The following is a 72,089-nucleotide window of genomic DNA, read 5'->3' on the forward strand; positions in this document are numbered from 1 at the left end:
TGGGTCCATCCTAATGCTTCCCCTGCAAAAATCATTGAGTGGTATCCTAATGCAGTTGCTCAACTTGCACTTAGGGGGATAAAAGCAGCCATTACTTATTTCGGGTAAGAACCTTATATAGTAAGTGTACCTTATACTTCTGCTCAAGTTCAAACCCTGGCAGCAACAACCAACGATTGGGCAGTCTTGGTTGCCTCCTATTCAGGACAAATTGATAACCATTATCCAAAACATACAATTTTACAATTTGCCTTAAGCCAAGCTATAGTGTTTCCAATAATAACAGTCAAACACCCACTTCCGGATGGGGTAGTAGTGTATACAGATGGATCCAAATCTGGTATAGGTGCATATGTAGTAAATGGCCAAGTAACATCTAAACAATATAATGATTCATCACCCCATGTTGTAGAGTGTTTGGTAGTTCTAGAAGTCCTTGAAACTTTCCTGGGACCGCTCAATATTGTATCTGATTCCTTATATGTGTTCAATGCAGTTAATATGCTTGAAGTTGCAGGCTTAATTAAACCAACTAGTAAGCTTGCTCACATTTTTCAAAAGATTCAGTCAGCCTTGTTATACAGAAGACATCTTGTCTATATTACTCATGTTTGAGGTCATTCTGGCCTTCCTGGCCTCATGTCTCATGGAAATGACTTAGCAGACAAAGCCACTAGAATCGTGGCTGCTGCTTTGTCCTCACAGGCAGAGGCTGCAAGAGAATTTCATGAATGCTTTCATGTGACACCTGAGACATTACACCACCGTTTTACTTTAACCAGGAAAGAATCTCGTGACATTGTCACCCAATGTCAAAACTGTTGTCAATTTTTACCTACTCCTCATGTAGGGGTAAATCATCGTGGCGTCAGGACATTACAGGTCTGGCAAATGGATGTCAGTCATATTTCCTCCTTTGGGAGAAATCAATATTTACATGTTTCTATTGACACCTGCTCTGGTGTAATATTTGCCACACCTTTAACAGGTGAAAAAGCCTCTCATGTTATACAGCACTGCCTAGAAGCGTGGAGTGTGTGGGGCAAGCCCACAATTCTAAAAACGGATAATGGGCCAGCATATAATTCTACTTAATTTCAACAATTTTGTCATCAAATGGATGTCACTCATTTGACTGGCCTTCCTTATAATACTCAAGGACAAGGCATTGTGGAATGTGCCCACCGCAAACTCAAATCTTATAAAACAGAAAGGGGGATTTGATGAGACTCTGCCCTCAGTGCCAAGAGTAGCAGTATTTATGGCACTCTTTACACTTAATTTTTTGAATCTCGACGAGCAGGGACACTCTGCAGCTGAGCGACATAACTCAAACCCTGATAGACCAAAAGAAATGGTCAAACGGAAGGATGTTTTAACTAGTCTCTGGAAAGGCCCTGATCCTATCTTAATCAGATCCCGGGGAGCTGTTTGTGTTTTTTCACAGAGTGAAGACAACCCATTTTGGCTGCCGGAATGACTCATCCCCAGGATATTCATCAAGGATGGTGCAGAAGATGCTGACCTCCCGAGGACTGTTCCTGATCCTGACAATGCTGAACTTGTCTCAGGTTCCTAGTATAATGGGCCAGCAGAGATGGGCTATTCTCTCAACTTTCCCTAAACCAATGCCAGTTCGCTATGATGCTATAGTTTTTCCAAAATTCTTTACTACTGATAAAACAGTGGATTTGCCATATTTACCCTATGATCCCAACCTGAGCACCATTAGGAGAAAATCGCACTTTACTAGAACAGGGTTCTTTATGTTTTCGAATTAATGGACCAGGAAATTGTATCAACCTCACAGCCCGAGCTTTGGGGAAGTTTAATGAGCATAGAGGAGGTTGCATGAGCACAACCCAAGATACTTCCAATGTAGAGATAACCTTTACAAATCGGACCTTTTGGCACGAGGTAAATTGGGTTAATGGTACATTTCTACCACCTAACTTTTCAGACAAAAAACGTCCACACCAACCAAAAATAGCCCCTCATTGTAGTTTGGAAGATGAAGGGCTGATCCTGCCTTGGTCTGATTGTCAATCCTCCATCACTCATTGGGCAGATCAGAGTAAAACCTTTTCCTTTTCTCCCAACATGATAGATAACCCAGAGAAGGAATTTGTTATGAAAAAGGGACTTTTCATACAGGACATTAGAATGCATCCCTTTCACAAGTGGGAGCTTTGTGGAGTCAATGGCAGTTGTACAGAACTCAATCCTTTGATCTTTATCCAGGGAGGAGCAGTTGGAAAGGCTTCTTTTACTGGCATCTCAAGATTTGCTCAGTATTGGGGAATACATGATGCCTCCCTGGACTCTTATGGATATAGTAATACCAGTGCAGAGATCACTGGGTTTAATAAAACTTTGGTAAACCAGATTAATTATCCATCTACCACAGTCTGTGTTTACCCCGCTTTCTTGTTTATTCTTTCAAATGATTCATTTGAAATCTGTTCCAATGATAATTGTTGGATTTCTCAATGTTGGGATGTAACAAAGAACACCCGTGCCATGGTGGCACGGATCCCACGTTGGATCCCTGTTCTGGTGGATACACCCTCCATCTTATCTATGTTTTGAAAAAAGAGAGATTTTGGCATTACTGCTGCCGTGATCATAGCAATTTCAGCCAGTGCAGCTGCTGCTACAGCTGCAGGGTATGCTATGGTTAGTGCGGTTCAATCAGCCACAAAATTAAATCAGCTTTCAGCAGATCTGGCTGATGCCATCACTGTCCAAACTTCTGCTAGTACCAAGTTAAAGGGAGGGCTGATGACTTTGAATCAGTACCTTGACCTGGCGGAAGAACAGATAGGTGTTCTATACCAGATGGCCCAGTTGGGTTGTGAAAGAAAACTGGAAGCTCTGTGCATTACCAGTGTCCAATATGAAATTTTACTTATGCAGCTAATTTGTCTAGACAGGTTTCTTTATATCTTGCAGGAAACTGCTCTGAAAGATTCGATGAGACCCTTGAGGTCCTTAGAGCGGCCGTTCTAAAGATCAACTCAACACGAGTGGACCTGTCATTGACAGAGGTCCTCTCCTCCTGGATTTCATCTGCCTTTTCTTATTTTAAGGAATGGGTGGGGGTAGGTTTATTTGGCGTTGCCACCTGCTGTGGACTTGTGGTCATGCTCTGGTTGGTTTGCAAGCTCAGAACCCAACAAACACGTGACAAGGTTTTGATAACCCAAGCACTTGCTGCCATCAAGCAAGGGGCCTTCCCTGGAATCTGGCTATCTATGCTCAAAAATTAATTGACATTGGTGGCTGTCCTCTTTTATAGAGTTCGCCCTAGTTTATTTAGTAGTTAATGTCACATAGCACTGTGGTATCCAGGGACGGGCAACTTTCCTCATGCACAGATCAACCTAAGACACGGGGCCCGGTGGCGATATGGTTACCCTATGACAGGAAAGTCTGTGACATTGAAGGAATGACCTAAGACAGGAGCCACAGTGGATGGGCAAAGTTACACAGGCCTAGACCAGCCTCAAGTTTTAATAAAATAAAAAGGGGAAGATGTGGAGAGCAGGTACGTACTGCGAGCAATCTCGTGCATGCCACCAGTAATCTCTGAGGAGAGCCGTGTGTGCCGCGAGCAATCGCCATTATAAGATGGCGCGGGCCTCCGCTGTGGCTAACCAGTAAAGAAGCCTTGTACGAAGGTGCGAGAGTGAATTCACTCCTAGTCACTCCCATTCTCGGGGTGAAATATTCAGGTGATGGGCAAGCAATGAATCAGGAGCTGTCATGCCATATCAGGTGCTGAAATGTCACGCTGCAGGTTATAAAAGCAGCGCCATTTTCCCGGTTCGGGATCTTCCTGATAAGCAAGCAATAAAGCTCTTGCTGTGGAAGATTCTAGTTTGTTGTATCTTTCTTGCCGGTCGAGCGGGACGCAATAGTGAATAGCTTTTACCTCCCTGCTGTTGCTCTCCTAGTACTGACCAGAAACTGAGGTGCCATTTCCAGCAGACTGTGCTAGGACATAGTCATAGAACACATCTTCCTTCGAAAGCAGCTTCTAGGCTTCATTGGAAAAAACTTAAATCTGTGAATATTGGGAACAGAGTCTGTACATAGCTCAGGTGACAGAGTGACTGCCTAGCATTTAGCATGCCTAGGACTCAGTGATTAGTGCTGTCTTTACTTTATTGCCTTTGGTGGGTCTACTTATTATATTGTGATACACTTGGGATCATCGAAAGGGATATCATGATGACCTAAGACCAAGACTGTCAATGATGTTGGTTAGAGTCTTCTCTTGTATCCTCAGGCTAAAGAGACCTGATACCAGAGTGACTCACATTACTGAGAAACTCAAGTTTCTATTTCATTTCTTTTTAAGGCCTCTTAATTCAAAGAGTCATTGCCATTACAAGGTGTAACCATCACACACTTTATCTCTTTTATCTAGGTGATTTCCCAGTGTTCTTTACTTGGTTCATCAGCTCTAGGATTCAATGCAAAATAGCAACCAATAGTATTAAAATCTTGGATAGAACAGATATATAACAGTAATTACTTTGCCTGAATATATTAGTACAAAATCTGACATAACTGAACAAATGGAAACTAGGCTTGTGTCATGGATTAGAGGGCCTAGATCTTTTTCACAGCAGGTTATGCACCCTTTAGGATCCTCTGTAGAAACAATGAGGTACAATGGTCACTGATCATTCTTAACAGAGAGGCCCTTCTCTACAGGTAACAGATTCCTAGATCCACATTAAGTTGATTCCTGCTAAGACGGTCTATAGTGTATGACCATGTTAAATTCATGCAGGAAGCTACTGAAAAACAAAGCATTGTTCCAATCAGCAACAGACAGGACACAGAGCTCTGAGTATACAGCCAAGGGGAAATTTAAGTCATAGGGGTTAGGCTAATATCCTCTGATCTAAATTGTTCTGATCATGTCTTAATAGCTATGTATCTTAGTACCTGAAAACTATTTCCCTACATTCATTTGCTTATTCATGATTGGAATATATATTGTACGCTTTCTCATTTCGTGGTATGTTAAATTTGGAACTTGGTATAAAACTGTTAATAATCCGAATGTGCAGTATTCAATTGCATTATATATGCATTAAACACCATGAGAAGGAAGGAAATGAATATAATAAATCTTTTTTTTTTTTCCATGTAATACAAACTTATTCAGAAAACCTACTGAAATACCCCCGTGGGGAGTCCCTTCTCGGGCAAGCGCGCACCCAGTAGGACACTGAGACCGAACTCACTGTAATTATACAAGGCTTTAATGGCGTACAAACACACAAACAACAAAGGTTCGCTCAAGCCAGAATGCTGTGGACGAAACTCATGCACCGCGCAGGGGGCAGGGGAGTTCAACCCCAGCCCAAACTTTTTACAGGCTTATAAAGGCAAAAACCACAAACCAAAAACAGGGGAGCCAAAAGAATTTGCGCCATTACACATAATTGGCTTATTTAAATGGCGGCAGGATGATTAAAAATTAGCAGGGTAATATGTACCTGCTAAAATGGAGAAAGACACAAGGGCTTGGGACTTCTCGAGGTCAGCAGGACACCTGGTCAATGTATGATTTATGGGGTCTATAGGGAGGTGCCATCCTGCCAGATGGCCATTTGGTCCGCCCTGATAGCAGTGGCTAGTTCCTGCATTCTCTTTTTAATCTTTTATGGCCGGAAATTCTTAGCTACAGGGTGAGTATGGCTGTGCCTGGACCCGCCTGGGTCTATTCTTCAGCCCTGAATTTCTTGAACTTACATACCACAATGCTATAAGACCCAAAATTATAAGTTTTTGCTGTTCATTTCCCACTTCTTTTAGTGGATAGCTCTAATCTTAGAACGACCTTTCTTCTTGTTGATATTGCTGTCTGAGGACCATGACTTGTATGGTGTTTATTTTATCTTTAACAAAAGCAACCAGCTTATTTAAAATACATGGCCCAAAAGAAAGCAGGAGGAAAAAATAATCAGAGGGCCTGCCAGGGTGGAATCAGTGTCGTAAAACAGGGAGACCTGTTAAACCAATTTTCATACCATCCTTAATACGCTTCTCTTTCTTTGCTTCATTTTTCTAACCTTTTTCTGAGCTTAGCCATGGAGTCCCTTATAAGAACAGAATGGTCTACATAAAAACAACACTCTTCTTTTAGTGCGGCACAGAGTCCACCTTCTTTGAGAAAAAGTAGATCTAGCCCCCTCCTGTTCTGTAGCGAGGTCAAAGATTCTTCAAGTTTGGTGATGGACTGCTCTAGTGCTCCTAGGTCTGCATCCATAGCGGTTGTGCAATTCATGAAAATAGTGGGGGGTCTGTATCAAGGCAGTTGTGCCTTTGCCGACCCCAGCTGCTGTTCCTAGACCCAAAAGCACTGCTAAGGTCATGGTAATGGGTTCCCTTTTATACCGGGTCCAGTGGTTGAATCCATTGACAAAAAACTGTCATCATGATACAGAAGCCTAGGAACACTCTGAACTAAACGACAATAATCTTTAGAAGTATTAAAAACAGATGTAAATACACAGGGAGTGAGTCCAGTGTTGCAAGCCCATACTGTGACTAAGGGAGGGACTAAGTACTGACCTCTATTATTGGAAGACTGGTGATGATGAGTCTGATTACAGAGTTACCGTTTGTCATGTGGGACTTGTTCCAGGCAAAGTCCATTTCCCGAGACAGCTGCTAATGTTAGTTTTCTGTTTTCTCCCCAAGGACACTGAGAATTGTCCTCAGCCTTATTGTTTGTCTTGACTTGAGCAACTCCCTCATAATATGAGGGAATGGAGGCATAACACAGCCAACAAGACTTAGTGATGTTGGGATTGGTACAATTGCGTACCAAAAAGCCCCCTGTACCAGACTAAACAGACGGTTTTCAGTATCTGGGGGAGTAGGGGCAATGTAAGTTTCAGGTCTGAGGAAGGGGTATAGACTTCTGTTGGAATAGCTGGAACAACTAGGGTAGGTCCGGGAAAAGTAGGTCTGGGAAGGGGCATTGGAGGTTTTTTAACAAGAACGGGGGTAGGTCCTACTGCCTGGGTTGGGGGACACTTCATCTTTAGCCGAATCTTAAATGTGAATCCAGGGCCTGTCCCTGTCACATAAAATGTTAGGCCCCACAGTCTTCCCCTTATCCAATCTTTTTTGTCTCTTTTGCTTTTTGAGTAAAAGTGATGTTTAAGGAATCATGGCCCTTATTTCATCTGGATACTATAATAATATCAAGCTAGAGGAAGGGTCCCAATGAGTGGTACCAGTGGTTTCACATCTCCACTGACTACAGAAGATGCCCTCTATTCCCCCACACCAGCGAGCCTCTTTTTTATTTGCCCTATCCCTGGGACAGACATAAAAGGGCTCCTGACAAAGTCTCCTCTGTTGAGACCTGCTACTACAGCCTGGTATATTTGCAATGTACTTTCCTTGGGAACTTAACCCCTGGTGATATGGCTGCTTGTGATAGATTACCTCATCTTGGGGCACCGTTTCATGTGACTCTTCAGGGATATCCCAGGCATCTAATCCATCTATCAGGGCACAGATTTCAGGAAACAGAGGGGGACACCATGTATAAGGGGGGGGGCCTTTGAAGTACTCCATACAGTATCTCCAGCTTGAGAGATGGCCTCCCATGTCAGGGTCATAAGAGTGTGAGGATTATTACCCAAGGTTGGTGTACAGCGAAGGCACAGTTTAAGAGAATTATCAGTAGCGGCCACTGTCCAATTTTCTCTGAGGTCGTCTTCATCCTGGTTGGGTGCCTTTTTTTTATGTGGGATGCGTAGATCCAGGCAGCGATCCTGTCTACCTTTGCGACCTTGGCGCTGGTCAGCAGCACTAGATAAGGTCCCTTCCACCGTGGCTCAAGCATGCCAGCTCGATGTTGTCAGACCAGAACTGAGTCCCCGACCTGGAACCTGTGGGGCACTGCACTGCTCCCTGGTGTGTATGCTTCTTTAATCTGGTCCCAGATCTGTGTTCTGACAACTTCTAAGGCCTTTAAATGGGTAAACAGAGAAGAGGGTGAGGAAGAGTCAGCACTGGAATTCAATATCTCATCAGACTCGGTCAAGGGGGGTGGTCCCCCATGTAGAATTTCATAAGGAGTAATGCCGAAACACCCAGGTGTGTTTCGGGCCCTAAGGAGCACAAAGGGAAGGAGGGTCACCCAGTCTTTACCACTGGTCTCAAAAGCTAATTTAGTTAGGGTTTCTTTTAGAGTCCTGTTCATTCCTTCTACCTCTACTGATCTCTGGGGTTTATAAGCACAATTTAACTTCCAATTGTTCCCCAAATGTGTGGCTAATTCCTGACTTACCTGGGCAACAAATGCAGGCCCATTTTCCAAGCATATTACACTGGGGATCCCAAACCAGGGTAGGATCTCTTCAACGATCTTCTTGGTCACCACCTGAGCAGTTTCAGACTTGGTGGGGAAGGCTTCTACCCATCCTGAGAAAGTGTCTATGAAAACTAGTAACTATTTATTACCATATTTTCCTGGTTTGATCTCAGTGAAGTCTACTTCCCAGTAAACTCCAGGTCTATCCCCCAGTTGTCGTTTTCCTTGTTCATTAAAGGGGCCTGCAGCATTAATTAGGCAACACACTAGCAGGATTTAGTTACTTGTTCGTCTAGTAGCCTGAGCACATAATAGTTTGAGGACTGGATTAAATCACACAATTTCTTTGCTCCCTGATGTGTCAAGGGATGGATGCGTTTTACATATGCCTTTCCTTCTCTATAGGGCAAAATAATTTTTCCTTCTTTTGTTCTTGCTATCCCATGGTAGCTAAATCCTTTGGACTTCCCTTGTTCTTCAAGATCTTCAATCATCTCATAATCTATGGAGGTGTATTCAAAACTGATCTCTGGGGTCCCTTTTGGTTCTTCTATACTCTCTACAGGAAGCGCAGGGATGCCTTGTACCACCTGTTTGGCCACCCAACCTGCCATCTGATTTCCCTGGGCTACAGCACCTTGCTCCTTTTGATGGCCAAGGCAGAGGATGATGGCCAGTTCTTGGGCATGTGTATAGCCTCTAGGAGGGCCAAGATTTCTTCTTTATTTTGATTTCCTTGCCTGCCGAAGTAAGTAGCCCCCTTTGTCTATAGATGGCCCCATGAATGTGAGCTGTGGCAAAAGCATAGTGGCTGTCAGTGTAAATATTGATTGCCTTACCTTCTGCCAGCCGCAGAGCTTTAGTTAGCGTCAGGAGCTCAGCCTTCTGAGCCGAAGTTCCTTCTGGAAGTTAACTTGCCCAAATTACATGTTTTCTGTCAACCACTGCCTCTCCCGCTCTTTATTTTCCCTCCACCACAAAGCTGCTACCATCTGTGTACCTGTCAGGCACACCTGGCCAAGTTTGGTCAGTCAGATCCTTTCTCGATCCAGTTTCTTCATCCAGGATATCAGCACATTGGTGTACCCAGGTAGAGGCATCCGTCTTGGGGAGGAGGGTGGTAGGATTGTGGATGGCAGGTAGGGCAAAAGTCACTCGGTCATTTAGCAACAGGCTCTGGTAGTGGGTCATCCGGGCATTTGTCATCCAATGGTCAGGGGGCTGTCATACAATACTCTTTAACGCATGGGGAGTGATTACACTCACATGCTGACCTAGAGTAAGCTTGCCAGTATCTTTAACAAGTAGGGCTACTGCAGCGATGGCTTTTAGGCAGGAGGGCCATTCACTGGCAACTGGGTCCAATTTTTTAGACAGGTAGGCCACTGGCCTCTTCCACGGCCCCAGAGTCTGAGTCAGGACTCTGCTGGCTACTCCAGCTGGCTCATCAACGTATATGGTGAAAGGCTTAGTCAAATCTGGCAGGGCCAAAGCCTGGGCTGCAAGCAGAGCAGCCTTTATGCTGTTAAAGGCTTTTTGGTGTTCCTCTGTGCAGGTGAACGGGACTTTTTCTTTAGTGAGTGGGTACAGAGATGCCGCCAACATTGTGGACCCTGGTATTCAGAGTCTACAAAAGCCTGCCGTTCCCAGAAACTCACGTGCTTGTCACAGAGTGGTGGGGGTTGGGATCTGCATCACAGTCTTCTTTCGAGCTTCGGTGAACCACTGCTTTCCTTCTCGGAGGGAGTATCCTAGGTAGGTCAAGTCCATATGGCATAGCTGAGCTTTCTTATTGGTACACCAATTCACTTTTTTCATTTAGAAGCTTCTTGATCCTGTCAAGGCACAGTTCCTGGGTTGAAGCTGAAAGGATTAAATCATCTCCATACTATAGGAGAGAAATTTGGAGGTTCTGTTCCCTAAAGGGCATAAGGTTGTGGTGGACCACTTCATCAAAAAAAGTGGGTGAATTTTTGAACCTCTGTGGCAGCCTAGTCAAGATTAGCTGACCCGTATATCCTCCTTCAGGGACTCGCCACTCAAAAGCACACAGAAGTTGACTGCTCAGGTGTAATCTGAGACAGAAAAAGGCATCTTTCAAATCCAGGACAGTGTACCAGGACCGTTCAGGTGGTAAGGAACTCAGCAAGTTGTGAGAGTTGGGCACAGTTGAGTGAATGTCCTGTACCCGCTTATTGACATTTCTTAAGTCCTGGACAGGCAGATAGTCATTTGTCCCATGTTTACACACTGGCAGGAAGGGGGTATTCCAATTGGACTGGCACGGGACCAATATACCCTGTTATAACAGTCTCTGGATATGTGGTCGAATGCTGTTTTTAGCCCCTTGACTCATGGGGTATTGCCTGACTGAAACGGGTTTGGCAGCCATTTTTAGCTCGACTATGTTGGGTGGCACTTGCCTAGCTAATTCCATCCCAGCCTGCTCTGCCCAAACCTCTGGAAAACCTGTCAATCATTCTTTTAAGGGTAAAGTCTCAGATTTCTGTTCATGGAGGTGATATTCTTCTTCTAAATTTAAAACTAAGCATGCCACTGGATTCTTCTTCCATGATACCTCAGGTCCGTCAGAAGTAAACTGGACTTGTGCTTTCAATTTTTTCCAAAGTTCCCAGCCTAGCAGGGGTGCTGGGCACTCAGGTATCACAAGAAAAGAATGTGTCACTTTATTTTTTCCTATGTCTAAAATCCTTTTGGTTGTCCAGGGATAAAGCTTGCTACCAGTGGCTCCCATAACTAAAATCTTCTTTGATCCTAATTGTCCTAAAGGTTCAGTCAAGACTGAATATTCAGCTCCTGTGTCTATTAGAAAATTAACGGGGGTCCCCTCCACAGAGTGAGTTACCCTAGGCTTGGGGAGGGGGACCGAGCCCCGACTTCCCTTGTCTTCTTCAAGGGCAGATACTTTGGGGCCCCTCTGCTTCTTCTTTGGGCAGTCTCTGGCCCAATATTCTTTTTTCTTGCAGTATGTGCATTGGTCTTTCTCAAGTGGAGGTCTCTGTTCTCCTGGGGGTCTTCTTGTCCTGTTGCGCAGGTTCCCTGACTGACCCTTCTCTGAACTTTCTCCACCTACCACTGCGGCCAAAATCTTAGTCAAGTTCCTATCCTGCTGGCGTTCATGCCGGATTTCTCTTTCCTCTACCTCTTTCTCTTCTCTCTTTTGCTTTTCTTCCTCAGTCTCTCTCTTGTGGTATACTTTCTCAGCTTCTTTTACTAAATCTTGCAGAGTATAATCTTGGAGACCCTCTAACCTCTGTAACTTTCTCTTAATATCAGAGGCAGACTGACCAATAAAAGCTATGGCTACAGCTGCCTGCTGTCCCTCCTAAGAGGGATCAAATGGGGCTATCTCCTATAAGACTCCATTAGTCGTGCTAAGAAAACGGAGGGCAGCTCCATTGAACCCTGAAGGACTTCTCTTACCTTGGCCAAATTGGTGGGTAACCCTGCAGCCCGCTCTATCCCTGCCACTAGAGTCCATCAGTAGACTGTGAGACGCTCCCTATCTTTCACAGTATTGAACTCTCAGGCAGAACGGGCCAAGGGGAAAGCTGCATTTATAAGGTTGGGGAGATTAGTGGGGGTCCCATCTGGTCCTGGGACGTTTTTATCTGGCTTCTAGCAGGATCCTCTCTCTCTCTTCAGTTCTAAAGGGGACCTGCAAAACTTGCTGGCAGTCATCCCAAGTGGGCTGGTAGGAGAACATTAGGAACTCAAGGAGTCCTGTTAAGCCTGAGGGATTTTATGAGAAAGAGGAGTGATTAGTTATACATATCTGTTATACATATCTGCCAACATATCTATCAATGAAAATGGCCAGTACTGCAATGGGACTAACTGCCCCGGGGCATGGGAAGGTCCTCCTACATAAGCTCTTAAAGGCAAAGCAACAGTGGATCTGGTTTAGATTCACTTCCCTCTGAACTATGGCCTTTGCAGCTAGGAGTCCCTCCCAACGGTCCTGTCACAGAGGCCACCCTGGGGTCTGCTGGGGTGGGCAGTTGTGAGGGATCAGGATTAGAAGTTCTTTGGGGGTAAGGGGGTGGGAAGGAGTCAATGAAAAAGGCATCATCAATTTCAGGATAGATACTCAGGGGGGCCAATGGAACGTGCTCTGGCAGACCCGCATGCATCATTTTCGGTTTCATGGCTACTGCCACCATCGCTGCCTCTGCTCCGGAAGTCCAGGAACCCAGTCAGGGTGGCAGATTTTGTACCAGATCCTGCCACACAATTATATAAGGTACCGGATCAGGATGCCCTCCTGCAATCTGAAAAATAACTTGACACCTAGAATAACAGGCAAGCTAAAATTTCCCTGCGAAGGCCAGCCCACACCAAAAGCTGGCCATTTAGAGGAGCAAAAAGTTTGCCAAGGTCCCTTCTTGACATCAAAGAAAAGATTGTTGGCCCTAGTCATAACGTCTGTTCAATGGTTCTGAGTAAGTGTTAGTGGGGTCGTCACAGTCTTTCCCATGTTAAGCTCTGTCACACACATGTTAAAAACAATTACAAAGGCTACAAGACTCAAAAGCAAAACCGGTTGCCTACTCTGTGTCAACCAGAGTTCCTGAAAAGAATCAGACGGCCTAGTATCAGGTCTCAGAAACAGATCGTCAAGGAGAAAATTTATCCCTGACTTTTCCCGAGGAGGTTCACTAGGCATCCCTGGCCCTCCCCCTGACTTCCCTGAAAGTCTCCCAGGGCGAACAAATGGTGGACACCTAGACACATCTGTCCTTATCCACTTTGCTCTCCCTTCGAAGCACTGTCTCATAAGAGAGTTTGCAAAACTGAAACTGTGATCTCACAAGATTTTCAGACAGAATATAGAGACAAAACCAAGACAAGATAGAGGGCCTTACCTCCAAGTGGGTCTAGGACCCCTGGGTGGTCACACATCTCCCAGCCGATCCACCACATGAAAGACCCCTTCAGTGAGTCCCTCTTCAGGGAGGTGCGCACCCAGTAGGACACTGAGGCGGAACTCGCTGTAACTATACAAGCTTTAATCTCACACAAACACACAAACAAAAAAGGAGCGCCCAAGCCAGCATGCTGGGGTCGAATCTCATGCACTGCACAGGGGGCAGGGAAGTTCAACCCCGGCCCAAACTTTTTACAGGCATATAAAGGCAAAAACCACAAACCAAAAACAGGGGAGCCAAAAGAATTTGGGCCATTACACATGATAGGCTTATTTAAATGTTGGCGGGATGATTACAAATTAACAGGGTAATATGTGCATGCTAAGGTGTAGGGAGGCACAAGGGCTTGGGACTTCTCGAGGTCAGCAGGACACCTGGTCAATGTATGATTTATGGGGATCTATAGGGAGGTGCCATCCTGCCAGATGGCCATTTGGTCTGCCCTGATAGCAGTGGCTAGTTCCTGCATTCTCTTTTTTATATTTTATGGCTGGACATTCTTAGCTACAGGGTGGGTTTGGCTGTGCCTGGACCCGCCTTGGTCTATTCTTCAGCCCTGTATTTCTTGAACTTACATACCAAAATGCTATAAGACCCAAAATTATAAGTTTTTGCTCTTCACTACAACATCCAAGATTTTACCTCTTAATCAGATCTCTAACTTTTTAGCTCCAAGTTAATTTGGGTTTTGCAATTTTCACAGGGTGTCTGACAATCTCAAACACTACAGCCTGCTGCTGTTCTTCAACAATTTTCTGACTGGCAACCAAGCTCCTGCTGTTTCTATCAAAGAATGTCCCACCCATTCCTCTTGTTCAAAAGTGCGGCTGGACAGGCACTCTCAGGCCAAGGAGACCTCAGTAAACTTTATCTGAACATTCAGGTGCTCTCAGGCACTCCTTTGTTGAGCCATTCCAAGGCTTTAAAAAAAAAACAGCCCAGTGGATAAAAGTCATTTCATTTGTACCTGGCTGTCCACTTTGAACAAATGAGCAATAATTCTGTTTTTGTGAAATATAACAGGTAATGAATATTTTAGTTTCAGTCAGTGGAACTAAAAGGCTGTTCCCATTAACTCTTTCACACCAATTAACATTTTTGCTTCACGGTTCCTTTAACATTTTCGATTTCCACAGTATTCACACCAGGATGAATACTGAGACATTACGACCAGGGACATCATTAGAGCAAAGGTAAACAAATCTCTCTCAACATATGTCCTTTCACAATGGAAACAGACCAGAGACCATGGGGATGCACAACTCTGAATAGTTTATAAAGGGCCCTGTAGATATCTGTTCTTGTATATTGAGGGGTGTGTTTAAGTGGAAAAAACTTACAGCTGTCATTTGAGAATAACACATATAAACCTCAAGTGTTTTTTTTTTTTTTTTAATGAGAAATGTTGACAATTATGGTTCTTATACATAGGGAATATCTGGATTAAGAACTAGTCCTTACCCAGACTTCACACTTCCTCTGACCCTGACTCTGTACCTTCCAGGCTAAGAATAATCTTGATGGCCGGATTTCCCCAGTAACAGGCTATCCAGCAGAAAAGAACAACAAACTTCTCAAGATTCAACCAGTATACTAAGACATGGTTCATGTCTAATTGTTTACACAGACAGGCAGAATAGAGTACCACTACCAAGATTTGGGAATAAGAAGCCAGTGTCTATGAAAATCAAAGAAACCTTCTGCACCATCATGATCAGGAGCAGTGGAAACTGCAAGCTTTGTGGCTGCAGTGGTGAATAATTCTTCACCTGACAGCTCATCCCAGATTTATCATACTAACCTCACAGGCCACTGTGAAGAATACAAACCCTTTGGATGTGGACAGCTTAAGACAGAATGCTACCCAACAGGATGCCTTACATAGGCTCTATATGGTAAGGTTGCTACAGAAAGTTAGAAGTGTCTGAAGGCATTACTTGGGAACTGTGATGAGGACATCTTCTAAAGAAGTATTGTGAGACAGAAAATTAAAAAAAAATGTTGATGTCTGCTTAGAAAGGGGTTTAATCTCAGGATTTGGTGATAAAATCCAGTAGATTTGAATTCAGGACTGAACTGCACAAGAAGGCCCAGAATTGCTAGGACTATACAGAAAAATCCATTTCCAGATAAGTTAAAAAGAAAAAAAGGAGAGGAATGAAATGAAAAAGAAGAATGTCAGTGCCCTGATGTTAAATCCTGTATTTGTGAGCAATAATCAACAAACTTTGAAAGGAATAATGCAACAACGTGAAAAAAAAATGGACACACCATTTAAAATATCTTACATAAACCAGTAAAAAAACATTAAAAATATCTCACTAAAAATGGCAATATTTGCAGGGTGTTGGTGGTGCACAGCTTTAATCCCAGCACGTGGGAGGCAGACGTAGGCAGATTTCTGAGTACAAGGCCAGCATGGTCTACAGAGTGAGTTCCAGGACAGGCAGGGGCATATAGAGAATTCCTGTCTCGAAAAAATCCAAAAATCAGACCATACACACAAATAAGAAAACAAACAAACAAACAAACAAAAACAAAAAACAAAACACACACACAACACACACAAAACAGAAATACAACAACATAAGGCAATATTCCCTTTCCGTTTTGTCTTGTGGTTTTCTTTTTTAAATGTGTTATTGCATCTCAGAGATGCTTCCTCCTTTATAAATACTGACATCACAAACACATCATAGATATGAACTTGCATCATTGCCACAGGTGTTTTACAACTCCTACTTCAGTGACACAAGGGACTCCACACACATACTCCTTCCATAGAGTAAATGTATCCAATATCATACAGATTATTCAAAACAATGGAAATATCTTCAAATTATCTCAACACTTATGCCCAGTGATCGGGTGTCTCAGCTTGAGGCTCCCAATGATCAATTGTTTATAAGTACTAGCTTGTAAAACTGTAAATGAGTTATCTATCTGGAACCCTTTATAAGATCCTGTCCTCAGCAAGGATCCTGTTCAAAGCCATTAGCCACTTTTTTTTTAATGTGCACATTTAATGGGATAAAGTAATGAGACTTTTCCTAATTGTAGAAACGACCTAGTCTCTTTATTTTCCCCCACATTTTTTATTACATATGTTCTTCTTTTACCTTTCAAATTCTATCCCAAAAGTCCCCTATATCTCCTGCCCCCTGCTCACCTACCCACTCACTCCCACTTCTTGGCCTTGGCATTCCCCTGAACTGTGGAATATAAATTTTGCTAGACCAAGGGCCTCTCTTCCCAATGATAGCTGACTAGGTAATCTTCTGCTACATATGCAGCTAGAGGAACAAGTTCTGTGGGTACTGGTTAGTTCATATTGTTGTTCAACCTATAGGGTTGCAGACCCCTTCAGTTTTTGAGTACTTTCTTTAGCTCCTATATTGGGGTCCCTGTATTCCATCCTATAGATGACTGTGAGCACCCACTTCAGTATTTGCAAGGCACACTATTTCATACACTAGCAAGATTTTACTTAAGGGACGCTGATATAGTTGTCTCCTGTGGTGTTTTGCCCTCAGTCACTTCTATGCTTCATAAGAAAGAAAGCTCTAGTTGTGTGCCATGCAGATCGTGTAGAGGGCTGTCAATATCCCCTCTCCTCCAGCAAAGCCTCACAAACAGTCACAACGATTGTCTTCCAGGACAACTTTGAGTGCCTAAGATAAGGATCAAAGCACCTCTGCTTGCTCCAATGTCTAAATGTCACTGTAGATTAAGAAATTCCCTAGCAAGACCCTAAGATTCACAGTCCAGGACCATTTCAGCAACCCATTACTTTTCTAGGGTCCAAACTTGTTGCAATTCTACAGACCTATACATTGTACCCTTAGAGCCCTTCTCAAGAGCAGGCAGCAACTGTTCCAAATGCTTTCTCCAAATGCAGCTAAACAGAAACAACCTGCAGAGAAAGGTGATCTGCTCCTGGTTCGACCAAGGTGACTTTGCCTTTGTGTGGGGTGGTGGTGGGAGTTTACCTGCTGTGAGACCCTTTTCCTGTAGTTGTGCTCATCCACCAAAGCACTTGGAAAGACAAGGAAAGAGTTCCTCATTCAAAATCCCTCCTCCTGCCTGTGGTGTTTGTGTTTCTAAGGAGTGGTAAATTGGATCTATTTGGGGGGTTCTTTGTGTCTTTGTGAGTCCACACACAGTGATTCCTCTCTCCTATACTACCTTTCCCAGAAAAATTAGAATCATAGTCTACACATCATTTCTTTTATTTTATAAACTTTGATGGTGGGTATGGTTGTTTGTGTACATGTCATTTTGCTTGGATACTTCATGTGTAAAATACCTGCAGAGGCAAGAAGACTGCTGCTGGAAATGGAGGAAGTGAGAAAGAGAAAGGAAGAGGGGGACTATTAATACATTTTAAAGCTTTCTAGTTAAATCCGCTCTTCAAGATAAACAATTGAAAGTGTAATTAGTCGCTGGCCTTGTTATATTAATACTGACTATAACAGTAAAGCATTTGAAATGTTTTGTAAACAATTTATTAATTTATCTAATACAGGGTAATGTGGAACTTTAAAAAACTCTTCTTTTTAAAAAAACAAAGGACAAGATAAATTATATCCCCATGCACATTATTTAAATCACACTTTAAGAACTTTGAAATTTGGATGTCAAAGAACTTAAAAATGCCTGATAGTATCTTAAATAGGAGACATAATCATGTCTAGGTCAAATGAAAAAAATCTACTTATTGGTATATGGCTTGATCCTAAGTAGCTACTTTATAGGGAAAGGGACAAGAATAGGTTCTCTTCACAGAATGCTGCATATATATGAAGGCTAATTTTTGTGAAAAACTAACAAGTGTGTTTGCTTAGTGCCCTGACTGTAGTGACAAGAAAGCTGAATTGGGTATATGTTTTTGACCTACCTTTGTTTATCATTTTCCCTGTTTGGACAAGCTAAGATGCTTTACTTCAAGGTTTTTAAGAATTATGGGATATAGAACAGTATAGACTGTGTAATCTGATTTAGAAAGATTAGTCTCAAGATAGAGTTATAGTGATTCATCTTCTAACTTCACTGTGAACAGGTATCCTAATTCAATATTGGACTGGTCTATTAATAATTCCAGTATTAGAAGAATTAGGGAAGATAGCTAAAATCTTAATTAGCTAGCAAATTTAATTTGGAGGACAGCCTCCACTCCCAGAGAGGCTGCAGCCTTTCTGCAATTCTCAAAGCCACCTCCCCACACCAGAATCTCTAAGACTAAGCTTGATCATTGCTAATTTGTAACTGAATGGGGTACCTGGACTTCTCCAAAGAAACTTTCATACTGTTGCTTATCACTGTCCCACCTTTGTTTCTCAAGCAGGTCATCCAAGTCCTTCTGCCTTACTGTAGCAGATGTACAGCCTTGCCTCCAACAGTGAAGGTGGCAGTTATTGATCTTCATTCTAGTACATATTATGACTTTGGTCTGAATTGGGAATAAGGTGTGATAATGAGGGCTGGACATTCAATGACAGACATCCAGATCTCAGAACCATACCAATCTAAGACAGAGTTACATGCCAAAATAAATGACTGTTGATAACACAACACAGAGCCATGTTTTGTGTGATATATAACACAAACTAGTTGCACGTAGCATCCATAATGGAATTTGATGCTTCAGGAAGATCTAAGATTTCCTAAGGGAGGTGTGGCCTCCAGTCACCATAACTCCCAGGCAAGACTATAGAGCATAAATACATTTTATGCCTCAGTTTAGCACTTTTTAAAATATTATTAACGGGGGGGAGTATAACCTCCTCCAACCTATGCAGGTTCAGACCTTATGCCATTGAGGCAGGGCCACCTGCAGTGCAGCTCCTCAGCTAGTTTCCTTTGATGTGAAACTACCTGCCATCTGCCATGAGGCCAAATTGGTTCTCCAAGATTTTCTGTAGTTAACTGCAATCTGTGAATTTGGTGACTTAGTGCTAAAAGGCTGTGCTGACAACTTGGTATCAGGAAAGCAAGAAACTTGGCATGGCAGAGAATGGGTTTCCCCCTTTATAAGTGAAAACTTTTATTAAATATTTGAGCCTAGATCAGAAAATTGTCTTGGCTCCATTTTTCTCTCACCTATATAGTTCCCCTCTCTTTTCAGCCTCTGTTTGCCTCCCAGGTGAAACACAGTTCAAGTTAGGTAAGGCCTGGTTTCCAACAGTTTTGGTCCTGATCTTTATCACATTGAACACAAGACAGAATTTTACACTAACACTAAAGATATCTGCCTGTGCTTAAAATTCTGATTACAAAACACTTCCTTTAGAAGAGTGGAGTGGTTGATGAACACCAGACACTTACTTAGCAATAGTTGGCCTATGAATTTTGAATAAATTTCTTATTATGTGGAAGATTCAAATTGAATTAAATAGTTTTAAACAAGCTAGGAAGGAAGTAGACATGAAGGAAAAAAAATTCTAGAGTAGATCAGTACTAAAACTGAAATAATCTGAGGGTTATCTGTGTGCTAGTGGGGAGGCTAGAGGAGAGGGAGCTGGAGAGGGAGAGGGACAGGGACAGGGACAGGGACAGGGACAGGGAGAGAGACAGGGACAGGGAGAGGGACTAGGACAGGGACAGGGATATGGACAAGGAAAGGGGGAAGAAGGAGGAGGCAGAGGTAGAGCAGAGGCGGAAATGGAGGTGGAGGTGGAGGCAGTGGCAGACTGAGGACCTAGAATTGCAAGCCACAGAAAGGAGTGTAATTGAGGCATTGTCTCCATAACAACTGAAAGCAACATAACCTAAGGGCATCTGTCAATTTCCTGGACAACTATTCACAAAGCTAATCTTTCAAATTCTAACCAAAATTTTCATAGAATGAGAAGATTGGGATTTCGAAATCAGGTGAACATATTTCTTATTATTCATTAGTATTTTTTACTTAAACTAGCAAAATATATGTATTCATTTTTTTTAATTTCTAATGTATTTCATTATTATTATTATTATTATTATTATTATTATTATTATTATCATCATTATTTTTGTTATTTTTATTACTAAAAATCAGTTTTTCAGTACAGTTCTTATTTTCCTCCTGGTTCAATTTGGTTAGAATAGTCTCTAATTTTCTCTCATTAATTAAATATGTTGTAACTTCTTTTGCTTTTATGTTGTGAATATAAGTTATGATTGTTAAAAGCCTGTTAAATATACATGATATTTTCTAAAGCTAAAATTCATATATGTTAAAACTGTATTTAAAATCTATTTGTAATATTAACCATGGTAGAAGCAAAAAAATAATCTCAAACAAAGTCCTGTATGAAAGGAAGAAGTGACCAGTTCCTCATTAGGCAGTGACCATTCCATCTCCACAGGAGAATATGCAGTGTAACTGTGGCTTCATAGAATGAATTGGGTAGTGTTACTTCTGTTTCTAATTTGTGGAACACTTTCATGAGAATTGGTATTAGTTCTTCTTTGATGGTCTGATAGAATTCTGCACAACAGCCATCTAGTCCCAGGGTTGTTTTGGTGGGAGATTATCATGATTGGTTCTATTTCTTAAGGTGTTAAGGTGCTGTTTAGATGGTTTATCTTATGGATTTGGTATATGTCTAGATAATTGCATATTTCACTCATCTTTCGCAGCGATTTTTTTTAATTATTCATTACTTAACTATGAAGTTTATTCATTTCAAGTTTTTTTTTTTCCAGGCTGCATTCCATGGAATATCTTTGGCTGAACTGGAATTTGCTCTATAGACGAGACTGACAAGGAATTTAGAGATTTTCCTGCCTCAGCATAATAAGTCCTGGGATTAAATGTGTGTTTGCCCCCATTCCCTGGCACCTAGGAATTAATTTTGAAGACTACTTACATACCTTCATATAGTTCAAACCTTATAATATTACAAAATGGAAGCCTATCACAGTGATTCCTGCTTTTAACCAGAGGACTATGGGTCTTATGAAATCATATCTCTTTTGACTTCTAAGAAAGCCATACATACATAGCCAATTTGAGGCCAGCCAGTGCTAATCAATACATTTTGGCCAAAATGGAAAGAAAAAAAAAACACAAGTGAAAGTGCCTTTCTTATTTTAAGAATGGGCTACATTATAATAACACACATACTCAATCACATTCAGACTCACAGAAACAGACAGACACACACAGAAACACACACAGACACAATCAGACAGAAACAGAGAGTGAGACAGAGAGAGAGAGAGAGAGAGAGAGAGAGAGAGAGAGAGAGAGAGAGAGAGAGAGAGAGAGAGAGAGAGAGAGAGAGAGAGAGAGAGATCCACAGTGTTGGTGTTGGGAATCATAGCCACCTCCTATTTGGTAGCAGCAACTTTGTGTAACAGATAAGTCATCTTTTTAGATATTGGCTCTAATTTTGAATTGGCCAAGAAAAACCTGATACTATGCAGTCTGGAGCTGACATTTGGATTTCATAGGATCCCTGAAAATGGTTTCTGAGCAAGAGAACATAAAGTTTAATCATTCCTGGTGCATCTCACATATCTTCTGCCCAGTCTCCAATTGAGACACACAGAATTTACTGTTGGGGATTTGATAAAGGGGGTTTATTTTTGACAAGAAGCCCCTGAAGGATTACACAAATACAGTTGAAACAACCTTAGTACATGTCAGAGTGTGGTACCTCCCTTCTTTATGCTTCTCAGTGCAGCTTCATTTAGTGTGTTCATTTAGTCCTGGTCAGAACACACAACAGAGCAGAAACAAACATTCTTTTCAATTTTTACACACCTTCTAATTTTTTCTTGTTTTTGTTTTGTATCTTGACAGACCCTTGCAAGCATTAATTTATTCTTAGATGAATTTGGACATTTTGAGTAATTTTCTCTTCCTACACCTTCCTTCTCTCTCCAGAAATGTGGAGAACTTTACATGACTCAGAGTATAAGATCATTGGCTGCTCTTGCAGAGGGTCTGGGATTCAATTCCCAGTGATCATCCTGTGTGTCACAGCCACATGTAAGTCCTGTTCCAGGGGACCTGATACAAGCTAACTTAGGACCTCCATGTAGTCCAGGAATGTTCACATCCAACAAATACACTCCTTCAGGTAAAAATGTCCATCCAATAGAAATAATGAAAAGTATGCTGTTTACCAATTGTCATGTAGAACTTGATTTCCAAATGAACACAAATATTATCAAGAGCAGACTTTAAAGTATGCATGTAGGTCAACCATTGTGATATGTTTGGTACTTATTTTTTCTTTCTTTTCTGTTTTGCATCCCCTAGGACCTCGCATACCTATGACTTGGAGGAAAGTAATCCAGAGTTCTTCCATAGTCTCTGCTTCAGTTTCTGCCTCTACTTACCACTCTGAATCAAGTTCTGTCCTGACTTTCCTAGGTCATGCAATTTACAAGCTGAGACTTGTAAACAGAAAGAAACCATTACCTCCTTTTGTAGTTTTGGGCCCCGATCTTTATCACATTGAAATCAAGACAGGCTTGCATACTTACACTTATGCTATCTGCCTGTGCTTAAACTACTGGTTACAAACAGTTTGTTCAGAACAGTGGAGTGACTGTTCAATGCCAGACAGTTACCTAGACATTGTTGCCCTATGAATTTGGGTTACATCTCTCATTATACTGAAGATTCAAATTCAATCAAATGGTTTTAGTACAAGGTAGAGAGGCAACTTAATGTTCATACAAAACCAATTCCACAGTAGATCAATTCTAAAACTAAACTAACCTGTATGTTATCTCAGCACTAATAAGTAGCAGTGGGACAATCAAAGGCATAGGAAGGTGCAGAGGCAGAGGTTCAGATACAGGCTGAGGTAGAGAATGTAGAGGCAGAAAAAGAAGGATAGGCAGAGTCACAAGGACAGTCATAGGAAGATTCAGAATCAGAGAATGAGTCAGAATTTGTGGTGTGCATGTACCTGGTGTGTGTCTTTGTAATTCTTGGACATTTTAGGAAGTTACATTAATTCAAGTCCTGAGAGGTGGGGTGATTGGTTACGACAAAGCTATCAGATTGCAACAAGTATACCAAGACATGGTTTCTGTCTAATTGGCCACCCAGACATTTATATACTTATAGGAGTACTTATAAAAGGAGAGATTCCAAGATAATGGCTTTCTTTCTACTGATAAGCCTGCCTCCCCGAGTCTCAGCAAAAAAGTTAATTATGATTCATTAGAAAAGAGCACACACAAGACTGCAGAATCTCAGCCAATACTATTGAGAACACTTTTTTTTTAAATCACAAAGCCCTCACACAACATTTTAAAAATCCTTTACTGGATTCATCTTCTAAGTCTACACTATATGTTATATTTAGTGTATCATAAAATACTAAAGAGGAGTATCTACTTATGCACACTGAAAGTGTACTTCAAACAGAAAGCATTAATACTGTTACTCCATAGATGAAACATGTTTATGAAGTAACACTAAGGGAGATTTACACACAATATTTGCATTTCATATGAGGTCCCCAGATGAAACTTAATTGCATCAAAACACATGGCACAGCATGGAATAGGTATGACTAATATTAAAATAGTGAACAGCTGAATGCAGGAAGTATGGAATACAGAGTTACTAAGTTTGGTGGAATACTATATTTACATACAACATACATTAGTGAAAAACTCCTGCTGCATTAACTTTGCACAAGATTGAGTGTCAAAGCTAGTACAATTTGTCTGGTGTTTGGTGGTTGATTAAGCAAGTTGCTTGTGGTTTTTTCATATCCATAGTTAAAGAAAAAGCACTAGGAAAAAAATTAGATTCAGAGATTTTCTAATTCCTCTCTCTACCTTTATTTCTGTCCTATCTAGTGTTTTGGAGTATAAAAAGAAGAACCTAGAAAATATCAAACACAATCTCTAAAAATGAATCTTCCTTGCCCTCCACCAGAAATCATCAACTGTGAAGAAATACACTTCATCTTCTTTATCATAAATTTTAAAGGACTCTCTTCAATAGCTTCTTGACTGGACTGTTTCTTTTTACTTTTGTGTGTGTGTGTGTGTGTGTGTGTGTGTGTGTGTGTGTGTGTGTGTGTGTGTGTGTGTGTGTGTGTGTGCCTTGCTGTGCATAATTCCTTCCTGTGTTGCTATCCATTCATGTTTGTGGATTTACTCACAACAAAGCAGATACAGTGCATTGGAGTATCTTTTGCTTTTTTTGTTTGTTTGTTTGTTTGTTTTTGTTTTGTTTTGTATTGTTTTGTTTTTTTTAATTTTCTGGTGGTGGGGAGTGCATCTATGCTTTTTGTTGGGAGCTATTACTGCAATGCTATTGTCCTGATCTCTGAATTGGGTCTCTCCACCTCCCCCACCCCCATAAGAAAAGAGGGTCAAAAGCAGGCCACAGACTCACTGCTCTGAGAACAACTACAGATTGTTCCAACCCTAAGTCAGTGCTGGATGTCCTGACCTAAAGATGTACCCTGATAACGCCAAGTTCCTGCTTCCACCAGTAGTCGCCAAAAGAAAAATTTCCGCTGCCCCTTCCTTCCTGCTAAGAAGTACTTCCTCTCCACCCCCCCACCCTGCTGCCCCATCCCTCCTGCTGAGGTGCATTGCTTCTGCCCCATTTCTCCTGCTGAAAGGCACTTCCCCTTTTGCTTGTGCATTTAAACCTTGGTCATGGCTAATACATTGGGGTCCTGATGTAATTCAGAACATTTCCATATCTTTGTTCGCACAATATCCTCATCTCTCTCTACACCCCATTTATTTCTTAGGAGAAAGTCCTCTCGAGACCCTCGAATAACTGGACCTGCTGGACGGGTCAGCTTTTGAAGTTACAAATCAAATACTACCATTGAGTGACAAATCTACCTTAGACAGGGTTTTGAATACTTTAACAGAAAGTGTTTCTCTCTTTATTACTAAGAAATTATAATCTTGTTTTTCTTGTACTCCTGAACTGTTACAGAACTTTTAGGTCCATTTATACCAATTTTATGCAGACACTAAGCAATGTCAACCCATTGCTGACATTTTTTTATTGATAATGCAATTTGATCAATACATGAGTTCTTGTTTCTGCCTTGTGTCTGATTGTGTTTTCTTGAAGACTTGTATCTTATGGGCTATAACAAAAACTTGTAATGCTTGTAATGTACAGTTGAGGAGGGTGGTCTGGAGACTCGGGGGGTATTTCTGTGTATAGAATGAATGCCAAGTGCCTGGTGTTAAATCAGGGAAATGTTGCTCCTTAGGCTACATGCTCACCGTTTTGTGTTCATACATTTGGGGACAATATTTTTCAGTACCACAGAGCAAACGTTACAGGTACTTACTTTTTAAACTGTCAGTAATCACCAAATCTGAAATCTGGGCCTTAGACCACGCTGTTCTCTCAAAGCTAGTCAGAAAATGCTTAGCGATATGAGCCCAATCCTTGCTTTTTATCCTTAGAGTGGAGGAAAACTGGTCTTTCCTGTAAGGGTTTTGCAATTAGAGATTCTGGTGTCAGCAGAGCTTACATGACCCCTATTGAGGTTGATCATTTGTAATAGCAAGGGAAATGTGGGAGGATCATTACCCTGATGGCTCAAAATAAGTCTAGAACACACTGCATTCTTCCCCCTTGTGGGTGCCATCCCTGTCACATTTTGAAGAGAAACAGTGCTCCTCCAGGAAGCTGGAGGAAATTGGCCTGTATTCCTTTGGATGCTGTTAGACCCAGCCTCCAGGTCTGGACTGACTATCATTAAGGCCCCTGTCCCTGCTGTTCTCTCAGTTCTCCACAAAACAAGAGACTCTCTTTAGCTTTTGTGCTGAGTGATGTCAGCCCTGCTTCTCATATACTGATTAACTAGGCTATTTGGGCCTTAGAAGAATGTCTTTTTCTCAACTATCTATTTACCAGGTAAACTGTCAGTGAGAATGGTGAGACATCTATTCTTGGCAAGGTTACCATAATTAAGGGCAGGGAATATGAAGATAATGCAGACTTATTGATATATTCCCAAAGTCTAGATTTAATTGACACTCTAATGACTTGCACAAGAAACATGAGATTGTGGGTTGACTTCAAAGTGTAACATATGAGGTCCATATAGAAAATCAGGAGATGACTGTTGAGAACAGCCCTGGGCTTTAAAGAATTTGTTCTACCATGACTTTCCCAATATTTCACCATCTTAATAAGTATGTTGTGAAGGCAGGAGATGGTGTAAGAGTGTTCTCATCAGCATCTAGGTCCCATGGATGCTTGTACACTCTGTCACTTCAAGATATCTATGGCACAGTGGTACCTGATTAACGAAGAAGCCTTTGTAGTGCCACAGAGCAGCAAATAGTGGCCTAGAAGCAGGAAGTAGGAAGGTTGACCATGGCCCTCCTTTTAGGATTTACACTTTAAAGCTGAGACACACTGTAAAACACACATGTTTCTGACATTTAGCCCATGGAATGTACAGAGAATATCTCGGTCGATTGGTATGATGGTTTTAGACATGACTGAAAATGCGTTTATGTTAATCTGAGTGTGCTAGTAATCTTATGACAACTTGTGAAAATCTAGAGTCACCTACGAAGAGGAAACATCAAATAGGATCTCCCTACATTAGATGGGTCTATAGGCATGCTTTTTGGATTAAAAAAAAGTATATATTAATTTAATTTTTTTCATGTAATATGGGTTGAACAAATTCTTTCCCTACTTTATATCCCTACCATTCAACTCAGAGACACTGTGAAACTTATAGAAGTCATGGACCAAATGGATTTAACAGATACATGTGGAACATCTCTCCCTAAGACAAGAACACACATGGTATGCACTCACTGCTACGTGGATATTAGACAAAGAACACTGAATACCCATGATATTATACAGTAAATATCTGCACCGAAGCTGTACCCATACTGTATTCATATCATCACGAATCAGTATGCACAGTTCTCAGTACTGTGCATCTCCTAAAGGAGTATTGCCAACAGCAGATTTAGCAAGGCCTCAACAAGAATTATACCACTGGTAACATCACAATTTGTGGCTTTTAGGCTATATTAGGAGCTGGAGGTCATCCTCCTCATCTCTGTTATTCCCACAGCCTGAGGAAATTAGGGGAGCTTGCAATAACAGCAAGGATGGAGAACCAGAGACCAGCAAAGGGACTAAGACCATCTATCAGAATAAAAACCAATCTCTTCTAATATTTGAAATATCTGCCTTCCTAGCCCTTCTAATAAACCTATTTTTCAAATCAGACCTAAAGCCAAAATGCATGGTAGAATGTCTTTAGAATGAAAATAGCAGTTGCCACCTTAAGCCTTTGTTTGCAGGGATGCACTCCCCCTGCAGTCTGATTGGAGGATATTGATTGACCTGCTTAAGAAAAAGAGACCCAGACAATGAGAAAGTAGCAATGCAAAGCTTCTTTTGGGGAAGTCCAGATACTTTATTCAGTTGCAAATTGCAAAGCTCTGAGAGTAGCAAGAAAACAGCTTTTCTGGGAGGCTGAGTCCCCAACTAAATTCTATGCAAAAGAGGAATTTTAGTTCTCAGAGTGATACTTATAAGAAGATTCAGGATCTGTGTTCAGCTAACAAATTAATCTCTTGGGCAGCCTCTGTGCTCCATCTTCACATGAAAAAATGCAAACCGAGCTCCTTCCCCAGATTCGAATCGGATCTGGACCCTTACATTCCTTAGTTAGTGTGTCCTTTCATTTTATCAATGCATAAGAATTAGAAGTAACTGGATGCCAGTGGTGATCTGCTGCAGACTGACCTTTAATATCAGTTTGCAAAAAATTTAGATCAAATAAAGTAAAGGCAAGATGCGCCTTTGGTGACCTTGAGGGATATAACTGCCACTGTTTTGTCATAAAAGGCCAATTCTTTAAGGTCTGATGAGCACATTGAACTATTCCGTTTCCATGGGCTTATGAGGAATTCAAGTTTTATGTTTGATTCCAAATTCCTTACAGAATGAAATAAAATTTTTACTAGAATAGGATAGCCCATTTTCTGTTTTGATATGTTTAGGCAATCCTATTGCATTACATGCTTGTGGGCAATGATCAATTACGTTTTTAGAAACCTTTCCTTTATGGAGAGAAGCAGAAAAAAGCAAAAAGAAATCCTGAACAAGTATCGATACAAACATGTTCATATTTTAGTTTTCCAAATTCTGCATAATGGGTTATATCCATTTGCCAAATATGATTAGACATAAGGCCTCTAGAATTGTCTTATAAATGTGGCACTGGAGATAATGAAATACATTTAGGACATTGCTTTACAATCATTTCGCTTGTTCTTTAGTGATCTTATGTCTTGTGTGTGTGTGTGTGTGTGCGTGTGTGTGTGTGTGTGTGTGTGTGTGTGTGTGTTTGTGGGTATGTTATTAAAATAAAAGTTAAAAAAAAGCTTTCAAATTTTGTAAGAAAAAAAGCTGAGAAAACTGTGCTGAGAAAGCAATCCAATAAGCAGCCTTTCTCCATGTACCCTGCCTATACTCCTACATGTGTCCTGTCTTGATTTCACTCAGTGATGGAGTGCAATATAGAAATATAATACAAACTAAGCCTTTTTTCAAAGGGAAGGGAGGAGATGGTGGATGGGTTGGGGATTTGTTGAATGGAAAATGGGAAAGGAGCTATCATTTAAAATGTAAATAAATCCCAAAATTAATGAAAGACAATATGTCCTAGGCAGAAATCCAAAATGACAACATAAAACTGCTCACATACTATCTCCTAAGCTCAAATGTGTAAGGCTTGGACATGCATGACTTCCATCTGTGCCTGCAGGCCACTGAAATCCGCATCAACTATGTGGATATCTACCCTGACTTCCTGGCACAGATGCTCCCCAAAATGAAGTGGGCAGTGATTATGCAGGGAGCAGTCACCTCAATCTTGGCTGAGGTACTTAAAGATCCAACTGAAAGCTATTAACAGGACGACACGTTTTTTAGGAAGATGTACCCACATGTGGCTTGAGATTGATGTATTGGATGGTACCCTGCAGTTCTCAGAATCTGGACATCTTTTCCCTATAAGCTGCAGGATCCCCAATATGGTGTTGAATGATAAGGATACAGAGATATAAACTTGTTAGCCACCACACTGTGAGGTGGGAGAGGGTGCACAGGTGAAGGAACACCCTCATTGAAGCAGGGGGACAGAGGATGTGATAGGGGGTTTCTGGATGAGTGGGAAACTGGGAAAGAATACAACATTTGAAATGTAAGTTAAAATATATGTAATTAAAAAAAAAAGACCAACCAAATAATGCAAAGTGAGGGGCCCATCGCTGCCACCGAATATGTAGCAAATGATGGACTAGATGGACACAGTGAGAGGAGGGGATCCTGGTCCTGAGAGACTCTATACCTCAGTGTAAGGGAATGGCAGGACAGGGAAGCAGGAGTGCTTAGGTTGGTCAGTAGGAGGAGGAGGGACATGTTATTGCGTTTTTAGAGGGGAAAACTTGAAATGGGATAACATTAAAAATGTCAATATAGAAAATATCTAATAAAATAAAATAATAAAATAAACAACATTGGGAACAATAAGTTAATAGCAGAATAAAAAAAATCAAAGAAGCTGGGTGTGGTGTTGTAAGCCTTTATTCCCTGGACTTGGTAGGAAGAGGCAGGCAAATTTATGAGTTCAAGGCCAGCCAGGTTTTCAGAATGAGTTCTACAACAGCCAGGCCTACACAGAGAAAACCTGCCTCAAAAAAAAATAAAATAAAATAAGAAAGAAAGATAGTAAGAAAGAAAGATAGTAAGAAAGAAAGAAAGAAAGAAAGAAAGAAAGAAAGAAAGAAAGAAAGAAAGAAAGAAAGAAAGAAAGAAAGAGCAAAGCACCAAAGCACTCATGTGCATGCACTGGTTCCAAAGACAGCCCTTTCCAAATGATACAACAGCACATGTTTTCACAAAATGGATTCTGAACATGTCCTCAGATTTGTCCTTTGACTATACTGTCTAGGTTATTCCCCTCATGGTGACAAGAAACAAAAGGAAGCAAGATATTAGTCTGAAGCAGATATCAGACTGATGCCAAGACCAGCCTATGACTCCATTATGCTTTCTGTTTTCAAGCATCCAGAGAGTGGTTCTCAACCTTTCTAATGCTACAGTTCCTTCATATATATTCTTCCTCATGCTTGGTGAGCCCTTACATAGAATTATTTTTTTCCTACTTCATAACTGTAATTTCCTACTGTTATAAATCCTAACATAAATACCTGACATAAAGATAGTCCTAGACAACTCCCATGAAAGTGTCACAAGGACTTAGAACTTATAGGTTGCCATTCACAGTGCCAGGAAATACTAGTAAGACTAGCCAGCTCCTTGATTTTTACACTTTCTGCCTTCCAGAACTGTACTAGGATAGATGTGATCTATTTTAGTTGTCTAATCATGTGATCATCTGGAGTTGTCTAAGACTATCTTTATGTCAGGTATGTATGTTAGGATTTATAACAGTAGGAAATTATAGTTATGAAGTAGGAAAAAATAATTTAATGTAGGGGTTCACCAAGCATAAGGAAGAATATATATGAAGGAACTTGGAAACACACATACCCAAGAGGATGATGGAGTCTATTTTTCCTGTCCTGGAATCTTAGCAGGGATGAGTCAGCTCTAATGAAATAGATGAGAAAGGTTACTGGATGAATTCCTACTCAAAGTCATTGGAGACAACAGCAAATCTGTTTTGTCCGAATGGAGAATGGATGAGGATTTGTGCTCCATTAAAAAGGTCAATAAATTGACTAATTTGATTCCTGCCTGTATATTTGTGTGTGCTTTGTACTTTTTTCTGCTTTGTGTTGTGCTCTGTGTTCTTGATTATTAACTCTAGGGTCCTTACCATACTTGCAAAATGAAATATTTCTCAGTTGGAAAAGCTCTCATTTTTTTCCTCTGTATACAATATGATTCTTTAAAAAATAAGTTTTTGATTCCTTTGTACTAATAGTAAGATCAAAATTTCTGGGAAGACATTTTTCATTGAAAATACAGTTTTTCATTCAATAGATTCAGATTACTGTCCCCCCAAATCCTTCTACAACCTCTCCACTTCTCGACCCACCCAAATTCACACTTTTTCTTTCTCCCTTTATTAAAATACAAACAGGCATCTAAATAATAATGATACTATTAATGATACTAATAACAATAATAATGAAGATTAAGATACAAAATAAACAAATGAACCAGAACAGAACAAAGCAAACATAATGAAAAAGAGGCAAAGAAAAAGCACAAGAAATATACATGTAGACACAGAGACATATATGTTCACAAACACTCAGAAATCCCATAAAAACAAAAAAAAACTGCAAACCATAATATATAAACAAAGGACCCTTAAGGTATTCTTTAAAGAACCCTGCCAATACCTTATTATATAAAGGACCTCCAAGATTATTATCCAGTTTGATTTTCATTTGCCAGGCAATGCTGAACTAGAGACTTAGATTTAAGCATGGTTTGCATACCCAGTGATACCCTAGTGGAAATTTGAATGTTTTCCTTTTCAAGCTACAAACTAGAAATAACTTCTGAGATAAAGATAGTGGCATGCACGCCCTTCCCTCTCATTGCTTGGGCTCTTTCTATCTCAGACCTTGCAGGCGCTGTGCATACAGATACTGCTACAGACACTTTTAGTTCAATGCAACTGATAGTAGAAGGCCTTGGGTGAGAGATTTAACCACTTCGACCTATGGGAGTGATAGGATGATAAGAAATATCAATGGCTCATTTATACTTGGTTGCTTCATTTTCTATACTCATGCTGGTTTGCAGCATGACCACCTTCATAGTCTCTGTGGGTTTTGACATGATGAATGAACAGGCAATCTTCAGAGGATGTAAAGAATTAAAGCTCAAGGAATGTATGAGGTGGCCCACTAGCCACTCAAGTAAGGTTACTAGCCACTCAAGACCGCGTACCTGAACTTCATCTCTGAAATAATATACATGGTAGAAGAAGAGGATTGTCTCTTCCACAATGTCCTCCAATCTCTACACATGTGCAGTGGTTTGTGCACAGTTACACACATATGTACTTAATCAAACACATGTACCCATAATGTAAGTACATTAAAATGTATAAAATCATATAAAAACAAATAGACCTTCTACTGTAAGTTTCAGAGAGACTACATTTATAGGATTTGGAGCTTGTTTGTTTCCTACAAACCTCCCATGCAGAAGGGAGGTTTTACATCTACTTTCGCTCGACTAAGACTTCGCTTGAAGCACTTGCCTGGGATTCCTGTAGATTTGGTTTTTCTCGCCACATATGAAGAAATCTCTGTGTATTCTGAGTGCCCTAGATGCTGCTGAACTGAAAAATGCACATGCAACACAGACTTCCCACAATTGCTGAAGGCAGGCCCTCCTTTCTTTCTTTTACTGTAGAAGTAACTTTTCCATTTTCTAAACAACAGACAGTAGTAGTTTCCTTCCTAACACAAATGTCTCTGGTTTAGTTAAATAGATTTATTAGCTTCAAATCAGACAATACCATGCAAGTTCATTTTCAGAAGGGTTAAGTGGAATTGAATTTGTGTTGTGTATTACTAACTGAGAGGCCAATTTATAACCACAGAGCACTTTGAGTTGAGTGGAAATAATATTTTTACAATTATAAAATGCATAAAATTCCGTACCAAATTTTTATCAAACTTGCTTTATATGTAAGATAAATCAAAAATTAACAGACAACTACCAAACAGTTAAAGCATACAACATGGCAATAAATTAAACGAAAATGCTAATTTAGAAGTGGGAGAAGATAAGCTTTTATGGAATCTGTTTAATTGTATAAGAAAGAGAAACATCACTTTTCTTCACATGCTCAGAATTTAAGAGGGGGAAAAGATCCATGTGATAATCCAGTTCTATGTACACAAAATTAAGCAAGATCCTCATAATTAATGTGTGAGTACACAATGCCTGACTCATATTCTATCATAGACGCTCAAGTCCTGTCACTGCAGGCTCATCAGTCTCACTGTATTATTGTTATTATTATTATTATTATTATTATTATTATTATTATTATTATTATTATTATTATTATTATTATTATTATTATTTATTAATTGCTGTTGTTTTTCTTTTTGTTATAATTACATAATTTAAATTTAAAATTTATTAAATTTCAGTAGATGATATTCAAGAAATGTTTAAAACTTTTAATATTGACCAGGGACAAATGACTCTGCACTAAAAAACTAGATCTCATTCCCCATATTATTATCTGTTAACAGTGTGCACAAGAAGACCTAAGACCTAACAAAGTTGTCCTTTAGTTCCTCATTTTGCTCACATCAGCATCTGTAAACTATTGCCAAGTTCAGAGGCTAAGAATCTGCATAGTATCTTTCACAGACCAAGTCCTCATCGATGACAGAAACTGTGGGTATGTACTGTGTTTATACTTTATTCCTCATGATGAAGGAACAGCTGAAAGCAAGAAACTGATGCTCTAAAGGGCTTACCAAGAAACTTCCCTGGACAATATTGGTATGAATTAGTACAATTTGACTAAAAGAGCACTTTGTCCACCAGGCTTGGAAGATGTAGAAAATGTAAAAATATTAAAGAGAAAAATGTAAAGCTGTACTTGTAATATAGTTAAAACATCCATGGAAAAAGTTACAGAGACAAAATTTGGAGCTGTAACGAAAAGATGGAGCATCTCGTGATTGCCATATCCAGGGATACATCCCATAATCAGCTTCCAAACGCTGACACCATTGCATACACTAGCAAGATTTTGCTGAAAGGATCCAGATATAGCTGTCTCTTGTGAGACTATGCTGAGGCCTAGCAAACACAGAAGTGGATGCTCACAGTTACCTATTGGAATGGGTCAAACGGCCCCCAATGCAGGAGCTAGAGAATGTACCCAAGGGGCTAAAGGGAACTGCAACCCTATAGGTGGAACAACAATATGAACTAATCAGTACCCCAGAGCTCTTGTCTCTAGCTGCATATGTATCAAAAGATGGCCTAGTGAGCCATCACAGGAAAGAGAGGCCCTTTGGACTTGCAAACTTTATATGCTCCAGTACAGGGGGACGCCAGGGCCAAAAAGGGGGAGTGGGTGGGTAGGGGAGTGGGGGGATGGGTATGGGCAACTTTTGGGATAGCATTGGAAATGTAAACGAGGAAAATACCTAATTAATTAAAAGAGAAATAAAAAAGAGTTTATGGTTAATGAGGGTAAATTTTTGTTAAGATTTGTTCACATAGCCTGTCTTCCACTTAGCTCTATTTCCATAGCCAATGGAATGAAATTCTGCCAGGCCTTGTCTATCATCAATATGAGTCAATGTGCAACTACAATAGCCAAAACTAGAAGTTATCATGGAAGATCTCTTTTCTGAAGAAAAATTGAGGAAGAGTGGATTGGGGTAGCAGAAGTGGAGGAGAAGTCAGGGAGCAGAGAAGAGAAGGAATACTAGGTTTGGGATGTTGATTGATTAACTAATTTAAAAAAATCATCTCCAGGACAGTTTATTTTATGGTGTTAGAGAAAACTCATCTCAACAATTATTATTAAGGAGAATTTTATTATCTGAGATCCTACAGTGAATTCGTATTGGTGTTTGTGTCTGTGTCTGTGTGTCTTGGTGTGTGAACCTACTATTTTGCTTAAAGTAGCTAGCAAAATATAATTTGTCTTTCATGAACTCACAAGCCAGGATTCACTTCTCTGACTACATGGCCATCTTAAGAAGTATCCTCCTGACCACGCAGTTGTTATTTCTACATAAACCTGGGATTCAATCTACCCTGCTTCTAATTGGGACCAAATGTATAAGCCACATGTGTTTCTCTGCCAGACTACTAGTGGATGAGACCCTCGAGTATCAGATGCATACCATGTTGGAGAGGGTACAGAAGCTCCCATGCACTGACCTTATCAATAAATTAATGCTCAAACTTTTCTATAGAGAAAACTGCTATACTCATTTAAAATTAAGAAATCACAAATTGTACATCCCTTTAGGCACAGGAGTGGTATGCAATCATTTAAAAATTCCAGTGTGTGTAATAAAAGCCAAAATAATCAAAGTCACTTTACTGCTCTCTTTTACTTCCACAGAGATGGATAACTAGTATGGACAGTGAGATCTGTAAGTGGACGTCAAATGCTTACAAGTTTCTTAGGTTTGTGTTGGCTTTCAGGTCTTCTTGTGTTCCCCAAGCTTCCATGAAAATAGACAATGTCAAGGGAGAGACTGAAGTGACAACTACCATGGTAACACTGAAGGAAGACACAGTCTTGTGTTCTTGTTCATAAATTTACCTGAATCTTTGTTTTGGTATTGTATGACAGTCAACATTATAGCCACTGAATCTATGGCATGAATATTAATTCTTTCTGACTTCAAGGGCCCTAATAGCATTTTACATCTCTTCTGAGAAAAGTGAAGAATTAAATCATAGTCCATGGTACCTGAAACCAGAGGATAGTGTCTAAGAAAACATTGCTATGGACACAGATGTCAAACAAAAACATAGGTTGGATACAAATGTCAAACAAATACTCATTTCTTTTATTCCTAATACAAAAAAAATTGTGTGGATAACACAGATAATGAAAGACAGTGGGAAGCAACTTATTATTCTATTTTATCTTTTTTTTTATATGAAACATAACTCTGCCAAATTTTCTAGATTTTAAACATTCTTTACATTCTGTCCCTGCAATATGCTAATTTTCCTTAGCTTGGAAATTCTGTCTGAGTTTTTTGACTAAGTGAGGGTGCATGTGTGTGTGTGTGTGTGTGTGTGTGTGTGTGTGTGTGTGTGTGTGTGTGTGTGTGATATGTATTCAGGGTCCAAAGAGACCAGAAGACCTAGAGATACAAGTAAGTTTTTAATCTTGTTTTCTGACACGTTCTGGTGTCTTAGAAGCCTTGATTGTCTGTTAAACATTTTCTCACACAGGTTACATGTATAGGGATGGTCAGCAATGTGGGTCAGCTGGTGCTTAATGAGGTGACATTTCTGAAGGAATGGCCTCCCACATTCAATACAGTTAAACAGGATTCTCTCCTGTATAAAATCATTGATGTTCAACTAAATTTGTATTATGATTAAAGGTTTCTGGCACCAGGAACACTGATGTAGTTTTATTTCTTAGTGAGTCAGATAATGTATTTTAAAATCTGAACGGTGTTTTTCTGCGTGTGAGGGTGCATGTGTGTGTGTGTGTGTGTGTGTGTGTGTGTGTGTGTGTGTGTGTGTGATATGTATTCAGGGTCTAAAGAGACCGGAAGACCTAGAGATACAAGTAAGTTTTTATTCTTGTTTTTTTTGATCTTTTTTTTTTTTTTTTTTTTTTTCTAGACAAAGTTTGTTTGTTTACCCCTGGCTTTCCCAAAACTCACTCTGTAGATCATGGTGGCCTCAAACTCAGAAATTCGCCTGCCTATGCCCCCAACCCCCAAATGCTGAGATTGAAGACCTGTTCCCTCACTGCCTGGCATTAGACAGTTTTTTTGTTAAACTATATTTGGTGCTATAAACAGAACGGGAAGTTTAACATGTACTGTTCAAGAATTGAGCCATCTCTTTCTTCACAATGCAAAGAATAACAAGAATGAATAAAGTAGAAAAAATATTGTGTAATAGATATGAGGGCTTATCTATAATTGTTTAAGAGTTAAATAATAACAACAAAAAGTCAAACAGCTCAGTCTGGACATATGTATACAAATTGCAAAGTAACTTTCAACAAAATACACAAGCAATTCAATGAAGGAAGGCTATAAATGTCAATAAATTATGGGGAGCCAATTGGACAATGTGATGAGTGTTCTTGGTTTTGAACTTTACTGCATCAAGAATTAATTAAAATCCAACTGACTGAGCAAGACGTTAAAGGATTTTTTTTCTTAATACTTTGAAATGGCAAGCTCCATTTTGAATCTGAATCTTTCAAGTGGGAAAAGTCACCTTAAACCTGGCACACACTTATATAAATGTTCTGCAACCTATATGAAAGACGTGGAAGAAGAAAGTTTGTTTTCTTTGCCTGTTTGCCCTCATTGGGAAGCCCATTCCTTCACTGTCAATACAGGCCATTTTCAGTATTCCATAATACACTGGAGACTACCTGAGACAATCCACCTCATTGACTGAATAACTATTATGTTCTTAGAATATCAGTTGGTAGACAGCTATTGTTGGATCACACCCTGTAATTCACTTTAAAGTCTATTTAAACTACATTTAAAGTATATTATATAACAAAATATTATAAATGATAAAACATATTACATATAAAATAAATTATATATAATATATACACCATAGTTTTATAACATTATGCATATATGTAATTTGTGCTGTATGTTTTGTTTCACCCGAGAGCAGTGACACATAATAGGTAAAAGAGTAAGCCTCACACTCAATCTCAAGTTCATACTGTATGTAAAATAATTCACAAGGGCATGGACTTAATGTAAGAACAAAATAAAAGATTTAGGAAAATTGGAGTATATGTATGATTAATAGAGTTAAGAGTTCTAGATTTCATGGAAGAAATATTCATTCTAAGAGAAATAATTGATCCTCACTAAAATTAAGAACTTTCACACTGAGCTGGATGATGGTGGTGCATGTTTTAAACCCAGAACTTGGGAGACAAAGGCAGGTGAGTTTGTGGTAAACCTGCTGTACAGATTGATCTTGAAGACAGCCAGGGTTATGCAGAGAAATTGTATCTTTAAAAAACAAAGAAAACAAATAACCCAAAAAAAATAACATAGAAATTTTTTTTTTTCTGTAGCAGTTCCTGCTTCAACAGTGAAGAAGCAATCTAAATCAATTATAACCCAAAAGGTAATATCTCCCAGGGTGTATTTTTCACCATTACAGTCCAGGTTACACAATGTATACACAAAGGAAATGAGTTATAGTTAATCAGTTAACCTAGACAGGTGGTTAGCTTGTAGATGACCAGCATTACAACACTGTAGAGTGTCTTCTTCGATGGGTTAGCATAGCCCATTCTTTCTCAGATAAATGCATTTGTATATCGTCAAATATTAACATTCCTGAAGAAGAGAAAGGACTTGAATTTAATACTGAGGCAGAAGCAGTTGTTGTACCTGTCTGTGAATCATGGCAGGCTGCATGCTGAGGAAATTATCAGTAAGGAATTTAGGTAGAGAAACTGAGGTGACCAGCGGTAGGCAAGTGGCCCAGATAATTGGTTGTAAAATATCCAGTTTCCACTCTGACCCTGACAAGTCTAGTCGCCTGGAGATCAGTAAGGTTGAATGTACCAGAGAACACTAGTGGTCTTAGCAGCAGGAAAAATCTAAAATGAGACTGGCTGAATTCAAAAGGGAAATGTTAAAATAAAATAAAACAATAACAAAAAGCAATCTGACTTTCTCCAGCCCCTCTATGGTCCAGTAGCCTCCTTGGCTATTTAACACCAACAAACCACTAGTAAACACTAGTGTTGGACAGATTTGTGTGTTGCTGTAAAGCTGCCTTGATCATTTGCTTTCTTGGGTGTTATCCTTCATGAAGTTATTTCTCTCTTTTCCTTCTCTGTAAAATATATAAGACTAAGCTTAAAAGCATTTTCTGAAGTGATACATGAGTCCCACCCTCTCTATATAAGATCTGGTTACCATGAGTCAGCCAAAATAAACTCTGCCTGACATTCTTAGGTATGATTCTGAAAGAGGTGTTTTCTGTTGTCACTGGGGTGTCACTTAGTTCCCCATTCACTAGCAGCACTTAGAACATGGCACTAGGGTACAAAGGCCAGTGGAAGTCCTCCTCTCTCAACTCATGGATGTATTTTCATAAAAAGATATTAATACCAGCATCTATTCCACCTCTAGAGAACATGAATGCTAGCCTAGGCTCCTATACCTAACAATACTCTCAATCACCATAGACGGAGAAAACAATATATTCCACGACAAAGCCAATTTTACACATAATCTTTCCTTAAATCCACCCCTACAAAGAATAATAGGTGAAAAACAACAACACAAGGAGTGAAACTACACCATAGAAGAAACAAGAAAGTAATCTTACAACAAATCCACAAACACATGCTTCCACCTCTAAGAATAAAACTAATAGAAAGTAACAATCACTTTACCTTAATAAAAAAAAAAAACTAAAACAATAAAGCAAAACCTAAAACCCTAAAAAACCAAAAAATTATTAAACAAACACTAAATGACCCAAAAAGCTATTTTTTTAATTCTTAATAAATATTTTTAAAACCATAAAATTCTATAAATAAGAAAACACAAGAACTCTAAAAAGACCTTAAAAAATTATAAAACTGTTTCTTTCTGCACAAAATCAGGCCATTCTGTGTTCCATCACTGAATGGGGAGGGCTCACTATCCCTCATCACTATCTAATAAGGTATAGACAGTTGATGAGGGATGAACAGTCAGTTTTCATTAAAGGTATTGCCTTTGAAGGTGATAGATTGGCCATGCTCTAGTGGAAGCCAGATGTCCAAGAGTTTATGGGAAACACAAATGATTTTGAATGGGTTGTAACAAAAGAGAGAAGATAAGATATGAAGTTGGCAGGAGGAGTTAGGTGGGAATGGGCCGTATTTTGTTCTGGGAGGAGTTACTAAAAGGATTGGAAAGTAAATTACATCAAAATATTTGTATGCAATTCTCAAGGTATTAAGGAAAGTAGTTCTTAATATACCATGTGTGTACTGAACACATACAGACCACTTATATTGCCATCTTCTAAATAACAACTTCTTATACAGCAGTTTCATTACATTGAGAGCAAAAGTAATCCATAGGTTATTTAAAATAAAGAAGAATCTGGGGAGATGGCCCAGGGTTAAAGCCAAGTGTTTGGTCAAACTTTCACCTGCAACACTGGTGCTTAGGAATGGGAGTGGAAGAGACAGAAGGATGACTGAATGTCAGCCTCACTCCTAGTTCAGCAAGAAACCCTATCACGAGGGGAAAATTAGGGACTGAAGTAACAGAAAACAGTATACCCTTCCCAATCCTCTGCACTTACCTGTATATTTCGGTATGCATACACACATCAATATGATTACTGTATAAAAGAGGTTACTTTGCATAAATATAGGCAAAAGCAATGTTGTTTTAGCCTAGATACTTGAAGACTTTTATATCATTAGGGTCCTAGAGAAACTCTCCAGATATAGAGGATGGGTATATCTTCTTCCTGTGCAAAGGAAACCTCAGTTAAGTGTGTGTGTCAGTGACTCTAAACATCTTTCCTCCTCTAGATTTTTATTTATAACACACAATGGTCTGTAAATAATGAAAATATGAAAATAAGACTTTTGATTTGCATTTCCCTGATGATTAAAGATGTTGAACATTTTTTCAGGTGCTTCTTTGCCATTCGGTATTCCTCGGGGGAGAAATCTTTGTTCAGTTCTGAGGCCTATATTTTAATGGGGTTATTTGATTTTATGGAGTCTACCTTCTTGAGTTCTTTATATATATTGGATATTAGTCCCCTGTCCGATTTGGGATAGGTAAAGATCCTTTCCCAATCTGTTGGTGGTCTTTTTGTCTTATTGACTCAGAGCCACTAGTCAAATAAACTACACCCTATAAAATCAAATTTGCTTGGAAAACAATTTTCCAAGCAAATAGTCTGAAGAAACAAGCTGGAGTAGCCATTCTAATATCAGATAAAATCGACTTCCAACCCAAAGTTATCAAAAAAGACAAAGAGGGAGACTTCATACTCATCAAAGGTAAAAATCCTCCAAGAGGAACTCTCAATTCTGAATATCTACGCTCCAAATTCAAGGGCAGCCACATTCATTAAAGACACTTTAGTAAAGCTCAAAGCACACATTGCACCTCACACAATAATAGTGGGAGACTTCAACACACCACTTTCATCAATGGACAGATCGTGGAAACAGAAACTAAACAGGGACACAGTGAAACTAACAGAAGTTATGGAACAAGTAGACCTGACAGATATCTACAGAACATTTTATCCTAAAACAAAAGGATATACCTTCTTCTCAGCACCTCATGGTATCTTCTCCAAATTTGACCACATAATTAGTCACAAAACAAGCCTCAACACATACAAAAATATTGAAATTGTCCCATGCATCCTATCAGACTAACAAGGACTAAGGCTGATCTTCAATAACAAAATAAATTATAGAAAGCCAACATTCACGTGGAAACTGAACAACATTCTTCTCAATGATATCTTGGTCAAGGAAGGAATAAAGAAAGAAATTAAAGACTTTTTAGAGTTTAATGAAAATGAAGCCACAACGTACCCAAACCTATGGGACAAAATGAAAGCATTTCTAAGAGGGAAACACATAGCTCTGAGTGCCTCCAAGAAGAAACGGGAGAGAGCACATACGAGCAGGTTGACAACACATCTAAAAGCTCTAGAAAAAAAGGAAGCAAATTCACCCAAGAGGAGTAGATGGCAGGAAATAATCAAACTCAGGGGTGAAATCAACCAAGTGTAATCAAGAAGAACTATTCAAAGAATTAACCAAACGAGGAGTTGGTTCTTTGAGAAAATCAACAAGATAGATAAACCTTTTCTAGACTCACTAGAGGGAACAGGAACAAAATCCTAATTAACAAAATCAGAAATGAAAAGGGAGACATAACAACAGATCCTGAAGAAATCGAAAACACCATCAGATCCTTCTACAAAAGGCTATACTCAAAAAAACTGGAAAACCTGGACGAAATGGACAAATTTCTGGTCAGATACCAGGTACCAAAGTTGAATCAGGATCATGTTGACCATCTAAACAGTCCCATATCCCCTAAAGAAATAGAAGCAGTTATTAATAGTCTCCCAGCCAAAAAAAGCCCAGGACCAGATGGGTTTAGTGCAGAGTTCTATCAGACCTTCAAAGAAGATCTAATTCCAGTTCTGCACAAACTATTTCACAAAATAGAAGTAGAAGTTACTCTACCCAACTCATTTTATGAAGCCACTATTACTCTGATACCTAAACCACAGAAAGATCCAACAAAGATAGAGAACTTCAGACCAATTTCTCTTATGAATATCGATGCAAAAATCCTCAATAAAATTCTCGCTAACCGAATCCAAGAACACATTAAAGCAATCATCCATCCTGACCAAGTAGGTTTTATTCCAGGGATGCACGGATGGTTTAATATACGAAAATCCATCAATGTAATCCATTATATAAACAAACTCAAAGACAAAAACCACATGATCATCTCATTAGATGCAGAAAAAGCATTTGGCAATATCCAACACCCATTCATGATAAAAGTCTTGGAAAGATCAGGAATTCAAGGCCCATACCTAAACATGATAAAAGCAATCTACAGCAAACCAGTAGCCAACATCAAAGTAAATGGAGAGAAGCTGGAAGCAATCCCACTAAAATCAGGGACTAGACAAGGCTGCCCACTTTCTCCCTACCTTTTCAACATAGTACTTGAAGTATTAGGCAGAACAATTCGACAACAAAAGGAGATCAAGGGGATACAAATTGGAAAAGAGGAAGTCAAAATATCACTTTTTCCAGATGATATTATAGTATATATAAGTGACACTAAAAATTCCACCAGAGAACACCTAAACCTGATAAACAGCTTCGGTGAAGTAGCTGGATATAAAATTAACTCAATCCAGTCAATGGCCTTTCTCTACACAAAGAATAAATAGGCTGAGAAAGAAGTTAGGGAAACAACACCCTTCTCTATAGTCACAAATAATATAAAATATCTCGGCGTGACTCTAACTAAGAAAGTGAATGATCTGTATGATAAAAACTTCAAGTCTCTGAAGAAAGAAATAAAAGAAGATCTCAGAAGATGGAAAGATCTCCCATGCTCATGGATTGGCAGGATCAACATTGTAAAAATGGCTATCTTGCCAAAAGCAATCTACAGATTCAATGCAATCCCCATCAAAATTCCAACTCAATTCTTCAACGGATTAGAAGGAGAAATTTGCAAATTCATCTGGAATAACAAAAAATCCTAGGATTGTAAAAACTCTTCTCAAGGATAACAGAACATCTGGTGGAATCACCATGCCTAACCTAAGCTTTACTACAGAGCAATTGTGATAAAAACTGCATGGTACTGGTATAGAGACAGACACGTAGACCAATGGAACAGAATTGAAGACCCAGAAATGAACCCACACACCTATGGTCACTTGATATTCGACAAGGGAGCTAAAACCTTGCAGTGGAAGAAAGACAGCATTTTCAACAATTGGTGCTGGCACAACTATTTGTAATCATGTAGAAGAATGCGAATCGATCCATGCTTATCTCCTTGTAATATGGTCAAATCTAAGTGGATCAAGGAACTTCACATAAAACCAGAGGCACTGAAATTTATAGAGGAGAAAGGGGGGAAAAGCCTTGAAGATATGGGCACAGGGGAAAAAATTCCTAAACAGAACAGAAATGGCTTGTGCTGTAAGATCGAGAATTGACAAATGGGACCTAATGAAACTCCAAAGTTTATGCAAGGCAAAAGACACCATCAATAAAACAAAAAGACCACCAACAGATCGGGAAAGGATCTTTACCTATCCTAAATCAGATAGGGTACTAATATGCAACATATATAAAGAACTCAAGGTGAACTTCAGAAAATCAAATAACCCCCATACAAAAATGTGGCTCAGAACTGAACAAAGAATTCTCACCTGAGGAATACCGAATGACAGAGAAGCACCTGAAAAAAAATGTCCAACATCCTTAATCATCAGAGAATTGCAAATCAAAACAACCCTGAGATTCCACCTCACACCAGTCAGAATGGCTAAGATCAAAAATTCAGGTGACAGCAGATGCTGGCGTGGATGTGGAGAAAGAGGAACACTCCTCCATTGTTGGTGGGATGGCAGGCTTATACAACCACTCTGGAAATCAGTCTGGCAGTTCATCAGAAAATTGTACATAGTAATACCGGAGGATCCAGCAATACATCTCCTGGGCATATATCCAGAAGATACCCCAACTGGTAAGAAGGACACATGCTCCACTATGTTCATAGCATCCTTATTTATAATAGCCAGGGCTGGAAAGAACCCAGATGCCCCTCAACAGAGAAATGGATACAGAAAATATGGTACATCTACACAATGGAGTACTACTCAGCTATTAAAAAGAATGAATTTATGAAATTCCTAGCCAAATGGATGGACCTGGAATGCATCATCCTGAGTGAGGTAACACATTCACAAAGTAACTCACACAATATGTACTCACTGATAAGTGGATATTAACCCAAAACCTAGGATACCTAAGATATAAGATACAATTTTCTAAACACATGAAGCTCAAGAAAAATGAGGACTGAAATGTGGACACTATGCCCCTCCTTAGATGTGGGAACAAAACTCCCTTGGAAGGAGTTACAGAAACAAAGTTTAGAGCTGAGATAAAAGGATGGACCATGTAGAGACTGCCATATCCAGGGATCCACCCCATAATCAGCATCCAAACTTTGACACCATTGCGTACACTAGCAAGATTTTATTGAAAGGACCCAGATGTACCTGTGACTTGTGAGACTATGCCGGGGCCTAGCAAACACTGAAGAGGATGCCCACAGTCAGCTAATGGATGGATCACAGGGCTCCCAATGTAGGAGCTAGAGAAAGTACCCAAGGAGCTAAAGGGATCTGCAACCCTATAGGTGGAACAACATTATGAACTCAACAGTTCCCCGGAGCTCTTGACTCTAGCTGCATATGTATCAAAAGATGGCCTAGTCGGCCATCACTGGAAAGAGAGGCTCATTGGACATGCAAACTTTATATGCCCCAGTACAGGGAAACGCCAGGGCCAAAAAGGGGGAGTGGGTGTATAAGGGATTGGGGGTGGGTGGCTATGGGGGACTTTTGGTATAGCATTGGAAATGTAAATGAGCTAAATTTATAATAAAAATGAAAAAGAAAAAAAAAAAAAGAAGAGATGTATATGGCAAACAGTTACCGGGGACAGACTGTCATGATAAGGACAGCATTGGAGGAAACAACAAGTTGATCTGTGGCATTGAGAGCCTGAATGGGCCCTTCTCACATTTGGTTGGATTTAGAAGCCAAGATTTAGTTCAGAACCACCCAGCTCCCTCCATCTTGTCCCAGTGATCTACTTCTGCTAGGGCACAGTCACAAAGATTCCACAACATTTCTAGACAGTTTTCCCAGTTTGAGACAACTGAGAATGTGGGAGATATAACCCCCCCCAATCTTAATTAAACTTAGCCACACAAGAGCAAAATATTTTTGAAAACTATTTAATTGCAATTTTGTAAAGAGAACAGAGAGCTCTACTTGAAATGGACTGAATTAGTCTTTAGGTTCCATTGTGCACCCTAAATAAAATATAGTGTAAAAGAATCCATTTTCTATGTAGCAAGTGAGGGCTGAAAACAACACAGTAATTGAGATAAAATGCAAAAAAAAAAAAAACTGGGATATATAGTAACAATTCAAACTGACTGTGTGAAAAACGATGTATTTATACATGTTAACTGTCCTTTTGACCACAGTGTCATTCATCATTGTGTTAGGGGATCCAATCTAGTGATTAATCATCAGGGTTTGACAGTAAAATCTTTAGGCTCAATACACCAGACATTAGCTGGAAAATGATTTACAAGAATGTAATGCCCTTTGGTGTCTTCTCTGTGAATCTGTTGTATGGATGCCTTGTCATTGGTTGTTTTAGTTGTTGGTGTTGTTTTAAAATAGAAATATTGAATGCAAAAGCAAGTGGCAGGAGCCCAAAAGGTCTTTGCATCCTCTCTTTCTCCTTCCCATAACTTTCTAATTTTCCCAATCCCCACATTCATTCAAAAATTCAAAAGTTCAAAAAATACAGAGACTCATTCATCATCTTTACTTTGTGCTTCCATGCTGGTTGCAATTATCTTGTAAGCATTAAAATTCAGGCTAACATACTGCCCATGTTCAATAGGGTTTCATTGATGTGAAGAGATATCATGACTCAGGAAACTCTTATAGAGTCAGTACATTATTATATTGGTAGGAAGCATGGCAGCATCCAGGTAGAGGAGGTACTGAGGAAGGAACTAATTGGTCTATATCTTAGACTGAAGGCAACCAGGAGGAAGCTTGTGGCCACAGGTAGCAAGGAAGAGGATCGATTTTCGTCACTGGGCAGACATTGTGCACTACATAAAAGCAAGCCTACACAATGATACACTTCCTCAAACAAGCCATCACCTTGCAATAGTGCCACATCCCATGGGCAAAAGATATTCTAATAAACACACTGCATCATAGGAAAATGGCAGAGAGACATAAAGAAAGATACTGCATGATTGCATTCCTCTGGTCACAAGTGCTACATACCTACATGCTTATATGCACACACAAACACACACATACACACACAAACACACACACACATGCCTATCTGATATGCATAATAATAATGTGCAGTCTAGGGTCCTGCGCGATTGGATTGGACCAGGCGCTGTGTTCCACTCACCAGAGGGCTTAGGATCCCATGGAGTATCCTGTATGGGTCCTTGCGGGTGTCCGAAGAATCCCCCGGGCCAGGGACCATGGTGTCCCTTGATCTACTTCTGTTGTCCAATTGCTCTGGCTAGGATTTCAAGTGCTATATTGAATAGATAGGAAGAAAGTGGGCAGCCTTGTCTAGTCCCTGATTTTAGTGGGATTGGTTTTAGTTTCTCTCCATTTAGTTTGATGTTGACTACTGTTTTGCTATATACTGCTTTTATTATGTTTAAGTATGGGCCTTGAATTCCTGGTCTTTCCATGACTTTTATCATGAATGGGTGTTGGATTTCCTTAAATGATTTCTCAGCATCTAAGGAGATGATCATGTGGTTTTTGTTTTTGAGTTTGCTTATATATAGTGGATTATGTTGATGTGTTTCCTTATATTAAAGCATCCCTGCATCCCTGGGATGAAGCCTACTTGATCATTATTGATGATCTTTGTGATATGTTCTTGGATTCAGTTTGCATGGACTTTATTGAATATTTTTTGCATCGGTATTCAGAAGGGAAATTGGTCTGAAGTCCTCTATTTTGTTGGGACTTTATATGGTTTAGTTATCAGAGTAATTGTGGCTTCTATAGAATGAATTGAATAGAGTACGTTCTCTTTCTATTTTGTGAAATAGTCTGAGAACAGTTGGAATTAGTTCTTTTTTGAAGGTCTGATAGAACTCTACACTAAACTCATGTGGGTGTTCCTGGGCATTATTTGGTTGGGAGAGTATTAGTGACTGCTTCTAATTCTTTAGGGGATATGGGGCTGTTTAGATCTTTATTCTGATCTGTATTTAACTTTGGTACTTGATTTCTGTCTAGAAAATTGTCCATTTTGTCCAAGTTTTCCAGTTTTGTTTAGTATAGCCTTTTGTAGTAGGATGTGATGATGCCTAGGATTTCCTCAGGTTCTGGTCTTATGTCTCCCTTTTCATTTATGATTTTGTTAATTAGCATACTATCCCTGTGCACTCCAGTTCATCATTCTAAGGGTTTATCTATCTTGATACTATTTTCAAAGAACAGGCTCCTGGATTGTTTGATACTTTGAACAGTTCTTTTTGTGCCCACTTGTTTGATTCAAGCCCTGAGTTTGATGATTTTCTGCTATCTACTCACCCTTGTAAATTTGCCTCCTTTTGCTCTAGAGCTTTTAGGTGTGCTGTCAAGCTCTTAGTGTGTGCTCTCTCTGGTTTTTTTTTGGTCGCACTCAGAGCTTTTGGTTTTCTTTGTGGGACTACATTCATTGTGTCCCATAAGTTTGGGTATATTGTCCCTTCATTTTCATTAAACTCTAAAAAGTGTTTAATTTCTTCTTTATTTCTTCCTTGACCAAGTTATCATTGAGTAGAGGGTTGTTCAGCTTTCACGTGAATGTTGGCTTTCTCTTATTTATGTTGTTATTGAAGATCAGCCTTCGTCCATGGTGATGTGATAGGGTGTATGGGATACTTTCAATATTTTTGTTGAGTCCTGTTTTATGACTGATTGTGGTCTATTGTGGAGAAGGGACCAGGAGGTGCTAAGAGGAAGTTATAACCTTTTGTTTTAGGGTAAAATGTTCTGTAGATATCTATCAAATCCATTTGTTTCATAAATTCTGTTATCTTCAATGTGTCTCTGTTTAGTTTCTATTTCCAGGATCTTTCTATTGATAGGAGCGGGTTGTTGAAGTCTCCCACTATTATGGTGTGCAGTGCAATGAGTGATTTGAGTTTTACTAAAGTTTCTTTAATGAAAGTGGATGCCTGTGCATTTGGAGTATAGATATTCAGAATTGAGGGTTCATCTTGGAAGAGTTTACCTTTCATGAGCCTTAACTGTCCCTTCTTGTCTTTTTTGATAACTTTGGGTTGGAAATTGATTTTATTCTATATTAGAATGGCTACTCCAGCTTATTTCTTCAGACCATTTGCTTGGAAATTTTTTTTCCAGCCTCTTACTATGAGGTAGTATCTGGTTTTGTCCCTGAGGTGGGTTTCTTTTATGCAGCAAAATATTGTGTAGTGTTTATATAGTCAGTCTGTTAGTCTATTTGTTTTTAATGGTGAATTGATTCCAGATTAAGGCAACTTCAGACCAACTTCTCTTATGTATATCAATGCAAAAATACTCAATAAAATTCTCCCCAAACTAAAAGGGCTATTAGGTCATTTTCTGATAGCCAAAACTACAATGAGAACTGCCAGTTTTCCAAGTGTCACTGGATAATTGCTCTTAGATAGTAACCAGACTTTCTCCTACTCAGAGCACATTCCAAGAGGTTGTATAACAATTAACCAAAGGTCATCAGAAGGGAACTAAAGATTTATTATAGGTTCTAGGGTAAAAGATAAAATATTGATTGGGTTTACCTATACAAAACTTCACTAATATCTTAGTTATTGTTTGATACCTTCAGTGAACTTGTTGATCTGAGACAGTTGATGAACTTTGTAGCATGTGGTCATGTATTCTGAAATATGTATAAGTGCTGAGGACAAAGAGACGAGGAAAATCAAGAGAGAAGTTTTTGTTTTTTCTTTTCTCCACTTAGACTTTTTTTTTTTCCTTTTCCCCACTTAGAAGAATTTTTCCCTTTCCGCACTTAGGATCTTTCTGCTTTGCCCTTATATAACTTTCATAGGAAATTTTTTATAACTTAGTAATAACTTCTATAATCACTTCTCTAAATTCCTTCTCTTCCAGTGACATCTGGCTAGTAAGCTCAAAATTAGAGCCCAGTAATTCCTGCTGAGCTAGAAAAAAGTCTGCTTTCCTTAATCCTCCTCTGTTAGGCTACAGGTGTTAATCACCTAAGCCAGCCTACCCTCAGAAAGACAAAGTACTTTTTAGAAGTTATCATCAGCATTTCAGTACAATGAGAGAGCTAGAAAGCCCTGGGACACTTAGATTTTAAAGCCATTGCCAGGGTTCTACTCTGTGACTCCACTGTTATCCTGCCTCAGAGCAATCCTGGCCCTCAAACTCTACTATAGAGCAAAAGTGATTAAAACAAAACAAAACAAAACAAAACAAAACAAAACAAAACAAAAAAAAAAACTACATGGTATTGATATAGAGACTGACAGATGGATCAGTGGACTAGAACAGAATAACCAGAAAGAAAACCACACATTTATGGATACTTGATATTTGACAAAGAAGCAAAATATATATATATATATATATATATATATATATATATATACGATGGAATAAAGAAAGGATTTTCAATAAATTGTGCGGTTCTAATTTGCAGTCTGTATGTTGAAAAAAATCCATATTGATCACCTTGCACAAAGCTCAGTTTCAAGTTGAACACGATTATCAACATAAAATAAGATACACTGAATCTAATAGAAGATGAACTCATTGACACAGAGAGGGAAATGTCCTAAAAACCTCTCCCGTGATTCATGCTCTAAGATCAACAATTCATAAATGTGACCTCATGAAACTGGAAAGCTTCTGTAAGCAAAGCATATAGGCAATGAGACTAATCATCAACCTACAGACTGGAGAAAAAAATCTTAACTAACCTCACATCCAATAAACGGCTAATATCCAAAATATATAAAGAACTCAAGAAACGAAATAAACCAATCAAATATGGGGTATATATCTAAATAGAGATGTCAAGTCAAAAGAGTCTAAAATGGCTAAGGAGCACTTAAAGATAATAATAGTGCCACTTAAAGATCATAATAGTGCCACATCCCATGGTCAAAAGATATTCTAATCAACACACTGCATCATAGAACATAAAGAAAGATAGTGCATGATTGCATTCCTCTAGTCACAGGTGCTACATACCTACACCCTTATATGCACACACACACACACACACACACACACACACACACACACACACACACACACGCCTATCGGATATGCATGTGCATACAAATATATTTTTTTTTATTTATTTGCTTACATACTTACTTACTTACTTTGTTTTAAATTTGTTGGGTAAAAACATTCTGCATACATATAAATGAGTTTTAGCAAATCCATCCCTATCTTCTCCTCCTTGAATTGTTCCCCATTTCTCCTGTATCACTTTTATCCTTAATTACATTTTCATTTTTATATAGACAGCTGTGTAGTGCCATGTCCCAAGCAATCGCGTGCGTGCCACAAGCAATTGCTGAGAAGAGCTTGCGTGCCACGTGCAATCGCCATTATAAATCAGTATTTACATATTTCCATTGACACCTGCAATGGTGTAATGTTTGCCATACCTTTAACAGGGGAAAAAGCCTCTCATGTTATACAGCACTGCCTAGAAGAGTGGAGTGCTTTGGGCAAGCCCACAATTCTTAAAACGGATAACGGGGCAGCATATACTTCTACTAAATTTCAACAATTTTGTCATCAAATGGATGTCAGTCACTTGACTGGCCTTCCTTATAAACCTCAAGGACAAGGCATTGTGGAATGTGACCACCACACACTCAAGTCTTATCTTATAAAACAAAAAGGGAGAGTTGATGAGACTCTGCCCTCAGTGCCAAGAGTATTGGTATCTATGTCACTCTTTACACTTAATTTTTTGAATCACGACGAGCAGGGATGTTCTGCAGCTGAGCGACATAACTCAGACCCTGATAGACCAAAAGAAATGGTCAAACAGAAGGATGTTTTAACTGGTCTGTGGAAAGGCCCAGATCCTATCTTAATCAGATCCTGGGGAGCTGTTTGTGTTTTTCCACAGAGTGAAGACAACCCATTTTGGCTGCTGGAACGACTCACCCGCAGGATATTCATCAAGGATGGTGCAGAAGATGCTGACCTCCCCAGGACTGTTCCTGATCCTGACAATGCTGAACTTGTATCAGTTTTCTAGTATAACAGAGATGGGCTATTCTCTTGACTTTCCCTAAACCAATGTCAGTTCGTCATGATGCTATACTTTTTCCAAAATTCTTTACTACTAATAAAACAGTGGATTTGCCATATTTAACCTATGATCCCACTCGAGCACCATTAGGAGAAAATCACTCCTTACTAGAACAGGGGTCTTTATGTTTTCAAATTAATGGACCAGAAATTGTATCAACCTCCCAGCCCGAGCTTTAGGGAAGTTTAATGAGCACCGAGGAGGTTGGGTGAGCACAACCCAAGATACTTCCAATGTATATATAACCTTTATAAATCGGACCTTTTGGCAAGAGGCAATTTGGGTTAATGGTACAATTCTACAACCTAACTTTTCAGAAAAAGAACATCCCCACCAAACAAAAATAGCCCCTCATTGTATCTTGGAAGATGAAAGGCTGATCCTGTCTTGATCTGATTGTCGATCCTCCATCATTTGTTGGGCAGATCAGAGTAAAACTTTTTCCTTTTCTTCCAACATGACAGATGACCCAGAGAAGGAATTTGTTATGAAAAAGAGATTTGTCATACAGGACTTTAGAATGCATCCCTTTCACAAGTGGTTGCTTTGTGGAGTCAATGGCAGTTGTACAGAACTAAATCCTTTGAATTTTATCCAGGGAGGAACAGTTGTAAAGGCTTCTTTTACTGGCATCTCAAGATTTGCTCAGCATTGGGGAATATATGATGCCTCCCAGGACTCTTATGGACATACTAATATCAGTGTAGAGATCACTGGGTTCAATAAAACTTTGGTAAACCAGATTAATTATACATCTCCCCCAGTCTGTGTTTACTCCCCTTTCTTGTTTATATTCTTTCAAGTGATTCATTTGAAGTCTGTTCCAATGATTCTTGTTGGATTTCTCAATGTTGGGATGTAACAAAGAACACCCATGCCATGGTGGCACGGATCCCACTTTGGATCCCTGTTCCGGTGGAAACACCCTCCACCTTGAAAGTAAATGGGAGAAATGCAGTAAAGATACATGAAGTACACACTAGATTAGTTGAAAAATGGAAAAATTAGCTGATAAGAGCAACTGCTGTTTGGGCAGTGGTGGTTTATGCCTTTAATCCCATCACTTGGGTGGCAGAGGCAAAGAATTTGGGAGTCCGAGACCAGCTTGGTATACAGAGTGAGTTCCTGGACAGCCAGGTCTACACAGAGTAACCCTCTCTCAAAAAATAATAAAACAAACAAACAAACAAACAAAAAGCACCTTTTCTATGAAGAGGACCGGGCACAATGCTCCCACATAGTGGCTTACAATTTATTCACAGCCAAAGTTTTAGAGAATCACTGCTCTCTTTCAGCCTCTGTAGGCCATAGAGGCATAAGTGAGAGAATAGGCATGAGCACTCTAGCACATAAGGGAGAAAAAGGGGCTGGGCAGCCTAGCACATAATTGAGGGAGAGAGGGCCTGCACATCCTAGCACACTATTGTAAACAAGCTCAGTACTAGGAAGGTGGAGGTGGGAGTTTACCAGGGATTGTAGTGAATCTGGATGTTCTCTTCTGATCTATTAGGACAGCATGGACTCTTCTGTTGTGGGAATGTACATACAGAAAAAGTGCACACATTTTAATTTTTATGCACATAAATAAATAACAAAAAATATTACAGTTGAAATTAGTAGTGCCATTTCCAGTGCTTTCATATGTTACACATTTGTACATGTTTTTCAAGTCTGCAAATGCTTTTCAACCTAGAAATTCGAAATCATTTGTCTTAAAGATGGTAGCTCTTTTCCACCTCCTGAGAACTCCCTTCCAATCAATGGTGCCTGGTACCCCATGACAGCATACACAGGGTATATTCAGCCAAACAGTGAAATCCCTGGATGAGACCTGTTTTCTCCATCTGGCATCACAAAGGCTCCTCAGAGTACTCCATCTGGGTCTCTCCTGATAACGTTTTGTTTGTTTGTTTGTTTGATTGTTTGTTTCTTTTTGTTTTGTTTTGTTTTTCTTTTTCTTTTTGTTTTGTTTTTGTTTTTCTTTTTGTTTTTGTTTTGTTTTTATCTGTTTTGATTTTGATTTTTTTTTGTTTTGTTTTTTGTTTTCGTTTTTGTTTTGTTTTTTGCTTAGTTTTTTTGTTTGTTTGTTTGTTTTGTTTTGCTTTGTTTTTTTTTGTTGTTGTTTTTGTTTTTTGTTTTGTTTTTGTTTTTTTCATTGAGCAGCCAAGCAAGGAAGGGTTCAGTTGTCAAGGTGTTCACTTTTGAATGACCTGCTACTGATAACCAGCTCTGATCAGGGTAATTGGACTATTAACAGATGTGTGACTGGTGGGAAATCTCAGTCTCAGGAGGCCACTCTGTGAGGAAAAGCCTCCCGATCGGCATTTCCTATGGCTTCTGAGGGTAAAATGAAGGAGGAGGATCATATTCATTGCACAGGATTGAACAAGACAGGGGCTTAGAGGATTGAAAACCCTTGGAGGACACAAGCTTGGGGCCTAGGGAGAGGATCAGAGAGCCGGCTGCAGGACTGGGGGTCAGGGGATCAGGGTGCCATTGGTGAGGAGTCTTGGCGATTGTCCTATGTGCTGAAAGAGACCTTAGGGTTGAAATTGGCACTTGTCCTGTGTGTAGTCCAAAATCTATTAGAGACACACTGAGCATTCCTCTACCCTCACTGTCTTCTCTAGTGTGTATTTCTTTGGTAGAGACTGTATGGATACTACAGATAGGGGAGTGGCATAGGAAGAATAAATGAAAAGAATAAGAGCAGACAATGCAGAAGATTCATAAGTCTTCTAAGATGGATTCTGACCACAGATCCTCCCCTCTCATTCCCCAAGTATTTCTATTAAAGACTTGCACCACGGAGATCAGCCTTTTCTCTCCGTTTTCCTTCTGTAGGATGGGTTCTTCGTTTGTAGCTCAGGCTGTCTTGGTTTGGGCTGGCCTTGGACTTACAATATCCAGATATTTGAAAACCAAGTCTTCCCCAAATCCCTGCTTTCTCCAATAGAAGGTCTTTCTGTGTGGGTGCTGGTGCTGTTGGGTGTTTATTGTAGAGGGAGCTTTGGGTCTTCTCAAATGAATATACAGTTACCATATTCATTATCTATCTTGATAGCAGTGTGAGTTTATTTAAAGACAGAGACACACTGATAAACAAAATTGCTAATGTTTTGTTTAAAAAGAATCTGTGGGAAATAGGAACAAGAATCAGATGACTCAGAAATTAAATGCAAATACATTTTCCTCATCGTCTTTGGGTAGTTAAGAAGTCTCACATATTCAAGGCTGGCCTTTTTCCCCTTATTTAAACTGGGATCTGACATATTGTTAACTCTGGTTCTAAAGGAGTTTTTTATAGAAGTAAGTTAAAGAAGATTTTAAAACAATGTTGTGAGGGAGAGGGACATAATAAATGGGACACATGGAGGAACTGGAAAGAGGAAGTGCATATAATTATTTCATTTTTGATATTTTTAACTACTTAAATGATACCTTTGGATTCAGATTACTAAGATTTTTTTTCCTTGTTTTCCATTTTTTTTAACTAAGAAGACATTACAGTTTTTAAGAGAAGAATGGCTGTTAAGAAAATGATGGTGATTCCAAAGGAGATTACTTATTACTTTTGGACTTTGATGATGAAGAAGATGACATAAATATTTCGGAGGAGTCTCTTTCTGAAGGTTATTGCATATTCAGGTTTGGGTATTAATTGCGTGTCCTGCAGTTCACTAGACTTTTACCTAGTCAGCTGAATTGGAAGAAGTCTTTTCTAAGAGATTTTGTATAATTCATTTGAAATTTTACCTATATCTATATATTCCTATACCAGAGTTTTAGCAACTAATATATAACTATTCTTGGCACTGTAGTCACAATATGTTGATAAAAAATAACTTGTTATTATTTTGCCAACGGAAAATACCTGAATATTGTTCCAATGATATGTTTGTAAAACTTGAATTTATTTCAAGAATACTACGAATAATTTATTTCATTCTTTTTTTTATTATTTATTTTCTTTTTTCTTTTTTTTTTTTACATTTCAAATGTTATTCCCTTTACTATTTTCCCCTGCAAAAATCCCAGTCCTCTCCCCTCTCGCCCTGCTCTCCTACACACCCACTCCCAATTCCTGGCCCAGGCATTCCCAAAACTTGGTCATAGGAACTTTACAAGAACAAGTGTCTCTCCTGCTATTGATGACTTACTAGTCCATCCTCTGCTACATATGCAACTTTTGAGGGGAAAGTTCTGTTTTCCATCAGAGCCTGAATTTGCCCATCTAATGGTAAAAAGGCAAGTTGAAGCTCCCTATCAGTAGTAAAGAAATGTGGAAACACTTGTGCACTGTGCATGACAGGCATGGGCAGAGGAAAGGTGGACATAATACCCCAACACAATTTCCCCTATATACTAGGAACCAGGATCTCCAGTAGAAGGGTCTTCTAAAGGCCTTCTTTGTTTCAGTATTCCCTCTTTTGTCCACATCTTCTGAAGGGGAGATCCTTTAGATGAGGCATCCCGGAACGCAAAGAGGATTGTCTTCTTCCTGTGGAAAGACACAAATAACTACCCTGGATCTTATTAAAATAGGATCCGGGCCTCTCCATTTTCCGGTTAAGATATCTTTCCATTTGATCATTTCTCTAGATCTGTTTGGTTCTGAACAGTGATGATCAGCCGCAGTGTGGCCTTGTTCATCAATATTCAAAAAATTAAGAGTAAAGAGTATCATGGAGATGGCCACTCTCAGTGTTAAGGGCAGGCCCTCATCGACTCACCCTTTTAGTTTGATAAGGTAGGTTATAAGAGTGTGGTGGGCATGTTCCACAATGCCTTGTCCCTGTATGGCAAACCAGTTAAATAAGATACATTCATCTGGAGACTGAACTGTTGAAATTTTTGAGAGGTGTAGGCCAGTCCATTATCTGTTCTAAGAAATTTGGGTTGTCCCCAAGCACTCCAAGCTTCAAGGTAACGTTGAATTACATGTGAGGCTTTTTCTTAGTAGAGGGATCAGTTTTACTGCCCTCTTTTCTCCATCCCTTCTTTCTGAATCCTGGGGAGGGCCCTTTTTCGTGACGTGTCTTTCTTTTTTCCAGCTCCCTTTCTCTCATTCTGTTAGGTTTCTGACATACTGTCCTGAACCTCTTCTAGTATTCCCTGTCCCTCCACATTGGCTGGTCGGCAGGTTTCATCCTCTAGACAGTTTTTTATCAGCTTCCAAATTGCCTTGGTGCCCAGGCATATGTCTTCCTCTTCATGCTAATGGTCAAGGTCCCTTCCTAGCTTATTCTATAAGGCTACAGTTAGAGACCCCGAATAGGCATACCAGGGAGAAATGTGATCCACCTCCTTAACAAAGTTCTGCAGCATACGGGAGGCAACCTGCAGGTCACGTTGCTTTAGCACTGACTGTAATGTGGTGATCACTGACTGTGAGGAGCCCATGATAGAGTGAGTGCCTGCGGCTGATCTACACCCGACTTATAGTATTCCTTTTGCAAAGTGAAAGTAAACACAGCACTTTGCTCCCTTATCTATGGAAAGCTTAGAAGATACCTCAGTGCTGCCACTTATCTACATTGGACTGACAACACCTCATTTTTCAGCACCAGCCGCGATTTACCTCAAATTTCAGCACCAGCCTCGATGGACAGAATAAGAAACAGAATGAGGGCCAGGGCAACCAAAACAAGAGCTTCTACTGCCCCTTCCTAAGTTGCATCTAGATTAAGACCGAAATCAAAAGGGATAAGAGGTTCATGATCAGACATACTTCTCCGAACTTACCTTTTCCATGCAGTTCTGAATCCATCCCTTCTTCAGGGGTTCCCCTCAATGCCAGCAATGTTGATCCTGGGTTTCTGGCACCAGATGACCCACGCAACCATCTTGCCAGCAAGAACGCATCTAGGACACTCAGATCTTTCTGTAGTAAAGCTGTAATACATCTCGAGATATAGATGAACAGCTTCAGGACAGGAGACTTAGAAAGCAGAAAACTCCTCCCTTATATTGGCTGCGAAGTATGGTTAGAAGTAAGGTTGGGGATGTGCACCATGGGATTGGCTGCCCACTATCAGCCTGATGACGCCATGGGAGAGGCAGGGCTCAGGTAATGGAAAGATATTCTGACACCCGCGCGCACTCACCATGAGCAATGGTGACAATGGTGTTGTCAGCACCATATTGTAATGGCGACCATGAGGGCGGCTTTTCACAGTGGTAGAAGTAATTACAGGGTTTATCTGATCCTGATTTGAATTTGGTACCTGATATCTGTCTAGATAAGTGTCAATTTTATCCAGAATTTTCAGTTTTGTTGAGTACAGCCTTGTATAGTAGGATCTGATGATATTTCAAATTTACTAAATTTCTGTTGTTATTTCTCCCTTTTGATTTCTGGTTTTACTAAATTGGATACTTTTCTTGTGTTCTGTATTCATTCTGTCTAATGGTTTGTCTATCTTGTTGATTGTCTCAAAGAACAAGCTCCCAGTTTGTTTGATTATTTTTGTATTGTTCCTTTGTTTCCACTTGGTTGATTTTAGCACTGAATTTGATTACTTCCTGATTTCAACTCCTTTTGGGTGAATTTGCTTCCTTTTGTTTTATAGTGTTAAAGTGTGATATCAACCTACTCCTATATCCTCTCTCCAGTTTCTTTTTTAGAGGCATTCAGAGAGAGCTATGAGAGTCCATCTTAGGGCTATTTTCATTGTGTCCCATAACTTGCAGTATGTTGTAGCTACATTTTCATTAAACTCTAAAAAGTCTTTAATTTAGTTCTAGATTACTTCCTTGACTGTTTTGTCACTGACTAGATTTTTATACACATTCCACGTGTATGTGGGTTTTCAATTATTCATATTATTGTTGAAGATCAGTCTTAGTCTGTGGTGATCTGTTAGGAAGCATGACATTATTTCAATAATTTTATATCTGTTGAGGCATGTTTTGTGACTGAGTGTATGGTCAATTTTGGAGAAGGCATTGTGAGGTGATGAGAAGAAGGGACATTCGTTTGTTTTAGGATAAAATGTTCTATAGATATGAACTTAATGTATTTGTTTCATAAATTCTGTGAGTTTCACCATGTATCTTTTTAGTTTTAGTTTCCAGGATCTGTCCATTAATGAAGGAGGGGTGTTGAAGTCTTCCAATATTATTGTGTGTGGTACAATGTGTGTTTTGAGTTTACTAAAGTTTCTTTTATCAATGTGGATGTCATTGCATTTGGAGTATAAATGTTTAGATTTGGGAGTCCATTTTGGTAAATATTAACTTTAATGAATATGAAGTTTCCTTCCTTGACTTTTTTTTATAACTTTGGGTTGAAAGTCAATTTTATTTGATATTAGAATGGCTGCTCCACCTTATTTCTTCGGATCATTTGCTTGGAAAGTTCTTTTCCAGCCTTTTAGTCTGAGGTAATGTCTGACTTTGTCCTTGGTGTTTGTTTCTGGTGTGCTGAATATTGCTTACACATCCATTTTGTTATTCTATGCCTTTTTACTGGTGAACTGAGTCCACTGATATTAAGAGATACTAAGGAAAAATTCTTGTTGCTTCCTGTTATTTTTGTTATTAGAGTTGGAATTTTGTTCATGTAGCTATCTTCTTTTAGGTTTCCTTCAAGTTTAATTTCTTGCTTTTTCTTGAGTGTAATTTCCCTCGTTATATTGGAATTGTCTCTTTATTATCGTTTGAAGTGCTGGATGCATTGGAAGATATTTTGTAAATATGGTTTTGTCACAGAATACCTTGTTGTCTCAAGCTATGTTAAAAGAGTTTTGCTTCATATAGTAGTCTTGGCTGGCATTTCTGCTCTCTTACATTCTGTATGACATCTGCCCTAGATTTTCTCCTTTCATAGTCTCAGGGGAGAAGTTATGTGTAATCCTGATAGATCTTGCTTTATATATTACTTGACCATTTTCCCTTACTGCTTTTAATATTCTTTCTTTGTTTTGTGCATTTGGTGTTTTGACTATTATATGATGGCAAGATTTTTTTTTTCTGGTTCAAATAATTTGGCGTTCTGTAGGCTTCTTGTATATTCATGAGCATATCTTTATTTAAGTTAGGGAGGTTTTTTTTTTTTTTTTCTATAATATTGGTAAAGATATTCAATGGCCCTATAATTTGGAAAACTTACTTCTCATCTATACCTATACCGAATATCATGTATGTAATTACGTCATTTCTCAAAGCTGTTTAAAAAATTCACATGGGCAGTATTTCCTGAGAAATTCAAATCATTAAAACTTTATTCCCTTTTACTAATATAGCATATTATGTTTCCATTTTCTGTTGTCCATATAGTACAGAGCCCAGCATTTGACAAAGATGAGAATATATCACCTCAGGTAGAAACAGATGAAGATACAGTACAATATTTTCAATTTTTTCCCATTTCAATAGAGTACTTCAAAAGTGGTGTTTGTGATCCCTTGACTGGAGAAGTCGATTCAGGAAAAAGAGCAATTCAGGGTCAGATGCTCTTATATGTGTAGTTGAAGACCAGATTGTGGTCCTTTAGACATTGTGATGACAAAAACATAGCAACGAATACAATACAACCACCTTCATGAGATGTTTCCATATATACACACAAAGAAAAGGAGAACCATGATAAAAATAAGAGAGGGACCATTTGGGAAGAAGAAGGATCTCAGCAAGGGTAGTACAGTTATGAAGAAGTGCTGTGGGGTGTAAATGTATAAATTGTTTAAAGTAAATATTACAAGTTTTTTGGAATACTACCATGTATTTTATATGGATTTAACATTTGGTTCAAACCAAATATTATATATTTATTATAAATAATTGAAATAATTTTCTGTGTAAAGTTTTGTGTGTTGTAGAAAAAATATCCTACTGGGAGATTCTAACTTAAAGTATATCTCCCAGTAAGGTAAAGCCCCTAGACATTCCCCAAGCTTGTTTTCCCTGATCTATTTAAATACAGCTAGGAAGAAGCTCTTTGTTCTCTATAGCCAGCAATAAAGCATTTTTTTTTTATACTTTACAACCAGAGATGCCTGCCTTCCTTTGCCAAGGACAAGGAGATAAAAACTCAGAAAGAAGTCACTCCCCAGTTCTGAGGAAGTTCCAGGGATACGTGGAGATCTCCTATCAGGGTGCCAAGTGAGAGTGTGCTCACTCGGCTGTCTGTTTCTGTTACTGGGTGCCAAGTGAGTGTGTGCTCTCTCGGCCATCTTATTGGGGCCTGTTCTTGGTTATTGTAATCTTTTTGTGTGTATATATTGGTTTTTCCCCTGTATGTAACTCTGATGATGGGACCGACTATTAGCATGCCCCTTGGACTGACCCTAGTGCACAGTACTGAAATTAAGACTAAGACTCACATTTTCTCGGTGGATGTCTGAAATAGATTTTAGAGAACTTTGTGCTCTACGGAATGGCCAGCTTTGATGTTAGTTGGCCACTAGAGGGCACCCTTGGTTTGGTTCTGTTTTCAGCTCTTAAAGTTGTTTTACAGAGGGGACCAGGGTCTCAGCCAGATTGAGTGCCCTACCTTCTCATCTAGAAAAAATTAGCACAGGATCCCCCCTCTCCTATCGTGTTTAAAGCCTTGGGTTCAAAAGAATAGTCCAGGCTCCCCAGTCCTGGCCCTCTGCCATCCAGAGAGGGAAAATAAAAAGTTAAATCTGGCACCGGTTAAACTGCAGCCATCGGTTTCTCCCAAGATCTATCCAGAGTTAGAAGAACCTCCAAAATGGCACTGCACCCCACCCGCATATTCCCAACTGGTCCCCCCAAGAACTCTCAACAGGGTGCCACTAGATATTTGGGGAGGGACCAGTTGCTAAAGCCCAAGACCAGCGAGCTCAAAGCCCAGAGGGACCAGACTCAACCATCGCACTGCCTTTGTGTACTTATGACCCTCATCCAGCGGACCCCAGACAACTGCAGCCCCTTCAGTAATGGCCTTTTTCCTCCTCTGATCTCTATAACTGGAAGGCAAATCACAATCCCCTTCGTTGAAAACCCCTCTAGCCTTGCTAATCTAAAGGAATCTCTCATATTCTCTCTTCAGCCTATTTGGGATGACTGTCAGCAGCTTTTACAGGTTCTTTCACCACAGAGGAGAAGGAGAGGATTCTGAGAGGAAAGAAAGAGCATACTGGGGGCCAATTGACTACTAATAAAACTTCTGAATGAAATAGATGCAGCCTTCCCTCTGACATGTCCTGATAGGACTGACCATATGGAGCAATTGACAATTTTCTGCTGGGCTCTGATAATAGGACTGAAAGGGGCTGGCAGGTGCCCCACCAATTTGACCAAGGTAAGAGAGATCCTACAAGAGAAAAAGGAGCCCCCAGCAGTGTTTTTAGAGTACCTCTTAAAGGTATAGAAGTGTTACACTACCTTTGACCCTACTTCAGTGTGCCAGCAGGTGACAGGTGTCATGGCTTCTATAGGGCAGTCCTCTTCTGAAATTAGGAAAAGTTTACTGGGTCTAGAGAGTCTGAAAACATTATCTTTACAACATCTGTTTAAGGAGGCAGAGAAAGTGTACCATAAGAGAGAGACTGACAAGCCAGCACAAGGGCACATTGGGCTCGGAGTCTGCAGACACCCCTATGGTCCCCACAAGACCCTCAATAGGATCATAAGACCTCTGTTGAATGTAACACAACCTCTGCTCCAATCCAATCTCAAAGGATCTGAGACTGCATTAATTAGGGAAGCAGAAAAACTGGCCTGACAATGGTCTCAAGTCCCTCTGATCTGTGCCAGCACCTGGGCAACATATTGGGCAGAGTCTGAGGACAGCCCCAAGGTCCTCACAGAAACATCCATGAGATCTTAAGGCCTTTGGTGAGTGGAAAACAACTTCCGCTCCAATCCTATCATGCAGGACTTGAGACTGCATTCATTAGGGAAGCAGAGAAACCGGTATGATCAGGGTCACAAGTCCCTTCCAGTCCATGACAGCATCGGGCACCTTGTGGGCAGAGTCTGTGGACACCCCAAAGGTCCCCACAGGACTCTCCACGGGAACTTAGTACCTCTAGTGAGTGGATCACAACATCTGCCAGGAGGAAGGTTCGAACACCAGATATCTGGGTCCCTTCTCTGCAAGTGGAGATCTTGCCTGCATAGAGTACTCTGAACACTGAAACTCAGGAGAAAACTAGTCTCCCAGGTCTACTGATAGAGGATTACATAATCATCTGAGGAACAAGATATAACCAGAGACAATTATAACAACTAACTCCAGAGATTACCAGATGATGAAAGGCAAACATAAGAATCTTACTAACAGAAACCAAGACCACTCACCATCATAAGAATTACAGCACTCCCACCTCATCCAGTCCTGGAAACGCAAAAACACCCGAAAAGGTAGTCCCATATTTAAAAGCATATCTCAGGTTGAAGGTAGAGGACATCAAGAAGGACTTTAAAAACTCACTTATAGAAATACAGGAGAACACTGCTAAATAGGTAGAACCTTAAGAGGAAGCACAAAAAAAAAAAAAAACTTAAAGAATTGAAGGAAAACACGACCAAACAGGTGATGGAATTGAGTAAAACCATCCAAGACCTAAAAAGTGAAGTAGACACAATAAAGAAAACCCAAAGTAAGGCAACACTGGAGATAGAATACCTAGGCAAGAAATCTGGAACCATAGATGCGAGCATCAGCACCAGAATACAAGACATGGAAGAGAGAATGACAGATGCAGAAGATTCCATAGAGAATATTGGAACAACAATCAAATAAAATACAAAATGCAAAAGATGTTATCTCAAATATCCAGGAAATCCAGGACACAATGTGAAGTCCAAACCTACTGGTAATAGGAGTAGATGAGAATGAAGATTTTCAAGTTAAAGGGCCAGCACATATCTTCAAAAAAATTATAGAAGAAAACTTGTCAAACCTAAAGAAACACATGCCCATGAATATAAAAAAAGCCTACAGAATTCCATATAGACTGGACCAGAAAAGAAATTCCTCCTGACACATAATAATCAGAAGAAGAAATGCACTAAATAGAGATATACTGTTAAAAGTAGTAAGGGAAAAAGGTCAGGTAACATATAAAGGCAGGCCTATCAGAATTACACCAGACTTTTCACCAGAGACTATGAAAGACAGAATATCCTGGACAGATGTTATACAGATACTAAGAGAACACAAATGCCAGCCCAGGCTATTAAACCCAGCCAAACTCTCAATTACCACAGATGGAGAAACCAAAGTATTTCACGATAAAAAACAAATTCACACATTAACTTTCCATGAATCCAGCCTTTCAAAGAATAATAACAGAAAAAAAAAAAAACCAATACAAGTACAGGAACAACGCCCTAGAAAAAGCAAGAAAGTAATCCCTCAACAAACCAAAAAGAAGACAGCCACAAGAACAGAAAACAAACTCTAACAACAAAAATAATCGAGGCAACAATTACATTTCCTTAATATCTCTTCATATCAATGGATTCAGTTCCCCAATAAAAAGATATAGACTGGCTATAAAAACAGGACCCAATAGTCTGCTGCTTACAGGAAACCCATCTCAGGGAAAAAGACAGACACTGTCTCAGAGTGAAAGGCTAGAAAATAATTTTCCAAGCAAATGGTCTGAAGAAATCAGCTGGAGTAACCATTCAAATATCGATTAAAATTGATTTCCAACCTAAAGTTATCAAAAAAGACAAAGAAGGACACATACTCATCAAAGTTAAAATCTTCCAAGAGGAACTCTCAATTCTGAATATCTATGCTCCAAATGAAAAGGCAGTCCCATTCATTAAAGAAAGCTCAAAGCACACATTGCAGCTCACACAATAATAGTGGGAGACTTAAAAACACACTTTTATCAATGGACATACCTTGGAAACAGAAACTAAACAGGGACACAGTGAAACTAAAAGAAGTTATTAAACAAATGGACTTAATAGATATCTACAGAACGTTTTATCCTGAAACAAAAGGATATAACTTTTTCTCAGCACATCATGGTACCTTCTCCAAAATTGACCATATAATTGATCATAAAACAGACCTCAACTGATAAAAAATATTGCAATTGTCCAAAACATCCTATCAGACCACCAAAGACTAAGGATGATTGATCTTCAATAACAACATAAATAATGGAAAGCCAATGTTTACGTTGATAATGAACAATAGTCTTATCAGTGATACCTTGGTCAAGGAGGAATAAAGAAGGAAATTAAAGACATATTAGAGTTTAATGAAAATAAAGCCAGAACATTCCCTAACTTATGAGACTCAATGAAATCATTACTAAAAGGGAAACTCACAGATTTGAGTGCCTCAAAAAGAAACCAGAGAGAGCACATACAAGCAGCTTGAAAACACATAAAAATTCTCCAGAATTAAGGAAGCAAATTCACTCAAGAGGAGAAGATGTAAGGAAATAATAAAACTCAGTGGTGAAATTAACCAAGTGGAAACAAGAACTACTTAAAGAATCAACCAAATAGGAGCTGGTTCTTTGAGAAAATCAACAAGATAGATAAACCCTTAGCTAGCATCCCTTAAGGCACAGAGACAGCATCCTAATTAACAAAATCAGAATTGAAAAGAGAGACATAAAAACAGATCCTGACGAAATCCAAAACACAATCAGATCCTTCTACCACAGGCTATACTCAACAGAACATGATAACATGGACAAAATGGACAAATTTCTAGACAGATACCAGGTAACAAAGTTAAAACAGGATCAAGTTAACGATATATACAGTCCCATATACCCTAAAGAAATAGAAGGAGGAATTAATAGTCTCCCAATCAAAAAAAAAAAAAAAAAAAAAAGCCCAGGAACAGATGGGTTTAATGCAGAGTTCTGTCAGACCTTCAAAGAATATTTAATTCCAGTTCTGCATGAACAATTCCACAAAATAGCAGTAGAAGATGCACTACCCAACTCATTCTATGAAACCACATTACTCTGATACCTAAACCACAGAAAGATCCACAAAGAAAAAGAACTTCAGAACAATGGCCCTTATGAATATCGAAACAAAAATACTCAGTAAAATTATCCCTAATCATATCCAAGAACACATTAAAAATTTCATTCATTCTTACCAAGTAGGTTTTATACCAGGGATACAGGGATGGTTTAATATATGGCAATCCATCAACATAATCCATTATATAAACAACCTCAAAGACAAAACCACATGATCATCTCATTAGATGCAAATAAATCATTTAAATATATCCAAAACCCGTTCATGATAAAAGTCTTGGAAGGATCAGGAATACAAGGTCCATACATAAACAGGATAAAAGCAATTTACAGTAAACCAGTACCCAACATCAAATGAAATGGTATGAAGCTGGAAGCAATCCCACTAAAATCAGTGACTAGACAAGGCTGCCCACTTTCTCCCTACCTATTCAACATTGTTCTTGAAGTCCTAGGCAGAGCAATTTGACAACGAAAGGAGTCCAAGGGGATACAAATTGGAAAAGAAGAAATCAAAATATCACTTTTTTGCAGATGATATGATAGTATATATAAATGAACCTAAACATTCCACCACAGAACTCCTAAACTTGAAAAACAACGTCAGTGAAATAGCTGGATATAAAATTAATCAAACATATCAATGACCTTTCTCTTCACAAAGAATAAACAGGCTGAAAATGAAATAAGAGAAGCATCACCCTTCTCAATAGTCACAAATAATATAAAATACTTTGGAGTGACTTTAACTAAGGAAGGGAAAGATCTCTATGATAAGAACTTCAAGTCTCTAAAGAAAGAAATTAGAGAATATCTCAGAAGATGGAAAGATCGTCCATTATCATGGATTGGCAGTATCAACATTGTAAAAATGGCCATCTTGCGAAAAGAAATCTACAGATTCAATAAAATCTCCATTAAAATTCCAACTCAATTCTTCAATGAATTAGAAAGGGCAATCTGCAAATACATTGGGAATAAACAAAACCTAGGATAGCAAAAACTCTTCTCATGGATAAAAGAACCTCTGGTGCAATCACCATACCTGACCCAAACCTATACTACAAAGCAATTGTGATAAAAACTGCATGGTACTGATATAGTGACAGACAAGTAGACCAATGAAATATGATTGAAAACCCAGAAATGATCCAACACACCTATTGTCAATTGATCATCTACACGGGAGCTAAAACCATCTAGTGGAAAAAAGACTGCATTTTCAACAAATGGTGCTGGTACAATTGGTGGTTATCATGTAGAAGAATGTGAATCAATCCATTCCTATCTCCTTGTACTAAGGTCAAATGTAAGTGGATCAAGGAGCTCCACATAAAATCATACTGAAACTTGTAGAGGAGAAAATGAGGAAAAGCCTCAAAGATATGGGAACAGGGGAAAAATTCCTGAATAAAAGACAAATGGCTTGTATTGTAAGATTTAGAATTGACAAATGGGACCTCATAAACCTGCAAATCTTTTGTAAGGCAAAAGACACCTTCAATAAGACAAAAAGGTCACCAACAGATTGTGAAAGGATCTTTCACTATCCTAAATTAGATAGGGGAGTAATATCAAATATATATAAAGAACTCAGAAGGTGGACTCCAGAAAATCAAATAACTCCATTTAAAAATGGGGCTCAGAGCTAAAGAAAGAATTCTCACCTGAGGAATACCAAATGGCTAAGAAGCACCTGAAACAATGTTCACCATCCTTAATCAACAGTGAAATGTAAATCAAAACAACCCTGAGATTCCATCTCACACCAGACAGAATGGCTAAGATCAAATATTCAGATGACAGCAGATGCTGGCAAGGATGTGGAGAAAGCAGAAAACTCCTCCATTGTTGTTGGAATTGCAAGTTTTAAATCAACTCTGGAAATCAGAAAATTGGAAATTGTACTACCATAGGCTCACACAATACCTGTCCTGGGCATATATCCAGAAGCTGTTCCAACTAGTAAGACACATGCTCCACTATGTTCAGAGCAGCCTTATTTATAGTAGCCAGAAGCTGGAAAGAATCCAGATGCCTGTCAACAGAAAATGTTTACAAAATTGTGGTACATTTACACAATGGAGTACTACTACTAATAGTACAGCTATTGAAAAGAATGAGTTTATGAAATTTATAGGCAAATGGTTGGACCTGGAGAGCATCATCCTGAGTGAGGTAACTCAATCACAAAAGAATGCTAATGATATGTACTCACTAATAAGTGGATATTAGCCCTGAAACCTAGAATAACCCCAAGGTATAAGACACAATTTGCCAAATACATGAAACTCAAGAAGAACGAAAATCAAAGTGTGGACACTTGCCCCTTCTTAGAATTGGAAACAAAACACCCATGGGAGTAGTTACAGAGACAAAGTTTGGAGCATAGACAAAAGGATGGACCTTCTAGAGATTGCCATATGCAGGGATCCATCCACTAATCAGTCTCCAAACACTGACACCACTCCATACACTTGCAAGGTTTTGCTGAGTGGACCCTGATATAGCTGTCTCTTGTGAGATTATACCGGGGCCTAGCAAAGAAGTGGATGCTCACAGTAATCTATTGGATGGATCACATGGCCCCAATGGAGGAGCTAGAGAAAATATCCAAGCAGCTAAAGGGATCTGCAATCCTCTAGGTAAAAAAACATTATGAACTAACCAGTACCCCAAAGCTCTTCACTGTAGCTGCATATGTATCAAAAGATTGCCTAGTAGGCCATCCCTGGAAAGAGAGCCCGATTGGGCATGCACACTAATTATGCCCCAGTACAGGGGAACGCCAGTGTCAAAAAGTGGTAGTGAGTGGGTAAGGGAGTGGGGGAGGGGGAGGGTATGCGAGACTTTTGGGATAGTGTTGGAAATTTAGATGAAAAAAATACCTAATAAAATATATTAAAAAGAGATTGAGACTGAAAAAGAAAAAAGACAAATAAAAAAGAGAGAGGCTGAGGAAAGAGAAAATTGACGAGATAGAAGCCTTGAAAAAAATGTAACTAGGTTTGCGGCTGTATTCACAGGTGATAAAGAAGTTTATAGAAAAGGTAGATATCCTTGGTCTGTCTGATCTTCTGGGAGTCAAGTTGCCTTTGGGACCATGAAATCCTGGTGGGACCAAGATCCTGGGATCCTGAGATCCTCTGCACCTGGCCATGTTAGAACTCTGGGTGTTATGGGGCTGGCTGCTGAGTTTTCTTCCAAGGACTGTTCAGGGCCTTGGCCAAGACAGAATAGAAATAACCCATGCCACTTGTCCGGCACAGTTCCTGCATGCCTGGATCCTTCTGATTCCAGCTACTCCATGTGTTGATGACAGATGTTCTTCCTCCTGTCTGATTATCTGATCCTTAGAATGTTGGAGTACCTTGGATTGAAGCAGCCTCTCGGTGATGTGGGGCTGCCTTCAGAGTTTGCATGCATGGCCTGCTCAAGGCACTGGCTCCAGAAGTATTTTTAAATGATGCTTCTTGCAAACTTGCCTGTCTCCAAAAATATCTGACATATTTTCATAGGAATGGATTTAATCTTATAAATATATTAAGGAAAAATGACATCTTGATGATTTTAAAATATCCTAACAAGAAACAATAATGGACCTTCTCCTATAAGTCTAAAATAATTTTGAAGCCACGTGGTGGGGGCACACACATATTTCGAAGTTTTTGGAGGGAGAAGTAGGCAGATCTCAAATTGAGACCAGTCTAGTTTACAAAGTAATTTCCAGGACTAATAGATATACAAAAAAAAAATACTTATAATAAAAAACAAACAATACAAAACAAACAAACAAAACAAAAAACAAACAATCAAACAAAAAAGACAGTCCTGGAAAGGAATGATAATTTTATATTATGTGGTTGTTAGCCACATATCCCTGTGCACATATGTAAATACACTTATGTTTTTTTAATTTTTTTTTAATTTTAGTAGTTATTTTCTCCATTTACATTTCAAATGCTATCATAACAGTCACCTTTAGCCTTTCCCCTCCCTTCCCCCTGCCCTGATCCCCTACCCACTCACTCCCATTTCTTTGTCCTGGAATTCCACTGTACTGGAGCATCAAGTACAATGGGAACAGAGAGTAGGGGCTGGTCCTGGGAAAGAGAAAGGGGCCAATCAGTCATTTTATCCTTCCTCTCAGGTAGCAGTTTATTTTGGTTCAAGAAACAAATATACTTTCTTTCAATGAATTTTATAAGTGAACAGGAAATATTTCCATCTCTCAGAACTGCCTGTGGAAATTTTATTGTGGTTATAGGAGTTTTTTTGGGTCTATTTTCCGAAGAACAATTAAAGCCAGGTATGTTTAAACATACCTGTATTAGCACCAACACGGAATGCTGAACCGCAACACTCTATCACTTCCTAGAGAATACATAACATACTAAGTGCCTACCTCAACACTAAAATGAAGTGAAATAAAATCAAACAAATGTACCTTCGATAATTGTATCTAGTGCATTGGGAAGTTTATAAGATAATGAATCAAAAAATTCAATTATCTTTATGATAAAAATAATTAGAAATGTTAAGAAGGTTAAACAATTACTACAAGAAGGGGGAGGGAGAGACCTGGGTGAGAAACCACACACGGAGGGGAAGAGATGAACTTGATCAAGTACTGTGGGGGGTTGTGAAACAGGAGTGCATTGATGAAGATCAGCAAAAAGAATGGAAACAGGCAACTTTGTGAGGTAGGAGGTGAGAAAACCCTCTAGAATGTACCAGAGACCTGGGAGCTGAGAGACTCCCAGGACTCAAAGGGAGTGACCTTAGATGAAATGCCCTCCAGTTGGGAAAGGGGACTTGTAGAGTTCTCCCAGCAGTCCTCTTCTGTATGTGTATTGGAGGCCTCATATGAGCAGGTGAATTCTGTATCTTTGAAGGGTCAGAGTTTCAGACTTCATGGTTGAACAGTTTAAATGAGACTGTGGGTCTTCCTAGAGGGATACCCTTGTTTTTAACATTTTTTAAACTTTGTTAATTCAACAACAAGCGTCAGATGCTCCAGTCCATTAGTTGGTTGCAAATATCTGCAGCTGAATCCTTCACCTGCTAGTTCCTAATGAGGTACATGTCTTAAACTTGTTGTAGTGTATGTACTAGATAATGAATCAAAATAATATCAAAAATATATTGCATATTGTAACTGAGAAATATAACGTTGGTTCTAAGGGACCTATTCACATTCAGTTCAAGATATAGGTAATAAACAGTGTTTCTCAATGTTTCTTAAAATGACTGTGGGTAACCTAAAGAAACAAAGCTAAACCAAACTAAACCAAAAGAAACACCCTCTTCTATACATTGTCTCATCTTCTTCCAATTGACCAGTTCTTAAAAGCCATGCTCTTGAGTGAAACTACACATTGGAAGTGCCCTTCCCCTACTCTGATTCAGAATATCACTTTACATGAGCTCAGATATCTTATTTTGTAATCTGAGTGAATGTGTGACTTTGATATTAGTTGATTGTTAATAGAAAGCACAAATTGTGTAGGAATGTGAATGAATGTTACAGATGCCATTCCAATATCATTCCCATTGGAGGGAATAAGATAAAAGAATCATAATTCATAATAAGTATTAGAGAAGTAGAAATTGAGAGAGAGAGAGAGAGAGACAAACAGACAGACAGACATAGAGATAGAGACAGAGACACAGAGACACAGAGACAGAGAGAAAGAGAAATTTCATCACCTAGAATATAATATTGTAGAGCACTGATAGATATTTCAGTACTTTTATCATCTATTGCTTTTGCAGAATACCTTCTTGCAGTAAGCAACCTCTGCAGTTTTCTGAATTCACACATTTGTAATATTAATACTACCATGACTGTACTTCTTAAGAACTAACAAGTAGGTGAAACAATCAGATGAAGTTGTATGCAACCAACCAACGGGCAGAATATGTTGAACCATTGGTTTAATTGGAGAAAAACTGAAGGAGACTGAGGAGGAGATCAACCCTGTAGGAGGACTAGATGTCTCCATTAATATGGACCCAGAATTCTCCCAAATGCTAGACAACCAAAATGGCAGCTTACACCAACTATAGTTAGAAGGTCCCCAAAACATACACAGAAAAAAAAATTCTTGGTCTCTGTTCAATCAGAAATGATGCAATGATTCTCAAGAACCTAGAGACCCCAGGGTGTTTAGAAATCAGATGGAATGGGTACATGCTCTTGGAGACAGGGGATGGCCAGTCGATATGGCATGTGGAACAGTAGGAGGGTGGACAGGGTTCAATGAATGAATGAATTAATAAATAAAAAAGAATACTGCCAAGTAACCACGCCCCATATACTCTAATTCTTTAATCATAATCCAAGAAAACTCACATGCTCACATAACAGCACACTCAAAAATATAACTAAAAAATACACACACACATATAACTGAAATTCCATGATTTTGAAGTT

This window comes from Mus musculus, chromosome Y (assembly GCF_000001635.26).
Source record: "Mus musculus strain C57BL/6J chromosome Y, GRCm38.p6 C57BL/6J".
Taxonomy (NCBI): domain Eukaryota; kingdom Metazoa; phylum Chordata; class Mammalia; order Rodentia; family Muridae; genus Mus; species Mus musculus.